Source organism: Tinamus guttatus, unplaced genomic scaffold, assembly GCF_059628265.1.
Source record: "Tinamus guttatus ecotype Peru unplaced genomic scaffold, ASM5962826v1 Tinamus_guttatus_pri_ptg000634l, whole genome shotgun sequence".
Classification (NCBI taxonomy): domain Eukaryota; kingdom Metazoa; phylum Chordata; class Aves; order Tinamiformes; family Tinamidae; genus Tinamus; species Tinamus guttatus.
In genome coordinates, this window is record NW_028289168.1 from 271,137 (window position 1) to 342,177 (window position 71,041).

General features: G+C 53.2%; 2 protein-coding genes and 1 pseudogene across 2 annotated transcripts in view; 2 read left to right on the forward strand and 1 right to left on the reverse strand.

Annotated features, from left to right (window-relative positions):
• LOC148592123 (olfactory receptor 14C36-like) overlaps positions 1-945 on the forward strand; it is a 1,026-nt gene extending 81 nt beyond the window's left edge. Inside the window, exon 1 of the mRNA XM_088535613.1 lies at positions 1-945. This exon is cut by the window's left edge and continues 81 nt beyond it. Within this exon, the coding sequence (XP_088391739.1) occupies positions 1-945 (945 nt within the window).
• A 13,185-nt stretch (positions 946-14,130) lies between these two features.
• On the forward strand, positions 14,131-14,706 carry LOC148592124 (olfactory receptor 14A2-like). The gene has a single exon (XM_088535614.1). It carries the CDS (start codon positions 14,131-14,133, stop codon positions 14,704-14,706), a length of 576 nt encoding a protein of 191 aa, XP_088391740.1.
• Positions 14,707-35,922: 21,216 nt separating this feature from the next.
• Positions 35,923-47,066, reverse strand: LOC148592125 (antigen WC1.1-like; annotated as a pseudogene).
• Between the last annotated feature and the right edge of the window lie 23,975 nt (positions 47,067-71,041).

A 71,041-nucleotide genomic window follows, 5' to 3' on the forward strand; every position in this document is an offset into this window, starting at 1 on the left:
CTCTCCCTGAGCATCTACTTGGCTGCCCTCCTGGCCAACGGCCTCATCATCACAGCCATAGTCTGTGACCACCGCCTCCACACCCCCATGTACTTCTTCCTCCTCAACATCTCCATCCTTGACCTTGGCTGCATCTCCACCATTGTCCCCAAATCCATGCACAATTCTCTGTGGGACACCATGGCCATTTCCCACTTAGGATGTGCTGCACAGGTCTTTCTGTTTGACTTTTTCATGTCAGCAGAGTATTCTCTCCTCACAGTCATGGCCTATGACCGCTACGTTGCCATCTGCAGACCCCTGCGCTATGGAACCCTCCTGGGCAGCAGAGCTTGTGTCAAAATGGCAACAGCTGCCTGGGCCAGTGGTTTTCTCTATGCTCTCCTGCACACTGGGAACACATTTTCCATTCCGCTCTGCCAAGGCAATGTGGTGGAGCAGTTCTTCTGTGAGATCCCCCAGATCCTCAAGCTCTCCTGCTCAGACTCCTACCTCAGGGAAGTTGAGCTTCTTGTGGTTAGTGTCTGTTTAGCCTTTGGGTGTTTCACTTTCATTGCGGTGTCCTACGTGCAGATCTTCAGAGCTGTGCTGAGGATCCCGTCAGAGCAGGGCCGGCACAAAGCCTTTTCCATGTGCCTCCCACACCTGGCCGTGGTCTCTCTCTTTGTCAGCACTGCATTTTTTGCCTACCTGAAGCCCCCCTCCATCTCATCCCCATCTCTGGATCTGGTGCTGGCTGTTCTGTACTCGGTGGTGCCTCCAGCAGTGAACCCCCTCATCTACAGCATGAGGAACAAGGAGCTCAAGGATGCCATTAGGGAAGTGATTTCATGGACGTTTTTCAGCAGTGGTAAGACTGCCATTTCTCTCCATAATTACTCTTTCTGTATCTCAACCAGATTGAGCACTGTTTCTTCGTGTTATTTTTATTGTGGCTTTCATTAGTAGTAATAATGGTTACCATGATGTTACACAAATGGTTGGTTTCATGGTATTTATTCTGAGACTGCTCTGTCTCACCTAGTCCATTAAATTGTGTCGAATGCTGTATCAGGACAGGCTCCCTCACTGACTCCTATGTAATAGAAAAGGTTTTGCCCAGTGCACTGCCTGAAGGCTTGACTTCCTTCAAAGCTGGTGTCAATAATATGCCCAAGATACCGCACACCAGAAGGGCCTTCTGAGATGCTTGCTCCATGGGTTCAGCATCAAAAACTCATCATGTTGTAATGATCTCTTCAGAGATCAAGGGGTGGATTTGGGAAGCAATTATCAGTGTCCAGGTATAGTGTAGAGGTTGAATGGTGCTGTATTTACATGGCCAGAGCTGTGACACATGTTAAAGCACAGTGTGAGATTCCTGTCTTTCTGGAAGGGAAGCTGGAGATGCCAGGAGAGCAGTGAGTGGAGCCTCACAAGGGGAGAGGTCCTCCAAGGTGGAGGCACCTAAAGGTAACACATTAAACCCAGGTATTTGGGGACAAGGCAGACCTCAGGATCTAGAGGTGCACCTGAACACAGCCAGTACCCTCAGAAATGCCCGTAGTTCCTCCCAGCACCTGACACATCCTCAGACTCCTGGGGGGAATCGCGGCCACACCCCCCTTTGGTTGAGTCTGCTTCCCTCCCTGAGCAGAACAGCAACCATGGAGACACCTCCTGATCCCTGTGTGCTCAACTGCCCATTTGCTTTGTGAAGCAGCACCGTGAGCTCAGGGTCTTGCTGGGAGAACAGGGAAGGGAATGGTGGAAACAGGCAACGGAATCAGAGGAGGGATTGTCTGAAATGACAAGGAAGGGGAACTGAATGTGAAGGGGTCTTGGAGAGAAAAATGCTGACATTCACTCCACGATAATACTGGTGCACTACAGCAAGCTCCAAGACCCAATCATAGAATCATAGAATCACAGAACGCTTAAGGTTGGAAAGGACCTCTAGAGGTCATTTAGTCCAACCCCCTGCACACGCAGGGTCACCTAGAGCACGTGGCACAGGACTGCGTCCAAGCGGGTTTGGAAGATCTCCAGCACCCAGAAGGACTTGGAGATGTCCCAGTGTCTCTGAGTGACCTGCGTGGGCCTGAGAGCTCTCGCAGGGACCTGTGGGAGAGCAGAGCCCCTCAGAGCTGCAGAGGGAGGCTGGGGACAGGGGACCACGGCACCTGGAATGGCACCAGCTGTGCAGGACTCTGGGACTGCAGCCCACCCACTTCTGAAAATCGCTTCCCTTTTCAGGAACAAATGATCATGCCCAAGTCTAGTGTACTAAAACACAACAATGAATAAAGGTGGAAAGTATAACAAATGATTTTTTTGTTTTAATTCTTTCTCTTAATTTCTTTCTAGATTAGTTTTTAAACAAATTTTCTAAACCTTTCTGTTACCATCAGGCCTATACCTGTAAGGTTTCCTTGTCCCACTCAGAGCGCAGCGCTCAGAAAAGCCCCCTGCCCACAGCTGTCCCTGCCACCCCTCACTCTCTGCACAGAGCACGTCGCACTCGGAGGTGTCGTCCTCCCTCGACTGGTGCAGGAAGTTGGGGACCAGCTTCAAGGGAATGCTCTGTTTTGGCAGGGCCAACTTTGCACAAACTAAATCTACCCCCCAGTTACATCAACGCCCAGGGCCAGGAATAAATGAACCTTCCCCAGAAGAGCTCTCAACTCTTCCCTCATCCCGGCTCCCCTTCCACACCATCCTTGTGCTCCCCGTGTTGGTGCCATCCCCGCTGCCTGCCTCTCCCTTCAGCCCCACTGCTCACCTCGCTCCCGCTCTCCTGCAAGCCTGAGAGCCCATCTGTGCGCTGGGAACAGGCGTTCGCTTGATGCTCCTTGTCCATGTTCAGGATCCTCTCGTGGGGACCTGACAGTGGCACCAAGGGGAGCTGCTCCCTCCTGATGGAGCTGCTGTCCCCAGAGTGGGGATCCTGGGATATTTGCCCCCAAGAAGGACTTGGTCACCATGGGGACCACCCCCTCACAATGGCCTTATGGGCATGAAGCCACTGCCATCACAAAGCCCTGGTGGTTTCCATGGGGGCATTATTCCGAGGCCCTGGTGGAGACCACCGAGACTCTATCACGATGCCTTTGTGGGGACTATGGAGATGCCATCATGATGCCTTGGTGGAGACCATGGAGAAAGATGCCATCACAATGTCTTGGTGAAGACCATGGGGACCTCATCATTATTGCTTTTTTCGAGATCTATAGCAGAGATCTTCACAAGGCCATAGCTGTTGCTCTGCCCACTAATCCTCATACCAACAATCCTGACTGGCTCTCTTTCCATCCCTAAGCCTCGCTCCTTGCATCCCACTGCTCTCTCACCTGCACCTTTCCCTATCATTTCAGGCCATCACCTTCTCTCTCTTGCTGGAGTCTTCCTGACTCACTCCCAATTTAATGCTCTCCTCACCAGCTTGGCCAGCTGGTTGATGACTTTCATGTTGGCCATGACCTTCATGTTCAGATGGGAGGAGTCTCCTTCCAAATGAAATGTCGCACCCAGCAGTTTCCTGCCTTGCTGTGGCCTCAGCTCCAGGTCCTCCTCCAAATCCTGCTAAAAAACAAAAAGTAAAGTAAAAAAAAAAAAAAACTTTGCTCATTACCCTCTCCATTTTCAGCTTGTAATAAGGTGGTATGATTGTACAATAAAGCAATATGAATTATGATATCTGAAATGCAGAATTTAACCATGAATCCTTAGGACATGTTTCCACTTGTTGCATGAGTGCATGCCCAGATGTGCAGGGATGCTGCTGCTGGAGGCACGTTCTGTGCATCACTGTGCCAGAGCAAAGGCCACACCAAGGACACTGACTGAAGACTCCAAAGCCCATGGAGAGATCAGCAGGTTATGAGGAAGCTCCAAAAGTGCCTTTGCCCACTCTGCCTGTTGACAGCACCAGTAGCACCTTTACCGGGCCTATCTGGCCAATAAGCACAAGAAAGGAGACACTCAAGGGGAGCCAGGCACCCAAAGACCATGCGAGTGCCATAGGCACCATGGGTGTATATGTGCAGGGATTGTAGGTGGGCACATGGAGCACTTGTGACCGTCACAGCTGCCTAGCCTGAGGGACAGGGCAGGATGGCAGATTTCTTGAAGCAATCTCTAGAAAAGTGAAGGTGCCACTGAAGAAGTCCCTGTTCATACAATCTAGTGGGGTGAGCAGGAATTCAGGGGAGGGGAGCTAGAAGGGTTTCAGAGTTCAGAGACCAGAGTACGGAGCTTGGAGTGATGTTCCTCCTCTATTTGCAGCATTCTGCATGTAGGTGGGACAGTTCTGCACGTAGGTGGGACAATTTTCCCTGCAGTCAGTGTTGGAATTCATTGATTAGGGTAGAGGTAGGAAACTCAGGATAGCCTGGGGCACTTGCCCAGCAAGCACTGCAATGGGGCATAGTTTTCCTGCAGGTGCCCTACTGCATCTGCTAGAGACATGTGGTTGTGCTGGATACCCCAGGCATCTGACAAGGCCCTGCAAGGATTTTTCTATGCCATCAGATCAAGTATCTGCACTGACTTACCAGAGATGCTGCTGAATACAAGCATCTTTCTATGCCTCATCTTCATAGTTAATGGGGCTCCTGTTGTATTTAGCATCTGGGGTCATTTCAGATGGGCAATGCAAATCCTCAGAGGCCCCCACCCTGATGCTCTGGGATGATGCAGGTCTCCGAGGAGCTGTATCAGAGCAAGTGGGCACTGGCACATGCCTTGGACCTCCTCAGTCTTTTCAACTGTCCCCATGTGTTTGTGCAGGAGCCACTGACTCCCATCCTCCATCTCCAGTGACTGCAATTGCAGCTTAGACAAGGAGCTCTCTTGCAGACTTCTATGTTGTGCTCACTTCAGTTTTGAAAGGGGAATCACTTGACCTGCCTGTGGACTTTGCAGGATTTTTCTGAATCCCACTTCATGCCAGGGACTTCTAGACCAGCATGAGATGGGCAGAGTGACTCATCCCCTGAACCTACTGTGAGAGTGACAGAGCCCTGGAACAGGCTGCCCAGAGAGGTTGTGGAGTCTCCTTCTGTGGAGATCTTCAAAACCTGCCTGGATGCCACCCTGTGCCACATGCTCTAGGTGTCCCTGCTGGAGCAAGGGGGGTTGAACTTGATGATCTCTAGAGATCCCTTTCAATCTTAACAGTTCTATAATTCTGTGAAGAGAGGAGCATCAGAGGTTCCACAGGAGCACATTTCCATTTCTCATAGGTAGTCATGCTCTGAGGAAAGCACTTGCAATGTTGAAATAGTTGCTCTCCACTCAACAGGAAAAGACAACAGCTGATTACTTCACTCTATTCCAGTGAACATTTCCCAGGAGGAGGGAACAGGAGAGACGGAGAAATTGATGAGTTCAGCTGTTCCTCTGCTCCTGAGCGGGGCCAGGCTCCTGGGACGGAGGCAGCTCGTGGCAGCCTGGCAGCACTGCCCAGAGACAGCCGAGTGCAGGAGCAGCTCCTGTGCCAAGAGCAGCAGGGCTGCGGGCACTGCCTGCTGCTGCGGACAGGGGAGGAGAGAAGGCAGCGAGAGGGGAACGGCAGTGTGGAGCGGGAGCACACAGGAGACCTTCACAGCTCTTGACATGGTGAGTTTGTGCTTACAGGACAATGCTACGGAGCTTCTTGAAGGGGACATAAGAACCCATCACACCCCAAGGCTGGCAGCATTTTTCTCTTCTTTATCCTGGCTTTTCCAGTGTAGAGGAAGAGGATCTGCTTCAGAGCAGGGATTCTCTAACATACCACCTAAGGGCAGGGCATCCTGCTGCCTTCCCCAACAGAAACAGCAGTGATGTGGAGCCGGGGTGTGCAGACAGGGTGAGAGGTCTGCACTTCAGAGCAGGGTCCCTGCACCCAAAGGTGCTGTGTGCCCGCAGCAGTGACTGTGTCACCTGTGAAGGTCAGCGCTCAGCCTGCCCAGGGAGCTCCCCACAGCACTGAGGGGAGAAGTTCTGGGTGGGAGGATTATCCTCTACTAGGACAGGCTCCTTCTCCTGCTGGGAGGGTGCTGCAGGGGTCAGGTCTGCTCACAGGTCTAGCTGTGAGCGCATTTCAGGGAACACTTCGCAAAGGGAAAGGCAAGGCAGGCATTGAGATTGTGCTTAGAATTTCCTTCCACTTGGTAAGAGGAAAATGGAAACAAAACTGGCAGATTTGAACAAGAGACTGAGACTCATTAAGAGATTCAAGGAGCAGTCAAAGAGTCTGCCAGGGACATCTGAATGTCCCCTCAGCCATCCCTTAGTTCATAGACAGCACCAGCTTCTCCTGGGCTGCTGCATCAGGGTCTATCTGAGCTGCTCCTTAGCACCTGCAAACATGGGGGTGCCCCTGGACAGACCCCTGCTCCTGGGAGGTTTCTGCAGGGAGAACTGGGCTCACTTGTGAGCGTCATTGTCCTTCATGTGAGTGAGGTGCAAGTACACGACAGTGAGGGGCAAGGCTCAGCGATGAAGCAGGTCCCATGACAAAGTCCTAACAAGGTGTTTATTTTTTTTTCCTTTTGGAATGCACAAGGCTTTATGCTGAGAACTATTGAAACGCCAAAGATTTCTGCTCTATCAAAATATGTTCCCACAGTGAGTAGGCACCTTCGTGTGTTTGTGTGTGTACCACCATATATATTATTTATACGCATGCTTATATATCAACAGAGTCCTCCACTTATCCTTTTGCAGAGAAGACTTGATTTCCAAATGTTGAAGAGCCCTGCCATAGAAGGGGTGGACATCGTCTCCTGCAGCTTGTGTGCATCAAAGCTGCTCCTTCTCTCTGCAGTGCCTGGAAAAAGGGTGCAGGGTGCAGGGTTAAAGGAGGCATGAGGACAAGGTCTATCTCTAAACCTCTCGACATGTAAAAAGGGTAAGGTCTATCCTTGTTTCCTTTTGATTGTTGTTCCCCGTTGTTGGAGTGAGATCTGGTGTGGCAGACTCAGATAGAAATATCTCTGTTGAGGAGCGCAAGAGTGATGGGGGTTAATCCCTCACAGAGCTCTTCTCCTTCAGATACAACTGGTGTGAGGGCTCTATTCAGCTCTCATGGTGGTGAATGGAGAATATTCCCACCTGGTCTCTGGACTAAGTCCATTCCAAGCAATGCAATACGTCCTTCCAAGGCATATCCACAAATACCAGTCAAAGACTATTGCATTTATTTTCTGAAATGGTTTGGCTCAGAAAAGCCTTCCTTAACTTTTGGCTTTCTTTCCTTCCTTGGGCAGGACTCCTGGGCCCCGAAGGAACTAATGTCCAACAACAGCTCCCTCAACGAGTTCCTTCTCTTGGCATTCGCAGACAGGCGGGAGCTGCAGCTCTTGCACTTCTCGCTCTTCCTGGCCATCTACCTGGCTGCCCTCCTGGCCAACGGCCTCATCATCACAGCTGTAGGCTGCGACCACCGCCTCCACACCCCCATGTACTTCTTCCTCCTCAACCTCTCCGTCCTTGACCTTGGCTCCATCTCCACGACTGTTCCCAAAGCCATGGCCAATTCCCTGTGGAATACCAGGGCCATTTCCTATTTGGGATGTGCTGCCCAGATATTTTTCATGGCCTTCTTGTTTGCAGGAGAGCTTTCTCTCCTCACAGTCATGGCCTACGACCGCTACGTTGCCATCTGCAGACCCCTGCACTATGGGACCCTCCTGGACAGCAGAGCTTGTGTCAAAATGGAACAGCTGCCTGGGCCAGTGGCTTTCTCAACGCTCTCCTGCACACTGGGAACACATTTTCCATGCCACTCTGCCAAGGCAATGTGGTGGAGCAGTTCTTCTGTGAGATCCCCCAGATCCTCAAGCTCTCCTGCTCAGATTCCTACCTCAGGGAAGCTGGGATTATTATGGTTAGTGCCTGTTTAGTCTTTGGGTGTTTCATTTTCATTGTGGTGTCCTATGTGCAGATCTTCAAAGCTGTGCTGAGGATCCCCTCAGAGCAGGGCCAGCACAAAGCCTTTTCCATGTGCCTCCCGCACCTGGCCGTGGTCTCCTTGTTTGTCATTACTGTATTGTTTGCCTACCTGAAGCCCCCCTCCATCTCCTCCCCACTTCTAGATATGGTTGTGTCCATTCTGTACTCGGTGGTGCCTCCAGCCCTGAATCCCCTCATCTACAGCATGAGGAACAAGGAGCTCAAGGAGGCACTGAGGAAACTCATCCAGTGGGTACAAGGTCAATGATAACAACTGTTTCATTCACTCACCAGGATATCTGGCATCAAGGCTGTATTTTATCCATTTCTTTCTTTTTTACTTCTCTTTTACATCCATCTTAAAATAATGAATAATAAAATAAAGATACCTAGTTTTTGTCACGTCTGCGCAAGAATCTCTCATTTAGCACTTAAACACAGACCATGGCAAAGCAGGAAGCCAGGCAGTATTGGGTGCAATCCTATTCAACTTCTCCACCAGTAACCTGGGTGAAGGAACAGAGTGCACTCCCAGCAAATTTTGTGCTGATACAAATGCGGGAGGCTTGGCTGATACACCAGGGGGCTGTGCAGCCATGTTCCTGCGTTAGGGAAAGAGGACTGAATTCAACTGCCGCTTGTTGGTGCCCAGGCCCCTGGAGAGGGTGAGTGCCCAGGAGGGATCTGCTGAGGACAGTCCCACTCATTACAGAGCTGGGACAGACGCCCATCCTCCTAGAAGGGGCTATGAAGCCACCATGGAGCACAGGAGACCTCCAGGGGCAGAACATGCCTGGAGTGGGGGTGAGTGCTGTGCGGGGAGAGGGGCTGCCCAGAGGGGCTGCACAAATGATTAGTGTATTCAAGACATAGAAAATATGGGGGCAATCACAGAGATTTCCTCTACAGTCCAATGGAGAGAGCAGTGGACACTAAAAGGCAAGGGCAGATAAATAGTTCTTCACAGCAGATTCAGCAAGTTCCTGAAGATTTCCACTCTTTCATCGCTGGAAAACACTCAAAACAGTCCTTCATCTTTGCAGGCAGAGCTCAAGTGTCCGAGCACCTGTACCCAGCGGGACTTGGAGATGTCCCAGTGTCTCTGAGTGACCTGCGTGGGCTTGAGAGCTCTCACAGGGACCTGTGGGAGAGCAGAGCCCCTCGGAGCTGCAGAGGGAGGCTGGGGACAGGGGACCACGGCACCTGGAATGGCACCAGCTGTGCAGGACTCTGGGACTGCATCCCACCCACTTCTGAAAATCACTTCCCTTTTCAAGAAAAAATGATGATGCCGAAGTCTAGTGTACTAAAACACAACAATGAATAATGGCGGGAAGTATAACAAATCATTTTTTTTCTTTAATTCTTTCTCTTAATTTCTGTCTAGATTTTTTTTTATCAAATTTTCTAAACTTTTCTGTTACTATCAGGCCTATACCTGTAAGGTTTCTTTGTCCCACTCAGAGCCCTGTGCTCAGAAAATCCCCCTGCCCACAGCTGTCCCTGCCACCCCTCACTCTCTGCACAGAGAACGTCGCACTTGGAGGTGTCATCCTCTCTTGACTGGTGCAGGAAGTTGGGGACCAGCTTCAAGGGAATGCTCTGTTTTGGCAGGGCCAACTTTGCACAAACTGAATCTACCCAGTTATATCAATGCCCAGGGTCAGGAATAAATGAACCTTCCCCAGAAGAGCTCTCAACTCTTCCCTCATCCCGGCTCCCCTTCGACACCATCCTTGTGCTCCCCGTGTTGGTGCCATCCCCTCTGCCTACCTCTCCCTTCAGCCCCACTGCTCACCTCGCTCCCGCTCTCCTGCAAGCCTGAGAGCCCGTCTGTGCGCTGGGAGCAGGCATTCGCCTGCCGCTCCTTGTCCATGTTCAGGATCCTCTCGTGGGGACCTGACAGTGACACCAAGGGGAGCTGCTCCCTCCCGATGGAGCTGCTGTCCCCAGAGTGGAGAGCCTGGGGTGTTTGTCCCCAGCAAGGGCATGGTCACCATGGGGCCCGTCCCCTCACAGCGGCCTTATGGACATGATGCCACTGCCATCACAAAGCCCTGGTGGTTTCCATGGGGACATTATTCTGATGCCCTGGTGGAGACCACCGAGACCCTATCACGATGCCTTTGTGGGGACTATGGAGATCCCATCATGACGCCTTGGTGGAGCACAAGGAAAATGACGCCATCACAATGTCTTGGTGAAGTCCATGGGGACCTCATCATTATTGCTTTTTTCCAGATCTATAGCAGAGATCTTCACAAGGCCATAGCTGTTGCTCTGCCCACTAATCCTCATACCAACAATCCTGACTGGCTCTCTTTCCATCCCTAAGCCTCATTCCCTGCATCCCACTGCTCTCTCACCTGCACCTTTCCCTATCATTTCAGGCCATCACCTTCTCTCTCTTGCTGGAGTCTTCTTCTCCCCTGACTCACTCCCAATTTAAGGCTCTCCTCACCAACTTGGCCAGCTGGTTGATGACCTTCATGTTGGCAGATGGGAGGAGTCTCCTTCCAAATGAAATGTCACACCCGGTAGCTTTGCTGCCTTGCTGTGGGCTCAGCTCCAGGTCCTCCTCCAAATCCTGCTAAAAAAGAAAAAGTAAAGTAAAAAAAAAAATCTTTGCTCATTGTCCTCTCCATTTTCAGCTTGTAATAAGTGGGTATGAGTGTACAATAAAGCAATATGAATTATGATATCTGAAATGCAGAATTAAACCATGAATCCTTAGGACACGTTTCCCCTTGTTGCATGAGTGCATGCCCAGATGTGCAGGGATGCTGCTGCTGGAGGCATGTTCTGTGCATCACTGTGCCAGAGCAAAGGCCACCCCAAGGACAATGCCTGAAGACTCCAAAGCCCATGGAGAGATCAGCAGGTTGTGAGGAAGCTCCAAAAATGCCTTTGCCCACTCTGCCTGTTGACAGCACCAGTAGCACCTTTGCTGGGCCTATCTGGCCAATAAGCACGGGAAAGGAGATACTCAAGGGGTGCCAGGCACCCAAAGAACATGTGAGTGCCATAGGGACCATGGGTGTATGTGTGCAGGTGCTGTAGGTGGGCACATGGAGCATTTGTGACTGTCACAGCTGCCTAGCCTGAGGGACAGGGCAGGATGGCAGATTTCTTGAAGCAATCTCTAGAAAAGCGAAGGTGCCACTGAAGAAGTCTCTGTTCATACAGGGAGGGGAGCAAGAAGGGTTTGAGAGTTCAGACACCAGAGCACAGAGCTTGGAGTGATGTGCCTCCTCTTTTTGCAGCATTCTGCATGTAGGTGGGACAGTTCTGCATGTAGGTGGGACAATTTTCCCTGCAGTCAGTGCTGGAATTCATTGATTAGGGTAGAGGTAGGAAACTCAGCATAGCCTGGGGCACTTGCCCAGCAAGCACTGCAATGGGGCATGGTTTTCCTGCAGGTGCCCTGCTTTATCTGCTAGAGACATGTGGTTGTGCTAGACACCCCAGGCACTTGACCTTCCTGTGGAGTTTGCAGGATTTTTCTGAATCCCACTTCATGCCAGGGGCTTCTAGACCAGCATGAGATGCCCAGACTGACACATCTGAGTCAATCCCTGAACCATGTGTCAAGGAGCTCCCTTCTTGTCCTAACTAGGTGTCCTGCCTAGGTCAGAGATGAGAATCAGGGATTCCACAGGAGCACGTTTCCATCTCTCATAGGTAGTGATCCTCTGATGAAAGAATTTGCAAGTTTGGAAATAGTTGCTCTCCACTCAATGGGAAGAGACAACAGGTGATTACTTCAGTCTATTCCAGTGAACATTTCCCAGGAGAAGGGAGCACAAGGGACAGAGAAATTGGTGAGTTCAGCTGTTCCTCTGCTCCTGAGCGGGGCCAGGCTCCTGGGACGGAGGCAGCTCGTGGCAGCCTGGCAGCACTGCCCAGAGACAGCCGAGTGCAGGAGCAGCTCCAGTGCCAAGAGCAGCAGGGCTGCGGGCACTGCCTGCTGCTGCGGACAGGGGAGGAGAGAGGACAGAGAGGTGAAAGGCAGTGTGGAGTGGGAGGACAGAGGAGACCTTCACAGCTCTTGACATGGTGAGTTTGTGCTTACAGGACAATGCTACGGAGCTTCTTGAAGGGGACATAAGAACCCATCACACCCCATGGCTGGCAGCATTTTTCTCTTCTTTATCCTGGCTGTTGCAGTGCAGAGGAAGAGGAGCTGCTTCAGAGCAGGGATTCTCTAACATACCACCTAAGGGCAGGGCATCCTGCTGCCTTCCCCAACAGAAACAGCAGTGATGTGAAGCTGGGGTGTGCAGACAGGGTGAGAGGTCTGCACTTCAGAGCAGGGTCCCTGCACCCAAAGGTGCTGTGTGCCCGCAGCAGTGACTGTGTCGCCTGTGAAGGTCAGCGCTCAGCCTGCCCAGGGAGCTCCCCACAGCACTGAGGGGAGAAGTTCTGGGTGGGAGCATTATCCTCTACCAGGACAGGCTCCTTCTCCTGCTGGGAGGGTGCTGCGGGGGTCAGGTCTGCTCACAGGTCTAGCTGTGAGCACATTTCAGGGAGCACTTTGCAAAAGGAAAGGCAGGACAGGCATTTCCTGAAAGAGAAGCCAGTGAGGTGTTGCTTACATTTTTCTTCCACTTGGTAAGATGAAAAAATGGCAGATTTGGACAACAGACTGAGACTCATTAAGAGATTCAAGGAGCAGCAAAAGAATCTGCCAGAGACTTCAGACTGTCCCCTCAGACATCCCTTAGTCCATAGACAGCACCATCTTCTCCTGGGCTGCTGCATCAGGGTTTATCTGAGCTGCTCTTTAGCACCTGCAAACCTGGGGGTGCCTCTGGATAGTCCCCTGCTCCTGGGAGGTTTCTGCAGGAAGAACTGGGCTCACTTGTGAGTGTCGTTGTCCTTCATCTGAGTGAGGGGCAAGTACATGACAGTGAGGGGCAAGGCTCAGTGATGAAGCAGGTCCCATGACAAAGTCCTAACAAGTTTTTTTTTTTTTTTTCCTGTTGGGATGCACAAGGGTTTATGCTGACAATGACTGAAGCGCCAAAGATTTCAGCTCTATCAAATAATGTTACCACAGTGAGTAGGCACCTTTGTGTGTTTGTGTGTGCACCATCATATATATTATTTATACGCACACTTATATATCAATAGACTCCTCCACTTATCCTTTTGCAGAGAAGACTTGATTTCTAAATGTTGAAGAGCCCTGCCATAGAAGGGGTGGACATCGTCTCCTGCAGCTTGTGTGCATTAAAGCTACTCCTTCTCTCTGCAGTGCCTGTAATAAGGGTGCAGGGTGCAGGGTTAAAGGAGGCATGAGGACAGGGTCTATTTCTAGACATCTTGACATGTAGAAAGGGTAAGGTCTATCCTTGTTTCCTTTTGACTGTTGTTCTCCGTTGTTGGAGTGAGATCTGGTGTGGCAGACTCAGATACAAATATCTCTGTTGAGGAGGGCAAGACTGATGGGGGTGAATCCTTCACAGAGCTCTTCTCCTTCAGATACAACTGGTGTGAGGGCTGTATTCAGCTCTCATGCTGGTGAATGGAGAATATTGCCACGTGGTCGCTGGACTAAGTCCATTCCAAGCAATGCAATATGCCATTCCAAGGTATCTCCACAAATACCACTCAAAGACTAGTGCATCTATTTCTACCTGCAGCAAAGCAGAAACAACTCCTCCGGAGCTATGGGCAGGAGTCCCTGCTGAACTTGGCACACTCAGCCGGTTCAAAGTGGAGCACGAGAAATGGAGCCGAAATAAGGGAGAGAGGAAATGTGGGGAGTTCCTTGAGAAACTGAAATGGTTTGGCTCAGAAAAGCCTGCCTTAACTTTTAGCTTTCTTTCCTTCCTTGGACAGGACTCCTGTGCCCCTAAGGAGCTAATGTCCAACAGCAGCACATTCAATGAGTTCCTCCTCCTGCCATTTGCAGTCACGCAGGAGCTGCAGCTCTTGAACTTCTCGCTCTTCCTGGCCATCTACCTGGCTGCCCTCCTGGCCAACGGCCTCATCATCACAGCTGTAGCCTGCGACCACCGCCTCCACACCCCCATGTACTTCTTCCTTCTCAACCTCTCCCTCCTCGACCCGGGCTCCATCTCCACCACTGCCCCCAAATCCATGAGCATTTCCCTTTGGAACAACAGGGCCATTTCCTACTCAGGATGTGCTGCCCAGATCTTCCTGTTAGCAATCTTGTTTTCAGCAGAGTTTTCTCTCCTCACAGTCATGGCCTATGACCGCTACGTTGCCATCTGCAGACCCCTGCACTATGGGACCCTCATGGACAGCAGAGCTTGTGTCAAAATGGCAGCAACTGCCTGGGCCAGTGGCTTTCTTAATGCTCTTGTGCAGACTGGGAACACATTTTCCATACCACTCTGCCAAGGAAATGTGGTGGAACAGTTCTTCTGCGAGATCCCAAAGATCCTCAGGCTCTCCTGCTCAGAATCCTACCTCAGGGAAGTTGGCTTTCTTGGGGTTAGTACCTGTTTAGTCTTTGGGTGTTTCGCTTTCATTGTGGTGTCCTACGTGCAGATCTTCAGAGCTGTGCTGAGGATCCCTTCTGAGCAGGGCCGGCACAAAGCCTTTTCCATGTGCCTCCCACACCTGGCCGTGGTCTCCCTGTTTGTCAGCACTGGCATGTTTGCCTACCTGAAGCCCCCTTCCATCTCCTCCCCAGGTCTGGATCTGGTGGTGGCCGTTCTGTACTCAGTGCTGCCTCCAATACTGAACCCTCTCATCTACAGCCTAAGGAATGAGGAGCTCAAGAATGCCCTAAGGAAACTCATCCAGCAGGTCTAGTGCCAGCAACACATCTGTCCTAGGGGATTTGGCATTAAGGATACGTGTTGTTCATTTATTTCTTGCTTGCTTTTTTTCTCTTATATTCCAGTAAAGGAAAAATATATAGTCTGGTTCATGCTGTTTCTCTGCAGGAATATCTCATTTGAATCTGCCACAGGGACCATGTTGGAGCAGGACGCCAGGCTTCCCCCTTCAGCAGCAAAGAGGGGGGAGACTCTGAGCCCCACTAAGCAACCTCCAAAGTCTCCCATGCAAGGAGGAGAGTTTCCCTGTGCAGTGTCTCTTCCAGCACTGACTCCAAGAGAGATCAGGGGCACAGAGTCAGGCTCACATGAGTACAGACAGGGTGAGACCATGGCTCCTGTGTCCTTTAGGAGAACTCAGCTCCCCTAGCCACAATCAGGGGGTAATTTTACCTGCTCTCCCTATGGAGGTCATAGTCATGTGTCACCCAGCACTGGTCTCTTCCCTCTACACTGCTCCAACAGTCCAAGTGGGGCATGAGTGGAGGGGAGGAGAGGCTGGATGCAGCGTGTGGGGACAGAGCTCTGCTGCTCAGGGCCACCCCCACACTGCAAGGCATTTCCTTGTTGCACCCTTCAAAGGGCCCGCAGTTTTTCTGGCAACATGTCCACCAACAGCAGCAGGACTTTTTTTTTTCTTCCCTTTTTTTTTTTTTTTCCTTTTCAAGTCTCTTCTCATTTCCACACTGTCCTGCTGTGCACTCAAATGTATATTTGTCCTAAGTGCTCTTGTAACATGGTGCTTCCTGGTACATTTCTGTGATCTCAGGAAGAACTAGGGCCTGGGTACCCTTATGCCAAACCTGGCCTACACATGAACATTTACGATAATAAAAGAGCATCTCCCCTGTGATTTGCCTCAAGTGTGGCCTTTCTTCACAGATGGATCTCAAAGGGGTCTCGTGTTCTGCTTGTGGACTCCATAGGCTCTAGGGGACGAGCTCCAAGGATGTTTGATCTGTGTGATCTCCTAGGGACCGAGGGCAGCACTCGGAGTTCATCTCTCATTGGCCAGTGCCAATGGAGATGGGAAATAATTGTTTCTGAATCACCCGCAGCAGATGGTCTCACAGGTGACAGTGCTGATGGGATTTGTCCTCCATCCTTCTGGAGGAGAATCTCCAGGGGATCCCCAGGAGAGCTTAGAGGATCTCCACAGTCCAAGTGAGGGCTGTGAGTGGAGCCTCACAAAATGAGGGATGGTCCACCATGGAGTAACCAGAAGGCAGATCTTTAAATCCAGGTGCACGTGAGGAAAGGAGGGCTCTCAGCCCTTGGAGAGGCAGTGAGGACCCAAGAGGGCAAGGGAAGCGGCACTGGAGGGTGAATCCTGCTGTGAAACACCAGAGATGGGAGCTAGTGCCCACCCAAACACATCTCCTCCCACTGCAAACACTCTGGGGTCGGGTGTCACCAGTATCGGTGGTGGCAGTCCCAGCCCAACTGGGTCTGCTTCTCTCTCTGACCACCATGGACCATAGTCCCACAGCTGCTCACTCTGCAAAGCAGCACCACCAGAACAGGGCCGGTGCAGGAACAGCCCAGCCAGCACTGAGGACACTGATCTGGGAAAAGGCTCCGTGGGGAGCAGAGATGTCCCAGGAAAGAGGCAGGGTAACATCCTGAGATAGAAAATGCAAAGGAGAGCCAGGTTTCTGTGTACCTTCGAGGAAATTCTCTGTTTTGGTGTGGTCAACTTTGAATAAATTGACTACACTCCTGTTAAAACAATGTTTTAAGGAAGTCTCTAGAGTATCTTCAATGCAATCATTGAAAAAAAGAAAGTCCTACTTTCCAAAATTTCTCACAGCTTTTGCCATTGCCATTTACTCTTTTCTGCTGTCTCATGTCTATCTTAAGCATCACAGTGTAAGAAACCCTGCTGGCGAGTTTTAAAAATAGAGATCCTCCCTTGGTACCTCTGGGAGGAAGGCTGTCCTGTCACCACAGAAATAAGATTTGAGGCTCCCCAAAACATATCGACCTGTGGCCACACTTTGTGCTGTTTCAGCCCCCATGAATTTGATCCTGTCTTGGACCACCCTGAAGCCCTAAATTCCCTCACTGGACTGCCTGGAGAAGAGATGTGACAGTGCAGGAGTGCAGAAGTGTCCTCTCCAGGGCTCTCTTTGAGACATTTTTCAGTCTTTGGCATCATCTGGAGATATTCCTGAAGGATTATCAGCAGGTTTTGGGAAATATCTGGGGGGAAATGAGGTGACTGCTTTCCAGGACATGAAGAGACATCTCCCTGCTCCTCCTGGCTCTGGGATGTGGCTCCAAAGGGCAACACTGGGGAGCACATGAGCAGTGCCCAGCAGAGCCTGGGCCATACAGGGAAGGGAGGGCACCACTCTGGCACCAGGGAGACCTCCTTGTGATGACGCACATCTCACTGTGACCTCGGATCGTGTCACTGGGAGCTCAGCAGGTCACTGCCACGGAGATAGAAGAGCTAGGCAGGGAGGAGAGACGTGTCCTTGCACATGCTGCAAAGCGGTGACCTCCCTTCATATCTGTGCTATCACACAACTCTCCTCTGGCCTAACCCTAATCCTAATCCACAACCCTAAAACCCTAACCCCTAACCTGTTTCTAACCTAAGCACAAACCTAAAACCCCAACTAACCATAACACCCTAACCCCAAAACCCTAAGACTAAACTCTCCAAACCCTAAACCCCCAAACGCTAATCCCAAACCCTCTCACCCTCTAACACTAAACACTCTAATCCTAACCCCACCTCTAACCTGTAACCCTCTAACAGTCACCCCGAAACTCTCTAACCCTAACCCAAACCCCTAATCCTCTAACCATCACCCTAAACCCTCTAACCCTTAATCCTCTAGCCCTAAATCTTCAAACGCTAAATTCTCAAACCCTCTAACCCCTAACCCTCTAACCCTAACAAGCTCACCCCCCAACCCTGACCCATAACCTTCTAACCCTAACTCTCTAACCCTAAACCCTCTAACCCTAACCGTAAACTCTCTCACACTCCAACCCTCTAACGCAAAAACATCTAGCCCTAAACCGTCTACCCTAAACCTAAACCCTCTAACTCTAAACCCTCTAACTCTAACAGTAAACTCTAAACCCTCCAAAACTAACCCCTAACTCTCTAACTCTCTTACTCTATAACCTCTATCCCCTCTAACTCTAACCCTAAACCCTCTAACCCTGAACTCTCTAACCCTAAACTCTTTGACCTTCTAACAGTAAACCCTAAACCCTTTAACTCTAACCCCTAACTCTCTAATCCTAAACCCTCTAACCCTGACCCTAAACCTGCAAACTCTAACCTGCTAACCCTAAACGCCCTAGTCCTAAACCCTCCAACCCGAAACTCTCGAACCTTTCAAACTTCTAACTCTACCCCTAAACATTCTTCCCTAAACCCTCCCACTCTCTACAGCTAATCCTCCTTCCCTCTAATCCTAACCCTAAGATCTCTAACCCTCTCACCCTAAAACTTCTAACACTAAACCCTCTAACTCTAACTCTGTAACCCTAACTCTAAACCCTCTGACCCTAAATACTAACCCTTCTAATCCATAACCCTAATCCTTAAGGCCTCTAACCCATAACCCTAACCCCTGTAACCCTAATCCTAACTCTCTAACCCTAACACTAAACCCTAAGACTCTAACCCTGCCCCTAATCCCTCTAACCCTCTAACTTTAAACACCCTAAACCGCTAACCCTCAACCCTCTAACCCCCTTAACCCTAAACCCTCTTAACCCTCTACCCTCTCTACTCCTAACCCTATAACCCACTAACCCTAACACTCTAAGCTAACAAAACCCGCTATCACTATAAGCCCTAAACCACTGACCCCGTAACCTCCTAACTCTAACCGCCTAATGCCCTAAACCTAACCCTTAAACCCAAACCCATAACTCCTATACCCTCTAAATCTAAACCTTCAGCCCCCTTAACTCACAAACCCTCTTAACCTTTCAATAGTAAACCCTAAACCCTCTAACCCTAACCCTGAGCCCTAACTCTCTAACCCTAAACCTAAGCCTAATCATTCTACCACAACCCTAAACTCTAAACCTTCCATACCCAATCTCTCCAACCCTCTAACCCAAACCTGAAACCCTAAGCAGTCTAGTCCTCTAACCCTAAACTCTCTAACTCTAAACCCTCTAACCCTCTAACCATCTATGCCCAACGCCTGCACCCTCTAACATCTACACCCTCTAACCCTAATCCCTAACCCTCTAACCCTCTAACTCTAAACCGTCTAACCCAACCCCCACCCCCTAAACCTTCTAACACTCTAACCCTAAGCCCTAACCCTAAATACCCTAACCCTCTAACCCCAACCCTTTTACCACAACCTTATAACCCCACAGCCTCTCATCATAAATGATAAACAAACTAAACTTAACCCTACACCCTAACCATCTAACCCTACCCTTTAACCATAACTGTAAATCCTAAACATCTAACCCCAAACCCTAACTCCTCTAACCCACTAACCCTAATGCCTCTAACCCATAATCCTAAATATTTAGCCCTCTAACACAAAAGTCTAAACATTAACCACTCTAACCTCTCTAACCCTAATGCTAAACCCCCTAACACTAACACTAAACCCTACCATTCCAACCCTAACATTAAACCCTCTAACCCATTACCCTTAAACACCCTCAGCCCTCTGACCTCCTCATCCCTCAAACCCCCTCAGGCCTCTTACCCCCCAGTCCTAACCCTTACCCCTAACCCCTTCACCTTCTACCCCCCTTCACCCTCTACCCCCCTTCACCCTCTACCCCTCTTCACCCTCCAATCCTCTACCCCTAAACACCTAACCATCTAACCCTAACCCCCTAACACCCTAACCCTCTTAACTGACTCCCTAACTCCCTAAACATAACCTTTACCTGGAACTGCTAACCCCTAAACCCTCTAACCCCCCATATCCTCTAACCCCCTAAACCCTAGATATCTAACCCTAAACCCTACCCCTCTAACTCTAAACCCTTTAACCCTAACCCCACCCATAAACCCTAACCCTCTAACAGTAATCCCTAAACTCTCTAACCCTCTAATCAACCCTAACCCTCAATCCCCTATCCCCCTAATCCTCTAACCCCCTGACCTCCTAAACCTCTAATACTAAACCTAACCCCTCTAACCTTAATCCTTCAAACTCATAATCCTAAACCCTAACCCCTCTAACCCCTAAACCCTCATCCCCCTAATCCTCCAACTTTAAACCCTTAGCTCGCTAGCCCTCTAACTTTAAACCCTAACCCCTCTAACCCGAACCATAAACCCTCTAACCCTAATGCTAAACCGTAACACTCTAAACCTAATGCTAAATCATCTACACCCTTAAACAACCAACCTGCTAACCGTCAGCCCTCTAACCCCCTCAGCCCTCTATCCCCCTTAGCCCTCTAACTCTAATGCCCTAATCCCCTAATCATAACCTTTACCACTAACCCATAAACTCTCTAGCCATCTTAGCCATAAACTCCTTAACTCTAAACCCCCTTAATCCTCCACACCTAAACCCTAAACATCAAACCTTAAACACTCTGACCCTAAACCCTAACCCTCTAACCCTAAACCCCAATTCCTCTAACCCTAGACCCTCTAACTCCCTTAATCCTAAACCTCCTTAACCTTCTAACTGCTAAAACCTCTAAACCTAAACCCTAAACCTTTAACCTGAAACCCTAACATTCTAGCAGTAACCATAAATCCTAAACTCACTAACCCTAACCCCTAACCATAACCTCAAACCCTCTAACACAAAAAACTCTAACCCTTAACCCCTAAAACTTCTAAACCTCTACCTCTAAACCCTAAACATCTCACCCTAGAGCCCTAAACCCTCTAGCCCTAAACACCAAGCCCCTCTACCCCAGCCTCTCTTCCCCAATGTCTCTACCCGTCTAATCCTAAACCAAAATCCTCTGCCCCTAAAGCCTAAAAACTAAAGCCTCTAAACTTAGCCCTAAACCCCCTAACCCTCTATCACCCTAACCTCCTAAATCTAACCCTTACTCCTAAATCCTAAGAGCTCTAACACTTAACCCTAAACATCCTTCACCCTAAATCCCCTTCAACCACTTAACTCTAAACCCCTAAACATCTAACCTAAAACCCTAACCCGAAACTCGCAACCTTAAACCCCCTAATCCCAATCCCACTAACTCTCTAACCCCTTTACCCTCTAAAACTCCTAACCCTTTTACCAAAACCTTTTAACCCTACAACCTCTAACCCTAAACTCTAAATACACTAACTTTAACCCCACACTCTAACCATCTAACCCTACCCTCTAAGCATAACCCTAAACTCTAAACATCCAACCCTAAATCCTAAACCCTCTAACCCTAATCCCTCTAACCCATTATCCTAAACATTAATCCCTCTAACCCGTAACCCTAAACCCTAATCCTAACACCCCTGACCCTAACACTAAACTCTAACCCCCTAACCCTAACACTAAACCTGCTAACCCTCTATGCTTAAACCCCTTAACCTGCCAATGCTCTGATCTCTAACCCTCTCAGCTCTGTAACCCCCTCAGCCCTCTAACCCCCTCATCCTAATCCTTCACCCTCTACCCTCCTTCACCCTCTACCCTCCTTCACCCTCTGACTCTCTATGCCTGAACATCTAACCCTAAACCCTCTCACTCTCTAACCCTAAACCCCTAAGCCCCTAACCTTTAACCCTAAATCCCTAACACTCTAACCCTAACCCCCTACACCTCTAAACCTAACCTGTACTCGGAACCCCTAAACCCTCTGACCCTAAACCCTCTAAGCCTAACCCCTAAATCCTAACCCATAACCCCTAAACCCCCTAACTCGCAACCCCTTAATCCTCTATTGCTAACCCTAACCCCTCTAAGCCCCTCTAACCTTAATCCTTCAAATCCATAACTCTAAACCCTAAACCCTCTAGCCTCTCTAAACCCTAAACACTCATCTAACCCTCCAACTTTAAAGCCCTCAAGACCTCTAACTTTAAAACCTAACTTCTCTAACCCTAATCATAAACCCTCTAACCCTAATGCTAAACCCTAACACTCTAAACCTAAGACTAAATCCTCTATCTACCCTTAAAATTCCAACCCACTAACCCTGTCATCTAACCCCCTCAGCCCTCTAACCTCCTTAGCCCTCTGACTTTAACTCCCTAATCCCCTAATCCTAGCCCTGACCACTAACCCCTAAACTCTCTAAGCATCCTAACCCTAACCCCTTTAACATTCTAACCCACTTAACCCTCTCCACCTAAACCCTAACCCTCCAACCCAAAAGCCTAAACCCTCTAACTCCCTTAACCCTCTAACCCCCTTAACTCTCTAAACCTAAACCCCTAACAGCAAACATCTAATCCAAAACCCTAACCAACACTAACTATAAATTCTAAACTCACTAACCCTAACTCGTAACCATAATCTTAAACCCTCTAACACTAAAACCTCCCACCCTAATCCCCTAAAACTTCCAAAACCCTACCCCTAAACCCTAAACATCTAACCTAAACCATAAACCCTATAGACTTCTACCCGCCTTCACCCTCTAAGCCTCTACCTCTAAACATCTAACCCTATACCCTCTAGCTTTAAACCCTCTAGCCCTAAACCCCTAGCCCCTCTACCCCTAACACATCTACCCCTCTAATTCTAACCCTAAACCCTCTACCTCTAAAACCTAGACACTCTAAACGTAACCATAAACCCTCTAACCCCCAACCTCCTAAAACTAACCTTTATTCCTAAGCCCTAAACCCTCTAACCTTTATCCCTAAACCCCCTTCACCCTAAACCCCCGTCACCCTAAACCCCCTTCACCCCCTTAAGCCTCTACCCCTGAACATCTGACCCGAAACCCTAACCCGAAACCCTCTAACCCCAAATCCTCTAACCATAGCCCTCTTAACCCCTTGAACTGCCTAACCCCCTAACCCTAACCCCACCCTTAACCCCAAACCCTCTAACCCTAACCCCAAACCTTCTAACCCTTTGCCCTCTAATCCTTAACGCTAAACCTCCCAACCTCTATTTCTAACCCTAAACCCTCTAGCCCTGTAACACCCCTAACCCTAAACCCTTACCCCTCTAACCTCTCTAACCTCTATAACTCCCCTAAAGCCTCTAACCTAAAACCTTACCTATAAACTGTCTAACCCCCTAAACCATCTAACCCTTCTGATGCTCTAACCCTAAACAAGATAACGCTAAATCCTAACCATCTAACTGTAACCCCAAACCCTCTAGTCTAACCCCTCAACCCTCTAACACTAACCCTAAGGCCTCTAACGCCCTAAACCTAACTCCTAGGCCCCCCAGCTCTACACCCTTACCCCTAAACCATCTAGCCCCCTTAACCCCAACCCCCTTAGTCCTAACCTCCTTAAGCCTCTAGCCCTAACCGCCTTAATCTTCTAACATTAACCCTAACATTTAGGGTTAATTAGAAGGTTCCTTTACCCTAACCACAACTAACCCTAAACATTTAACTCCTCGAACTCTCCAACACTCTAATCCTAAGCAATCTAATGCTAAATCCTAAACATCTAACTGTAACCCTAACCCCTCTAACCCTAACTCCTCTAACCATCTAATACCAACCCTAACACCACTAATCCCACTAACCCATAGCCTTAAACCCTAAACCCTCTAAACAATAACCCTAAACCCTTAGCCCTCTAGCCCTCTAATGTCAAACCCTAACTCCAATGCTAAACCTGCTTACCCTAACACTAAACCCTAACGCTAAACCCTCTAAACCTCTAACCCACCCCAGGTCCCTAACTCCCTAATCCTAACCCTTACCCGAACCCCTAAAGCCCTCTATCTCTAAAACCCTAAATCCTGGCCTGCCCCCCACACTGAATATACCACACATGAATATATCAAGTCGATTACACATACCCTGACCAACCACCACTCCAGGCCATCTCTGCCACACTCACTCTACTACAACCAACTCCCACGTGCAAGGCAGCTGCAGCCCCAAACTGAAAGGCACACACACAAACAATGGCATGCTAACTGAGGAAAATCCTCTGCAATCCTCTAACCTTATCCCTAAAACCCTAAACCCTAACCCTCTACCCCTAAAACCTCTGAACCTCTACCCCCTAAAACCTAAACACTCTTACCCTAAACCCTCTAAACCTAACCCCAAACCCGCTAACCCTCTACCCCTAAACGCTAAACATCTAACCCTAAACACTCAAACCCTCTAAACCTCTAACTCTAACCCCACTTCTAAACCTCCAACTCTAACTCCAAACCCTCTAACCTCTAAAAAGTTACATTAATACATTTTTCTACACTGCAAACGACTCTTACTGCACGCACACACACAATACTGTCTGCCAGAAAGCCCTAAACCACCACAGCAGTGCCGCTTGGATGTTCTGGGCAAGCCCAAACACCTCTGACCGTGGCAAAAAGGGGCCACCCAAGCTCAAAAGATTGATGCAAAAGATACCAGCAATAAAGAGCCTAGGCCTTGACAAGATGGGAAACAAATGATGAGGTCAATAAATTTCAAGGTAAAGCAGGGGCAGCACAAGGCAAAGCAGGGGCATGACACAACCCTTGGGACCAATATGCACAAAGCAGAATGTCATTGAGAAAACTCACTGACCACAACACTCTCCTTCCAACAACTCCCTAGTTCACCCTTATTATTGGAACATGACCTTTGCTTCCTCTCTCTCTCTTTTGGGGCCCCTGGGAATTCTGCTCTACATTTGAAAAATCAATACAAATTGCCACCGTACCAACTGACTGATGCCTGTCCCCCACACTGAATATACCACACATGAATATATCAAGTCGATTACACATACTCTGACCAACCACCACTCCAGGCCATCTCTGCCACACTCACTCTACTACAACCAACTCCCACATGCAAGGCAGCTGCAGCCCCAAACTGAAAGGCACACACACAAACAACAGCATGCTAACTGAGGAAAATCCTCTGCAAAAAGAAGCACTACTGCACAGAAGATACTTTATGTTCCAGAAAAGAAAGAACACGAATGACCTCAAGACCTGTGCAAAACAGTGCGCAGACACAACACACAGCATAGAAACACAGGCTGGAGCTGCCTGCCTTAGTGCTCCCGCACATTCTCCTGCTCAACACCCAAAACACCTGCCTTGCACACCCCTCATCCACAAGAGGCATCCGCACTAGACAGTCTGGCAGCTGAGACACACACTGAAATCACCAACTCAAGCCACACACCCAAGCCACCCCAACACTTTCTACATCGCCACTTAGCTTTTGCAGTGCGCAGGGTCAGCACAGGACTTCAGTTTGCAGACACACTTTAAAAGACTGTTTTGGATTGCGTTTGTCTTGACATTGTTGCCAAACCATTTAAGACATCTTGACCTCGGCATTCTGTCTCTGGGAAGACTGTGATATCAGCTCGAGGTGTTTTATCTCCATACAGTTTACAACTTCTTGGCCTTGGCATCCTGTCTCTGGGGAGATCAGCTCAATACTCAAATAATGCTCAGCAGTGCCTACTGAGCGGCACTTACACTTGAGTTGAGTAAAGAGGAGCACCAGAGCACACCGCATGTACGAAAGTGGGGGAACTCTTCAGGAACTGGGACATAAAAGGACTGCATATCCCCACCACCACACACACATACATGTGCAGCTTCTTTTCCTGAACTCTCCTTCAAGAGATCATCACCTGCACTGAGGCAGAGTCAATGAAACATAGCTGGAATGGTGGTGGTGGGAACTAATCTTGCTGCATCTCTCCCACTTGCTTGTTCGTCTTTCTTTTTCCCTCCTTCTCTCTGTCCTACTGCGGTTATGAGAATAAAGTTTACAAGGTTGTATGGCATTTGACCCCATTTGTGTCTTAATCTCACTCTTGGGATCGTATCGAAATCTGCCACGACAGCGGATCAGGACACTGATGTGCCTGCCATGCAGGGCTGCGCACATGTCACTTTGCTGTGATTTATGCTCTAGTATAGCCTGTGGTTATACCTGCAGAGACAGGTCGCCCTCCTCAGGGTAGGATCCTCTCTCTGCTCAGCTGCATGGGCCTGTAGGCTTCATTGAAATATCTGACCAAGATGGGCTCAGGTGCTCTAAATGCACATATGTGGTTCCATTTCAGCTGGCCAAGGATACCCTCCTTGCCCCTATGGCCACCAGCTGATGCTTGGGAAGGATGTGCATCTCTCGGTCTTGTTCCAAGAGAACTTGCAGACCCTTGCATGTGCCTTGGATCATCCCTGGCACCTCAGGCATCACAACGTGTCATTATCCGAGCAGCTGACTCCTACCTTCTATCTCTACTGATTAGGGACAAGGGTTTCATAAGGGACGTCCATGCAAATATCTCTTTCACACTCGCCTATACTTAGACAAAAGTAATCTCATGTCCTGTGGGTCTCTGGTGTGCATAGGAGGGACACAAATGCCCCTACAGCCTGAAAGCTTCTGGAGAGTCATGGCTCCTGTCTGCACCCCATCGTGGTCAGTCCTGCTCTGCAGGACTTGATTTGGCCTCAGAAGAGAGTGTGTGCAGACAGAAGATGAGCCATGGCAGAGTGCGTGGGCTGACACCAGGGTAGAACCTAGGTCAGATGGAATGAGACGATAAGCTCAAGCTGCTCCTTTCCGCCTTCAGGCAGGAGGTGACACACCTAGGGGCGCTCCTGAGAGTGACACAAGAGAGGGAACACTGGGAGCTGCAGAGCTTGGCACCTACCATCTGCTTTGGGTCTGGGAGACCTGGCAGGTGGTGCCGCTGGCTGTGGCCCCTGAGAGACCCCCCAGCCCCACTAACAGCACTGAGTCCCCTTCCACAATGACAGGAGCTTCTGGAGTGTCCTGGCTCCCATCTACCCCATTCCTGCCCTGGCCCAGCTCTGCTGCCCTGCACGTGGCCCCTGTGCAGGCACTGTCCAGCACCTGGTGCGAGCCGAGGCAGGGAAACATCTGCTCAGCAGGGTTCCCATGAGAGCCCTCAGTGCCCCTTCCCCTAGCACTGCCTGCCCAGCGGCCTCCCACCAGCCCCCAGCCCCTGTGCACTCCTGCTCCTGTCCCCCTGGGCTGGGCAGAAGGCCGTGCTGAGAGCTCTGCTGGGCTCTGGGCCCACAGAGAGTCCAGGCAGGGTGGCCATTCCCCCCACACAGGTGCTGGGCCAGACAGGCACACGGAGCTGGGCACATCCAAACAGGAGCCCTCCCGGGACCATGGGGAATGAGCAATGCTGGGAATGGCTGCTGCGAGGGGCTGGGGCAGGGGCTGGGAGTTGTTTCTCATGCCAGTTTCTCCTCTCTCTTCCCTCCCCAAAAAATAGTAGTGTGGGCTCGATGTTTGTTCCGACACACCCTGCTTGAAGGTCCCCATGGCAGGAGGATGGTCTACTGGCCCAGTAGGCAGCTCCAGCATCATCTCTGAATTCTCCCTGCCAGCCCTGCAGAGGAGCCAGGGGAGGGCTCGTCCTCCCAGGGCTCACAGCTGCACACACAGTCCTCCACCTCGGCATGGACCTTCTTGGAATGTGACCTCTGGAGCAATGGGCAGCAGGCAGAGTGCGGGAGATTGTCTCAAGGACGTGTGCTGGGGGTAGGTCCTCAGAGACAGCAGCAAACTGATGTGTCTCCTGGGTCATGCTTCCTTCAGTACAGGTCTCTGAAAGGGGTCTTAGCCTTATATTTGGTGCCATCCTTCAGGAGGGTTGATGCCCCTATGAGCTAAGAGGATGGACAGCATTGATCCTTCTTCATCTGCTTCCCAGGCCATGGGGTGGGCCAGCACAGCAGGGTTGTCTGGCTCTCATACCCACACCCTGAGTATTGTCTTGGAGCTTGCTGTAGTGCACCAGTATTGTCTTGGAGTCAATGTCAGCATTTTTCTCTCTAAGACCCCTTCACATTCAGTTCCACTTCCTTGTCATTTCAGACAATCCCTCCTCTGATTCTGTTGCCTGTTCCCACCATTCCCTTCCCTGTTCTCCCAGCAAGACCCTGAGCTCATGGTGCTGCTTCCCGGAGCAAAGGGGCAGTTGAGCACACAGGGATCAGGAGGTGTCTCCATGGTTGCTGTTCTGCTCCGGGAGGGAAGCAGACTCAACCAAAGGGGGTTTGTGGTCGCGATTCCCCCCAGGAGTCTACGGATGTGTCAGGTGCTGGGAGGAACTACGGACATTTCTGAGGGTACTGGCTGTGTCCAGGTGCACCTCTAGATCCTGAGGTCTGCCTTGCCCCCAAAAACCTGCGTTTAGTGTGTTACCTTTAGGTGCCTCCACCTTGGAGGACCTCTCCCCTTGTGAGGCTCCACTCACTGCTCTCCTGGCATCTCCAGCTTCCCCTCCAGAAAGACAGGAATCTGACACTGTGCTTTAACACGTGGCACAGCTCTGGTAATGTAAATGCAGCACCATTCAACCTCTACACTATACCTGGACACTGATAAGTGCTTCCCAAATCCACCCCTTGATCTCTGTAGAGATCATTACAAGATGATGAGTTTTTGATGCTGAACCCATGGAGCAAGCAGCTCAGAAGGCCCTTGTGGTGTGCAGTTTCTTGGGCATATTATTGACACCAGCTTTGAAGGAAGTCAAGCCTTCAGGCATTGCACTGGGCAGAACCTTTTCTATCACATAGGAGCCAGTGAGGGAGCCTGTCCTGATCCAGCATTCATCACAATGTAATGGACTAGGTGAGACAGAGCAGTCTCAGAATAAATACCATGAAACCAAGAATTTGTGTAGCAACATGGTAACAATTATTACTACTAATGAAAGCCACAATAAAAATAACATGAAGAAACAGCGCTCAATCTGGTTGGGATACAGAAAGAGTAATTATGGAGAGAAATGGCAATTTTACCACTGCTGAAAAACATCCATGAAATCACTTTCCTCAAGGCATCCTTGAGCTCCTTGTTCCTCATGCTGTAGATGAGGGGGTTCACTGCTGGAGGCACCACCGAGTACAGAACAGCCAGCACCAGATCCAGAGTTGGGGAGGAGATGGAGGGGGGCTTCAGGTAGGCAAAAAATGCAGTGCTGAGAAACAGGGAGACCACGACCAGGTGCGGGAGGCACATGGAAAAGGCTTTGTGCCGGCCCTGCTCTGAGGGGATCCTCAGCACAGCAGCGAAGATCTGCACGTAGGACACCACAATGAAAGTGAAACACCCAAAGCCTAAGCAGATACTAACCACAAGAAGCTCAACTTCCCTGAGGTAGGAGTGTGAGCAGGAGAGCTTGAGGATCTGAGGGATCTCACAGAAGAACTGCTCCACCACATTGCCTTGGCAGAGGGGAATGGAAAATGTGTTCCCAGTGTTCAGGAGAGCAAGGAGAAAGCCACTGGCCCAGGCAGCTCCTGCCATTCTGACACAAGCTCTGCTGCCCAGGAGGGTCCCGTAGTGCAGGGGTCTGCAGATGGCAACATAGCGGTCATAAGCCATGACTGTGAGGAGATAAAACTCTGCTGACATGAAAAAGGCAAACATAAAGACCTGTACAGCACATCCTGAGTGGGAAATGGCCATGGTGTCCCACAGAGAATTGTGCATGGATTTGGGGACGATGGTGGAGATGGAGCCAAGGTCTGGGAGGGAGAGGTTGAGGAGGAAGAAGTACATGGGGGTGTGGAGGCGGTGGTCGCAGGCTACGGCTGTGATGATGAGGCCGTTGGCCAGGAGGGCAGCCAGGTAGATGGCCAGGAAGAGCGAGAAGTGCAAGAGCTGCAGCTCCTGCGTGTCTGCAAATGGCAGGAGGAGGAACTCGTTGAAGGAACTGCTGTTGGTCATTTTTCTGTCTCCAGGCTTTGTGGACAAAGAAGAAAAGATATTGATGTTACAAAGATTTTTTTCCAGTAAAAAAGCCAATATTCCAGTTCTAATACACCTCCCAAATTGCATCTCTTTACCGAGGGGATCTTTGTGCAGCTCCTTGCTTGAGCTCCAGTTTGGGGTGACTGAATGTGTGATATGAGGAGCAGGAACATCTTCTTGTGGGCTCCATGGACATCTGTCCTGCTCTGAAGTAGTGGGAAGGGGACAACAGGGAGCTCTGAGATTCACAGTTTTTCAGGTGAAATCCTCTTGGCATCTAGAAGAGATTGTCAGCATCTACACCACCTCTTCTAAAAAATGGGTGTTGAGAGCACAGTTTGGAGATTTTGGAGGGGATTTGTTATTTTCTTTGAGTTGCCGCACTCGCCCCTGGGGAATGCTTGTCAAAGGCAGAAATTCTCAGCATTTCTACTGGGAATCCTGTGAGACCTGGATTCATAGTCACCTTGTGCAGAGTGAGGACAGATCATCTGCCTATTTGCCTACGTTCCAGCTGTCGTGTGCCCACACCTCTTCGAGCTGCATGATGATCACTCTGTGTGTTTCCCTAAAACTGTGTGCTTCCCTGAAAAGATTCCCACCCCTGCTAGGAGCAAACAAGTCCAATTTCAGACTCACAGATCTCCAACTTCTCTCCCTTTCTCCCAGCACCTGAAGGAAATCTCCATGTTCCACTTGTAGCCAAGGACACATGGGGCTATTTTTCAGCTGCCCATGAACAGTTTCCAAATACTCTTTCCACACTCTCAGCGTCTGCATATTCCTCACAGGTGTCTTGGACATCAACAGGGACAGCTGGGGACAGCAATGACCCTCTTCTGAGGACATCTCAAAGTCTAGCAGAATATGACAGAGAAATGGTCAGATGAAGGTGCACTGAAGATGGGCTCTGCATAAGGGAGAGTCAGCTCCATCCCTAACCCCATGGATGGCATTTCCTGGAGCTGCACAAGTTAGAGGCGGGCTGGGGACATCTCACTCCCATGCATATTCCTCTCTTCCACAACTTGCAGGGCAGGTGTCCAAACTAGCACTGAAAACCCACCAACCCCAGGGAGCCCAAGAGAAGAACAAGAGCAGCACGGAGAGGAGGGGCAAGAAGGAGCAACAACACCATGACCCTAATGCCAACTCAGGCAAGGAGACGGAGACAGAGGGGCACTCAGGAACACCTTCACCTCACCCAGCAGGACATGTCACCTGCCAGATGGTGACATTGCAGGCAAGGCGCTCGAGTCCCTCTGTCAGCAGGCAGGAAAAATGTCCATAGCAGGAGGGATGTCCCTGTCCTCTCCCGAGGTCTGGACACAAAGGGCAGGATTCATGGCCCAGACCCCAAGGCTGTTGGGGCAGAGAGGCTGCTGGGTGGCGGAGGAGACTTGGAGGGCTTGCTCAGAGGACGGTGTCTGCAATGGAGGGACTGACCATGACTTCCCCAAATCCGTCCTCCCATCGTGATGGACACTTCCCTCTCCTTCCCTGTCCATCTCTGCTGCCCATAGCAGTCCCTGCTGGCATCTTTCTCTGTCCCAACATTTCTTTGGAGTCTATGTTCATAGATCATATGACACCTTTTGTATACTCAGTTCTATTCTGCAAAAACCTCTGGGAACAGAGCACTGTGCAAGGGCATCTCTGTGCAGGTAGTTTGTAAGGAGCAAGTAAAATAAATTCCACAAAGGTGATGCTGATGCTGGCTGCAGGCTAAGGTGGGTTGAAGGGGTTCTGTGAGCATTCTCACAGGCCTACTGATCTCTGAGAGTGAAGGATGGGAGTCCCAGGTCCTTGACAGAACAGATTTTCTCTCTGCTGCAATTAGGGAGAAAATTGAAAGTGCAACCAGCAGGTGAAAAGCTCCTGCCCTTGGAAATAGCCCTTCTCTTGAAATTGCTCTTGGAAAGACCCTTCAGACACATCCTGAGAATGAACTAGAGCAGTGAGCAGACTTCACCCAGACAGCTCTCTCTCAACAGGAGGATGATCCTGCCCGGCTGGGGGCAACCCTGTCACTCAGAGCTTCTCTGGGCAGCACTGACCCTTGCAGGAGCAGAGTCACTGCCCTGGGTGACTCCTAGGGCACAGAGATGCTGCTCTTAGAAACCTGGGTAGACCCGTGTTCATACCCAGCTTCACATCCCTGCAGCTATCTCTGGAAGAAAGGAGCACCCTGCCAAGGTGCATCAGGGAATCCCTGCTCGGAATCATCTCCTCCTCTTGCTATGCCCCTCAGCCAGAGTCTTACCATGCAAGGCTTTGTGAGGACTTCTTCCACAGTGAGCTCTGGTCTGTCCTCCCGCTTCACACTGCTGTTCCCCTCTCGCTGCCTTCTCTCCTCCCCTGTCCGCGGCAGCAGGCAGTGCCCGCAGCCCTGCTGCTCTTGGCACAGGAGCTGCTCCTGCACTCGGCTGTCTCTGGGCAGTGCTGCCAGGCTGCCATGAGCTGCCTCCGTCCCAGGAGCCTGGTCCCGCTCAGGAGCAGAGGCCCAGCTGAACTCACCAATTTCTCTGTCCCCCGTGCCCCCTACTCCTGGGAAAAGTTCACTTCAATAAACTAAAATAATCACCTGTTGTCCTTTGCTAATGATTGGAGATAGATTATTTCAACATGGCAATTTATTGCATCAAAGGATCACTATCTATGCAAGTTGGAAATGTCCCACTCTGGAAGCCTCATTTCACATCCCTTAACTAGACAGAAGACCGAGGAGTGAACAAGTGGGGAGTTCATTGACATATGGTCCAGGTGCTGATTCAGAAATATCAATCTGGGCAGTACCTGTCTAGGCCTTCATCTGAAGTCGTATTCAGATCCCTCCTGTAAACTCCACAAAAACACAAGTGGTGGGATTTCCCTTGCCAAAACTGAAGCGAGCAGAGCACAGCGATCTGCACACAAGCTCCTTCTCAAAGCTCCACTCTAATCACTGGAGATGCAGGGTGAGAGTCAGTAGCTCCCACAGAAACACCTGATGACAGTGGAAGAGACTGAGGAGGGCCAAGGTATGTGACAGTGGAAGAGTTTGAGGGGGTCCAAGCAAGGTGCCAGTGATGGAGCTACTGAGAGACATGCATCATCCTACAGCATGAGCTGGGGTCCAGGTGGGGAATTGCCTTGGCTGTCTGAAATGACCCCAGATGCCAATTACAATGAGAGCATGGGGAAGCTGAGGCATGGGAAGATTCCAGGATTAACCCGCAGCTCTTGTAATTCAGTGCAGACCCTTGATTTGATGGCACAGAAAAGGCTAGGCAGGGCCTTGTAAGATGCCAGGGGTGTCCAGCACAACCACACGTCTCTAGCAGATACAGCAGGGGACCTACAGGAAAACCATGTCCCCTTGGAGTGATTGCTGGGTAAGTGCCCCAGGACATCCTACGTTTCTGTCCTGTACCCAAACACAGACATTCCAGCACTGGCTGTAGGGAAAGCCCATCCCGTCTACATCCAGGGTGCTGCATAAATGGGAGGCACCCCGGCCCTGCCTCGTCTGTGCTCCAGACTCTGCACTCTCAAACCCTTCTAGCTCTCCTCCCCTGAACTCCTCTTCATCCCACCACATGGTATGAACAGGTAATGGGCTAATGAGGACCTCTGGGTGGCTGCATCAAAGGCTGTCAAGGCCCATAGACATCTTCAGTGCCACCTTGTTCTTCCTGAACCAGTGTCAGGCACAGGAGAGAGTGCCCGTTGGTCTGCTTTGTGTGAGAGGAAATGCCCATGGCCAGGAATACGTGTCCCCTCGCTGGAGAAGCTCCTGCCTGCCTATATTGGTCCAGATCTCCTTCCCCACCATCCTCGTGCTCTCCATGCATGTCCCATTCCTGCTGCTGCCTCTGCCTCCAGCCCCACTGCTCACCTCCCTCGTGCGGTCCTGCGCTCCAGGGATCCCGTCCATGGATGAGGATCAGCCGTTCACCTGCTGCTCCTTCTCCATCTCCAGGACTCGCTCTGGGGACAGCCCTGCACAGCCAGCACATTTCCAGCCTGTCCTCTGCACAGACAGACGCGTCCGCACAGTCCATGTCACAGCCCTGTCCTCTGATCAGCTGCTCACACTGAGGGGACCTCATAGGCCCTTGGCTGGGGCTGGTCCTGCTACCGGCCAATCCCGCACGGGGCAGCAGTGACCTCACAATGTGCCCTGGAACCTTCAGCTGGCTCTGGCCTATCAGCAGCAGGGACAGAGGTGATGTCACAAGAAACCTCAGCAACCCAGAGCCTCCTGATGACGTCAAGTCTACAGAGAAGGATGTGACCTCACAGTCACCCTCAGAGCCATATCCCTGCTTTTGGGCTATCAAGGACTGGCCCAGCAGTGACCTCACTACCAATATCCAGGCCATATCCCTGCTTCTGGCCAAACAGGAACAGGCACAGCAGTGACCTCACTAACAAACATCCAGGCCATTTTCCTGCTGCTGGCCTATCAGGTCCTGAGGCAGAAAGGCCAACACAACCAACATGCAAACCATGGGCCTTTTCTGGCTTGTCACCACCGGACACTGAGGTGACATCACAACAGCCTGTGGGAGCTAAGAGCCCCCTCTGGCCTATCCAGAGCAATAAGCGTCCTCAGAGTCAGAATTTGGGGCTATCAAGCACTCAGGCAGAAAGGACCTCAGAGTATGAATGGCAGCCGTGGCCCTGCTGCTGCCATGTCCCGTTCTCACATGGAAGGGACCCTGCCACTGGTCCCAGGAACATGGGAAAAGTTTTTCTCCAGGGTATGCCTGCTCCTGCACAGCTTTCCTAGGATAAGATCTAGGAGAGAGCAGTTCCCTGGCCCCAGACACACGTCACCTCCTTCACCCCATGTACCCTGAGCTCTGTCCCTCAGGCCTCTGAGCAGACAGCTGCTCTGCACTGGTGCAACAAGAGCCCGAGATCTCTTTGTCTACCCGGAGAGCAATACTGCTGCCTTCCACCCCACCAGAGGCATCTCCTCCCAGCTGCTGCCGATCATTGCAGAAAGGGGCTTGCCCGAGAGGGTCTAAGATCCACCTGTGTTTGGGGATGTGTCCTGGTAGGACTCCTGGACTGCATTCCCCTTTTTTGATTCATTCCTACTTTTGTCCTCCAACTCTGCCACAGAAATTCATTTGACCCAGTGGTGTGTGTCATGAGCCCTTATCACGAGCAATCAGAGGAGAACGTGTGCAGCCTGGGCACTGGGACCCTTTCACCTCAGGAGGGTGACTGCTACTCAGCTTGCCCAGGCCTCTGCTCTGGGCTTAGGTCACATACACTTACTCCTTCAGTGGGCTCCCCAGGCTGTCCAGATTATCAGCAGGTTGTTTTTGTGAACTCATTTCCTTCTCCAAAGTTCTGATCTATTATGCAGGGTAAAAATTTGACAGCACTGGCTGTTTTAAAATGTTTGCAGCACTTGGGCCATTGATCATACTGCTCTCTCCCAGACTGCTAGTCTGCAGTTCTGCCCTCTCTTTATTTTGCTTCTCTTTGGTTGAGGCTGTCAGGACACCTCAGCATCCTGCTGACTTCTTGTCATGTTCTTGTCCACCAGGCCCCCCACATCTACCCCTGTCTACTCTGCAGACTGGCACATATGGCTGGAAACTCTGCATGAGGTTTGCAGGATGGGAATGTCTAACACTGACTGTAACGCTGAGAGAGCTGGGCCTGTTCAGCCTGAAGAAGAGAAGGCTGAGAGGGGACCTGCTCAGTGTCTATGAATACCTTAAGAGGGAGTGAGGAGCATGGGGCCAGCATCTTTCCAGTGGTGGCCAGTGATAGGACAAGAGGAAACGGCCACAAACTGAAGCACCAAAGGTTCCACAGAAACTTAAGGAAAAATTTCCTGACAGAGTGACAGAGCCCTGGAACAGGTTGCCAAGAGAGGTTGTGGAATCTCTTTCTCTGGAGATCTTCAAAACCCGCTTGAACGCAATCCTGTGCCACGTGCTGTAGGTGACCTTGTGTGTGCAGGGGGGTTGGGCTAGATGATCTCTAAAGGTCCCTTCCAACCTTAATAATTCTATGATTCTATGTCCCTGCCAGCAGAAATATCCTGCAGCTGGACTCATCACTATTCCCACACCCCAGAGATCACGGGCTCTTGCAGGAGCACAGCCTGTCTCAGAGCCTGCTCTTCCCAAGATGTTCCCCTTACCCACTGCTGGTTTGTGCCGCTTCACCCTCCCTGATCAGCTTTGGGGAGACATCCAACACCTGGGGAGGGAAACACAATCTCTGAGTCAAACTCCCACATGGTTTTAATAAGAACAAATAGCAATGCATGGGATAAAAGTAGAGAAAAGATGAGAGAGGCAATGTCCAGCTCTTTCTGCTACTAGTGGCAGAAGGGAGAACGGGTCTCTGTCACTCATGACTCTCCAAGCTGCACAGATCTCTCTTCTGTCCCAGCTGCACCCAATCTCATGGCAGTGATGGGCTCTCTCAGACCTGGGTTCAGGGACAGTCTGGCACCAGGGTCCAGTCTCACAGCCTTGGTGTCCTCATGAGGATGTGCCAGGGATGCTCCTTCAGCATCATCATACGCTGTGTCTGCGAAGGGAAAGGATGGGGCTGCTCTGATTGCCCTGGGGGCTCCATCACATCCCCAGCAGCGCACGTTCCCCACTGGAAGCAGCAAGGCCAGTGCATTGCAGTCTGCCCCACACACATGCCCCTCCTGGGCTGCGAATCCCCTTCCTCCCTGTCTCTCACTGCCTGAGACCTTCAGTCCCCTAATCCCACCCCAGTCTCCTCACCAGGAAAACTCCTGAGGCAGGTACCCTCCCCATGCCGGGAGGCCGGGCTCTCAGGCTGCTGCCACTCTCCTGGCACTGGGGACAGCACCCCAGGAGCCAGCAGCTGCATTTCCCCCTCACCTCTCTGTGCCTCCTCAAACCATTCACCATCCTCTGCTTACCTGGGTGCTTCCCAGTCTTGCTGGCCAGGAACAGGATCCTCCCCAGGGTCAGATACTTCTCTGGCATCATCATAGCCATCCACTGGGTCACCTGTGGGCAGGACAGGGACCTCTGAAACGAGAGAGGAGCTGGTGATGACAGGAGCCCTCTCACAGAGCAGAGGATGAAGGACATGAAGGAACAAAGGGCAGAGACACTGGTGTTGGGAGGGCCACAGAAGATCCAGCATCCTGGATCCAGGGTTATGGGAGTGTGTGTGAGGCACTGGGGTGCCCTCTTCCCCTGCCACAGAGATAGCAGAGCTGGAGTCTGCACCGGGGCTGGAGATTCCCTGGGACAAACTCAGAGCCTGATGGAGGCAGGGACAAGTCGAGCCCAATAAGGCCCCATTCAGGCACCCAGCTCAGTGGGGCATGTCCAATGCTTGCCCACACTGCATGACTCCAGAGTCATTCCTGAAGGCAATTGCTCCCCATCCCAATGGTGACACTCAGTGACACAGCTATGGGGAGGAGAGACCAACCCTTCCCCTGCCTCCCTGCCCATTACCTGGTGCTGACCCAGGACGTTGCTCACTGTCCCTGGACTCGGATTGCAGCTTGGTCAGGGAGCCCTCTGAAGAGGAACCTGGCAAGAGGAGCAGTGAGTGTTATGGGGGTGAGCCCTGCTGACCCTGCCAATTGTCAGCCCTGCTCGTGATGGGGACCCACCTAGCAGGTACTGCGTGGGGAGGACGGCCCAGGGCTTGCCCTGCTCCCATGGGACAAATCCCATCTCCGAGGGCCTTTCAGAGCCGCCCTGGCCACCCCCTTCCCTTACCCAACAGGTACAACCGATGGGGGCAGCAGGACAGGCAGGGAGAAGCTGTGCCCGCGGGTTGGGATGGGCAGAGCAGGTCGGGAGGAAGCTCCTCGCCTGAGCCCAGCACTGGGCTGCTCTCCTGAAGGAACCCGTGACCCCAGCACTGAGGGGACAACTGGCCCGAGGGCTGCAACGGTCCCATCGTGGGTTAGGGCCAGTGTAAAGGGCCCTGCCATGTGCTCTGTTCCAGAACCGACCGCACAGACCTGGAGGACCGAACCTCGCCTGCTTCTCCCACACTTGGCTGTAGTCGATCTCCTGGTACACGGCCTCAGAGAGGGGCTCCAGAGACCTCCTGGAGGCTGAGGATATGGGCAAGATCAGCACAGGCACATGGAGAGAGGAGAAGGACCCCGATGTGGGCACTCAGCCCTTCCACCCTAGCCAAACGAGTGCTGACCCCACAGCCCAGACCCACTGCCCTGCCCAGGCATTACGGTCAGATCCCCAGTGACAGCAACGCCCCTGTGGAGATGGTCTGGGGCAATGTCACCTCAAGCTCTCTCTTCAGACACAGCCCCCAATGTCCCTTTTGGCGCCAAGTCAGTCCCTGCTCTGACCAGGGAGCAGCTCCCATAGCACCTCTCCCCAGGGAGCTTCTCACTCTCCGCCAGACTGGTCCATAAAATGATTCTGCCCTGACATGGGTGAACAGGGCAGGACAGAGAGAGCAGCCCAGGGACCGACTCCCACTCTGAGAGACTCCCTGCCCTGAGCTCCTCTTGGCACCGCTCCTGCCCCACAGCCTCCCCCTAGCACTGTCCAGAGCGCAGCCAGCAGCGTCCCTGGATGTCTCCTGCTGCTCCCATCTCCCCCAGCCCCTCGCTGCCTTTTCTCACCTCCTCCATCACCACCTCCTCCTGCATCAGCACTCCCACAGCTCCTGCTTGCAGGTGTCCCACAAACAGTGAAGGAACAGGGAATAAGGCAGGAGGCAGCACCCCACCCCAGCCCCTCTGTGCCCTCACACACACCCCACAGCCCCCGCAGGGCTGTCAAGAGGCATCGTCCACCCTGGTACCACTGGGGAAGGACCCACCTCTGCGTTGAGCCCTGGCTCTTTGCACTTGCCCTGCCAGGAGGGCCAGGAGCAGGCAGAGCAGGGCCCCCAGGATGATGCAGATGACAACAGGCACGGAGACTCCTCCGCTTTCCCTCACACGCCTCTGGGTGGGATCTGCATGGGCAGTGACAAGGACGAGGCAGGCCCTCGCCTGGGGCACGTTGGGGCCCAGGGACACCCCAGTCCTGACCCATCGCACATGGCAGGGCTGGGGGGCCCTGCACTGGCATCTGTCACACTGCTGGGTACTCACAGCCCTCCACAAATCCACCCGCTCCCACCTCTGGCCTCCTTTCTGAGGCCCTGCACCCCAGTACAGGCCCCTTCCCTCGGGCTGCAGGTCACAGCCTGGCCCCAAGGAGACCCAACCCAGGGAGCAGGGCAGGTTACCTGCTCGCGGGGCTGCTGTTGTCATCCTGGGTGCAGCTGCAGAGCAGGGAGAGAGACGTGGCTGTGCCTGTGCATGTCCCCTCCAAGTGCCATCAGAACAGTCCTTCCCTGGGTGCCCGTGACAGGCCCTGGGCTCTCTGCTCTGGGCCATAGGGAGGACAGCACGGACAGCCCAGGACAGGCATTCAGGGGGCTGCAGAACCCCACAGGAAAGGGCATGAGGACACCCTGCCCCGTAACATCTGCTCCCCACCTGGCACCAGGCACCCAACCTCTGCAGGGACATCCCTGCTCTGGGGCCCTGTGAGGGCCCAGCTGCGATAACATGTCCCCAAACAAGGGGACCAAGCACTGCCACTCACCGGTGCAATTCACAGCAACATCTTCCTTGTGCTGGCAGGCACCGCTGTTGCCACACTGCACCGTGCACTCCCAGAGAGACCGCTCTGTCCCTCTGCACTTCACTTGCTGCAGCCAGATGGGACCCGTCCCCTCCCCAAACGCAGCCTCCCCCAGGGCAGACACGGCAGGGCCGCAGCCCAGCTGCCTGCAGGCCACCTCAGTGTCCTTCATGTCCCAGGAGTCATCACACACCGTCCCCCAGGCGCCGTGGTGCCAAACCTCCACTCTGCCCGAGCAGCCGTCCTCTCCTCCCATGACACGAATCTTCTCCATCTCTGGAAAACACAGAACCCTCCGTGTCATTGGGGTGGTTGGGAGGGCCTGGCCAGGTGACAAGGGCACAGGGAGCAGCAGTTACCTGTGCAGCTCGTAGAGTTGGGGCACTCGGCTGCTAGGGCTGGAGGGGTTTCTAGACGTCTCCCTGTAGAAGGAAACGCTACAGTGAAAGAAGGGGCTGCTTTATGGGGGTCGTGGACAGGATCAGTACTGACCTGTGCTTGAACCTCCCAGCACCTCCCCCTGCTCGTGGACAAAGGTGAACCCCCCTGATAATGCAGTGTGTAACAGTGCTGAACTCCAGTGTTACCCTGGCTGCTGAGCCCAAGAGGTTTCCTGGTTAGCAGAGGAGCAGGAGCATGTCCCCAGGGGGAGGCTGTTTCCGAGCTCTGGTGCCAGCACTGCCCTGAGCATGGCCTGGTTCCTACATAACCTTGAGCCACCAGCACCGTGTTCTCTCCCCCTTCCCATTCCCTCAGCAAACCACGGCCATGAGTGGACTGCTCTGCATGGACTTCCCAAGCTAAAAGGTGATTGTCCCGGCCCTGTCTATTCACAACAGAGATCAACAGGCACCTCCAAGAGGTGTCCAAGGTGCCAGAGAGGAGATCACCAAGGTGAGGTGGAGGCTGCATGTGCCTCTTCCCCTCCTTGGCCATGTGGGTAGCTCAGGGCAGCTACTGCTCATGGATATGTTGTATTTGTGTCACTGACAGCAGAATGATCTCATATGGAAAGTAAAAGCCACTCCAGACCCCTTCTCAACATTGTGCCTTGCTGAACAGGGAGCAAGACCTGCTGTGAGCTTTGCGCCCACATGGCTCCAGCATTACCATTGCAGGTGATGTGGGTCTCTTCTCGTTGGTCATCACAGGACTGTGGGTTCCAGGGATCAGAGGGGCACTGCCAAAAGGAGCTGTTCCTCTTTCCACACTCAACATGATCCAGCCATGTATGGCCAGATACCTTCCTATATGGCAGGTCTGTTTCAAGGAATCCTCCATCTCCACAGCCCAGCTGTTTGCACACCAGAGACACGGTGCTCGAAGTCATTGAGTTGGAGCAGACACTCCCCCATGACCCGTTGTAGAAAACCTGTAGGCGCCCAGAGCAGCCATCACTGTTCTCCAGCCTCAAGGCCACAAACTCTGGAAGGAAAAACACAAAGCTAGGGGGGACAAACTGGTCCTGGAGTGAGCAGAGATAAACATAACAAGAATTCCTTAGGGCATTCTATGGCATCCGTGAATAGGGAGGATTATTTTAAGAATCATATATTGCTTAAGGTTGGAAGGGACTTTTAGAGGTCATCTAGTCCAATCACCCTGCACACGCAGGGTCACCTAGAGCATGTGACACAGGACTGTGTCCAAGTGGGTTTTGAAGATCTGCAGAGAAGGAGACTCCACAACCTCTCTGGGCAGCCTGTTCCAGCGCTCTGTCACCCTCATTGCCAATAAATTTTTCCTTAAGTTTCTGTGGAACATTTGATGCCTTAGTTTTTGGCCGTTTCCTCTAGTTCTATCAGTGGCCACCACTGAAAAGAGGCTAGTACCATCCTCCTCACTGCCTCCCTTGAGGTACTTCTAGACACTGCTCAGGTCCCCTCTCAGCCTTCTCTTCTCCAGGCTGAACAGGCCCAGCTCCCTCAGCCTCTCCTCATAGGGCAGATGTTCCAGGCCCCTGATCATCCTTGTGGCCCTGCGCTGGACTCTCTCCAGCAGCTCCACATCCCTCTTGTCCTGTGGAGCCCAGAACTGGACACAATACTCCAGATGTGGCCTCACCAGGGCTGAGTAGAGGGGCAGGATCCCCTCCCTCGACCTGCTGGAGACGCTCTTCTTAATGCACCCCAGGATCCCATTGGCCTTCTTGGCCACGAGGGCACACTGCTGCCTCATGGTCAACTTATCATCCACCATGACACCCAGGTCTTTCTCCGCAGAGCTGCTCTCCAGAAGGTCAGTCCCTAGCCTGTACTGGTGCCTGGAGTTATTTCTCCCCACGTGTAGGACCTTGCACTTGGCCTTGTTGAATTGCATGAGGTTTTTCACCGCCCAGTTGTCCAATCTGTCCAGGTCCCTCTGGATGGCAGCGCAGCCCTCTGGGGTATCGGCTACTCCTGCCAATTTCGTATCATCAGCAAACTTGCTGAGGGAGCACTCCGTGCCTTCATCCAGGTATTGATGAATAAATTGAACAGGACTGGACCAAGGACTGACCCCTGGGGGACCCCGTTAGCTACAGGCCTCCAACTAGACTCTGCACCGCTGATCACCACTCTCTGGGCCCTGCCATCCAGCCAGTTCCTAATCCACCTATCCACTCATCTATCCCACATTGCTGGAGGTTGCCCAGGAGGATATTGTGAGGGATGGTGTCAAAAGCCTTGCTGAAGTCAAGATAGACAACATCCACCGCTCTCCCCTCATCTATCCAGCTGGTCATTCCATCATAGAAGGCTATCAGATTAGTCAAGCATGATTTCCCCTTGGTAAATCCATCCTGACTACTCTTGAGCACCTTCTTGCCCTCCACGTGGCCCCCGTGCCTCCACCAAGAAGCAGGGAGTCTTCTAGACATGCCAGGGCTCAGGTAGTCAGAGGGCCCTGCCAGCAAGGCACTGTTTTACTAAGGGAGCAGAAAGAAGCACCCAATGTGCAGCACTACCCTCCCCCCTGATCTGTGGGGACACCTGTGCTCTCCCTATAGCCCTGAGCAGGTCCTGTGGGGGCTGTGCATGGGTGGCCCCACAACCAGGCAGGAAGGGGGCTCAGGACAGTCGGGGCAGTTCCACCATGTCCAGCTTCTCCCTCGTCCCCTCCTCATGAAGCACCAGACTCCCACCACGGCTGCCTACACAGACCTGAGCAGACGACTCCTGCATCCTCTTTGTGCCTGCAGTTGTGCTGCCCCCAGGGCCTGGCCGGGCAGTCCCAGAGAGCAGCTTCATCCCCGGAGCAGTTCACGTTATCCAGCCAGATCTGCCCAGAGCCTTCCCCGTAATGAGCAGAGCCGGTGAAATTCACAGCCAACCCGCAGCCCAGCTGGCGGCAAACAACGGTGGCGTCCAGCAGGTCCCAGGAGTCGTCACAGACGGTCCCCCAGGTGCCGTTGTAGTAGATCTCCACTCTCCCAGCGCAGCGCCCTGCCCTGTGCACCAGCCGGACCCGCCGGCTCCCTGCACCCAGGAGAAACCCGGCTGTCAGGGGCTCGCAGCCCTGGGGAGCACAGCACATTGGGGACCATCAGAGCAACTCACCCGAGCAAACCACTCCCACGTCCTCGGCAATTCCTGCAGGTGCTGCCGCAGGCAGGGAGGTGTTGCAGTGGGTCAGATGAGTCTCCTTCCCTGCACACTGGACCCTTCTCAGCCCCACGGGGCCCGTCCCTCGCTCAGGCTTCGGCGGGTTGTAGGCTTGCTCTGCCTCTCCGCACTGGAGCTGCCGGCACACCACACTGGCATCGTTCAGGTCCCACTGGTCATCCAGGACTCGGACCCATGTCCCATTCAGGGGCATCTCCACTCGCCCGTCACAGCGGCTTCCTCCACCAACCAGTCGAAGGGATCCAGAGAGTCCTGCTCGGAAAGAGGGGAAATGTCCTGCATGCTGCCTTGATTCCCTTTCTCATGCCCTTGGACATCCTGGAGCTCACCTATCCATATCCAGCTCACAGTGAGGAGCTCAAGGATGGGAGTGCTCCAAGGGATTTTGTTTTCCAGGCCCTAAAACTTGCTGAGCTCTAATATCATCTCAGTGATGGAAATGGGAAAGCATTGGAGGTCAAGCCAAATCCCTGAGCCACCAGATATGTCCTTATGGATGAATCTGGAGCAGTTTCAGCAGCAGGAAGTGGTGGCCTGTACGAGGCCTGGGTGACAGGGTGAGCAGTAGCCTTGCTCCATCTTCAAGCTGGGACTGGCTCCTGCTGGGACAGCTCTGCCCTTCTACATCCCTGTGGATCTGGGATATGGAGCTTGTGTCCTTAGCAAGAAGCAGAGGGATGAGGGCCTTCTTTACAAAACAGGACAAGTTTGAGGTTCATACTGACAAGGAGCAAGGGCAAATCCCAGCCCCAAGGTGCTGCTCAGCCTCAGGAATTGCTCCTGCTGGGCGCACTCATGGTCCAGTCCCCGCAGGCTATTGGACCAGGTTATGGTCTGGGATGGGGGTATGGGCTGCAGGAGGGAGCAGAGGATCTTTCACAGCTGCAGGGAGAGGAGCTGTGTCCCGCAGTTCCCTCCTTGGCCTGTGCCCCAGGAGAGAACAGAGGAGCCCAGGCCTGGTGGTGGCCCCAAGGCCTGAACCAGATGTCCTGGAGCAGCAGAGATTCTGGCTCCCTGCTCAGCTCTCATCTCCCCCAAGAAAACGCGCTCTCCAGGAGCAGGCAAAGCTCTCTGAATCCCTCCATGGGAACCCATAGTTTCTCCAGCAGAAAATTCAGTTTGTCACTGCCAGGGGCTCCCCTGCTTTGTGTTTCCAAGTCACACAAAAGGGGCAAAATGAGTTAATCCATTTTCCCTGAACTCACCTGAGCAAAAAACACCAGCATTGTTGTCAGGCAAGCATGGGGACACCCCAAGAGCAGTCACAGGGCACTGTCCCAAATGGGATTCGGTCCCATTACAGTGGAAAGTGTCTCTCCAGACAGGGCCTGTTCCTCTCCCAAAGTGCCCTCCTGCAGGAATGGACTCAGCAAATCCACAGTTGAGTTGATGACAGAGAACATGAGCATCGGAGATGTCCCAGCCAGAGCCACAGAGGGTTCCCCAGGTTCCCTCCACCTCGATCTCCACTCGCCCTGAACATGCTGTGCTGCCATTCACCAGCCTGAATCCTGGATATATTACAAAAGGAAGTGAGGGCCTTTAGAGAGGATCACTTTGTGCTCTAGCTCATCATCCCAAGATAGAAATGCCACAGAGATACAATTTCCTTTGCTTTCAGCACTGCAGAACTGCAGACAACCACTCCATCTCTCCTGAACTCACACCATGCTCAGCATGGTCACTTTCCTGCTCCCCTATCTCTTAGCATATAGCTTGTGAGTGGCATTTCACACCTCCTCCCCGAATGCTCACGTGTGCAGGTGACACCAGCGTGGTTGGCATGGCTGCAGGTCTGGTTGCTGAGGGACCTCCTGGGGCAGGAGGAGAGGAAGGGCTCATTCCCCACACACTGCAGCTCTCCATCCCAAATGGGACCGACCCCCTCTCCAAAGTGAGCTCCCCCACGGACAGACAGGGCAGCGCCACACTGCAACTCCCTGCAGATCACGCCAGCAGCATTCACATCAAAGTGTGAGTCACAGACTGTTTTCCACTGGTCTGCATCTCTGATCTCCACACGTCCTGAACAGGGACTATTTCCTCCAACCAGCTGAACAAATCCTGGGGGAAAAAAAAATATTAAATACCCCACAATGACAGGGAGTTGCCACAAGCTTCTGGCAGTTACATACCATGGCAGCCACATCCAAAGGATCCCATTAACGTCAAACAGCAGCTCTCAATAGGTTCTGATGACACAAACCCTTCAAGACCCCTGCACCTCCTCTCACACCCACACAGTGCTCTGGAGCTTGTCTCAATCACCTACCCATAGCCACAGGCACTGCTCAGGGAAATGCTGCTGCCCCACAGCCTGCCCCACTACCCGGCACGGATCCCCAGCACTGCAGCCCTAACGGTTGCTGCAGCCTGTTCAGCATGCAGCCTGTTCAGCTCACAGACAGCCTGGGGAATTGTCTTGGAACAGCCCAAAAGGCTCCCTGTTCCCAGGGTGTCCTGCGCTGTCAGAGGGGTCAGTGACAGGGACCCAGCAGGACCAGCCTGAGCCTGTGGTGACGTGGGAGGGAGCAGAGAGCAGCCCCACAGACACCAACCTAGAGCTCATGGGGGGCTGGTCCTTGTGGGGTGGCCCTGGACAAGGGGTGCCCTGCTCATCCCCCTGCTTCTCTGCCCCAGGCCCTGCTCTTGTCCCCTCTGAAAAGCCCCTTTGGGTCACCCAAGGCACTCTTGTCTGTGAGGAAAATGACTGCAGGACCCTCAGACATCTTGTACCATTTCCCCAGCCATGGGGTGCCGAGCAAGTCATCCTGAGATCTGGGGCACAGGGACACCCAGCACTGCCAGGAATATCCTGGCAGAACCTGAGGAGATTGATGGAGACCTAGAACCTGTAGGACAGGGTGAGGGATTCATTTCTCAGCCTGAGGCACCACCTGAGGGTGGGCTGAGCCCCCAGGATCCTGATGGGGTCTGTGCACCCCGTGGTGGGCTCACCTGGGACTTTCCCCAGGAACAGCAGCAGCTGCAGTAGTACAGTGAAAATGGCAATGTCAGGGTCTGAGCTGGTACCCACACACTGCTCCTTCAAGGCACAGCCTGGTTAGTCCCCTGATCCCAGGCCCCACTCCAGAGCTGAGGAACTGGATGACTCCTTACCTGAACAAACAACTCCGGCGTCCCAAGCATGATTGCAGTAGTGGTTACCCCAACCATCATGTGTGCACTCAGACAAGGCAGTCTCAGTGCCTTGACAGTTTACAGAGTCCAGCCAAATCTGGCCCGATCCTGGCCCAAAATGTCCATACAGAAGGGCATGGAGAGCAAATCCACAGCCAAGCTGCTTACAAACTACAGCAGCATCTTCCATGTCCCAGGAATAATCACCACACACGGTCCCCCATTGTCCCTGGTGTTTCACCTCCACTCTCCCAGCACAGCGGCTGTCTCCATCCTCCAGCCTCACCTCCGCAGCACCTTCAAACACAGACACGGGGCCGATTAGGAGGGCACTGAGCCCCAGCAGAGCGACTGTGTGAAGGGTCCTAGGGCTGAGTCGCAGCCCCTGGGGTGTGAGACATCTCCCCTCTGCACTCTTGGGATGCCCAGGGACCCATTTCCTTTACCCCAATCCACCATGGGTACCACTCAAATGCACCCACCACCTGCAGGGCTTTATGGGTCCCCGGGGAGCATTGAGATGACCCCCATCTTCTGTCCCAACCCTCATTCCCTCCTCACTTACAGGGAAGAGCTCAGTCCCTGCCCTTGGCCAGGACCCTTGCAAAGGGCACCTCTGCTGGAGGGTGAGCAAAGGCACCCTGGTCTCATTCTCTCTGTGGGGCACAAACTGCCCCTTTTCAGGCCAGGCAACCCTGACCCGGGGGCAGCAAACAGCACTGAAACCCTCCTGGGAACCCCGGGGTTGGCTGTGCCCTGGGATCACTGAGTGCTGCAGTCACCAGCTGACCCACCACCAGGGCCATAGAGCTGGGGAAACAGGATGCCCCCAAAGGGTGGCAAGGATGAGGTGCCTATAACGCCCAGGCACTGACTGCCAGAAGCAGAGGAGCCCTGGAAGCACCAATACCCTTCTCCCACCCAGAGGGGAACAGGGTCTTGACTTGAGCACTTCTAACCCTTGTCTCACAGCTCTGAGGGAAGATCCAAAATTTCCAGAGGGATCCCAATGACCTCACCACTGCCCGTTGGCCCCATGCCCATGGGCTAGGGAACAGGCACTTACCCCAGCACAGCTGCACCCAGACGAGCAGCCACAGCACCCAAGAGATGCGGAGTCCTTTTGCCTCCATTCACTCCTGCCCTGATGGCACTGCCCTGATGCACCCGCTCCCTGCCACAGGTCCTGGGTACTTGTGCAGGACAACAAGGTGGGAGGCTAATATATATCTGCAGGTGCTGGCCCAGCTCCCAGATGAGCCAATCGAAGCAGCAGGCACCATTTTAGACATTATCGGGGGTTATCTCTCTTCTGTCACAGCCCAGCCCTCCAATGAACTTCTCGAGCGTCGTTCATGACCATATATGCAGCATGGCTCCACTGCGGATGTCCTGGTCACTGCTCTGGGGCATCATCATGGGGCCCATCCCAGTGGAACAGGGCAGACCATGGAGGGAAATGGGTCTGTCACACTTTGTATTACAGTTGGGTGACTGGGAACTTTGGGGATCTCACATGCTGTGTTTGCCCGAGTGCCCAAGGTGCAAGTGTCCAGCTTTCCCCACGCCATGAGAACTGTGGAGCTGGGATTGTCCCTGGGATGGGCTGTGTCAAGAAGGGGATGAAAGAGGAACAGTCTCTGATCCTGCTACAGCCCTGCTGTGTTGGGAGCAGCAGCAGTGAAAGGTCTCTTAGCCGCAGCCAGAGACACATCCTGTGAGTGCGGTCTCGTCCACCCCTTCTCGGACAGCCTGGTGCTGGTGCCTTGGCCAGGAGCAGGGAACTGGGACATTTCACCCCTCTGACAGCAGACAGGGCAGCCCAGGTGCTCAGAGGCCCCCAGCTCTCAGGGTGTTCACCCAGGAGCCCGTTATTCCCTTGCCGGGGCTGATCAGCAGATCAAAGCCTCGCCTGCAGGTGCACAAACCACAGCCCACGTGGCCTCGGCAGCCTGCGCCGCGCTCTCCCTGCAGCAGCGACCGAACCAGGAAGATGGTGGTTTCTCTCTGGCCTTGGTTCCCCGAGCAGTGTCACTGCGTGCAGCCACTGTGGCAGCTCCAGGACCTGCTCCCAGGGATGGGGCTGAAGAGGCTGTTCCTGGTGCCTTTGCGCTCATGGGTACTGGTGCAGGTCCTAGAAGGGCAGTGCAGTTTCTCATCAGTGATGCTGCATCTCTCCCCACCTGTTGCTGTGGCACAACTTCATACAGTTCCATGCCTCTAGGCTTTAAGGCTCTAACCTTATGGTTGGGTATTTTACTTTTTTTTTTTTTTGGTAACAAAATGAGTGCTTTTTTATTGAGATATGTTTGGACATTTTATGAGCTCCTTCAAATATGATTGTGTATTTTTTTCCACATTATTTTGTTATGCTACCCTTCCAGGGGATGCTGTCCTTATCCTCTCCACTGCACTCTGCATTTAACTCCTTCACCTTCCCTTCCCTTGGATATTGATTGTGAGGTCATTGCTGCCTGAGTGCCTGATTGGCCAGCAACAGGGGCATGGGTGGGACATGCGCTTTTCATGTCATTCCTCATAGGATAGCTGATAGGCCAGAAGCTGGCACATTTGATGAAATCTTGATCTTGAATCTGTTTTGTTATCAAAAAGAGGCCTCTGTGGACAATTTTCTCACGTCTTTCCTTGGGAGTGAGATTACCTCTGTCTCGTCCAACAGCCATTGCTCCCAATCTCCAGTCAGAACATACTTGGAAACTCCTGACATGCTACAGACCCAAAGGTGGTATTAAAACAGGTGTACATATGAAGAAGAGAAACCCGGTACAGACCACACAGGCAACTCAAGCAAGCTCCCTGCTGCCGGACAGGTGTCATTCCTACAGCACACAAACCCTGGAAATTGGGGATTCCTAACACTGCAGGCCTATATGCAGGCCTGCTGGGACAGGGGTGGCCTCTCCAAGTTAATTCTTCACCAGATACAAGCTGCTGGTCTATCAGGGACTCAAAATGAGATGTCATCACAGTCACCTTCATAGCCATATCCTTGCTCCTGGCCTGTAAACCTCTGAGAAATAAATTAACCTCACTGTAACTTTTCCCTTGCAGGCCAAGCTCCCCTTCACCCTGGCTGCTGCCAGGAAGCGCTGGGCCCAGGGACGCCAGCAATTACTTCTTATTTGGATTTTTCTCTATACACTTTTTTATTAGCATTTATTGTTGTTAACATTGTTGTTGCTTTTATTGTTGTTATTGTTGATTATATTGTTGTAATTTTTCTTGTTATTGTTTATTATACTGTTATTTTTGTTGTTGTTTAAATATATATTCCTGTATCATTGATTAAGTGTTGTGTGTTGTTTCCAAGCAATCTCCAGCACTAAAATCATCCCCACCCAAGATGTACATTTGTGGCACTCAGATTTCAGACCCTAGGGGCAAGCGAGGGCCAGGAAATGGTCCCTCTAGGACTTTCCCTCACATGTGGCCCTGGCCATGCCACAGTCCCTTTGCCATCTATTTTCTTTTTCTTCTTTTTTCACTTATTCTACTTTTTCTCTTTTTCTTTTCCTTTTCTTGTTTAATTATTTTTCTCCTTCTCTTCTTCCTCTTCTTCACCTTTTTCTTTTTCTTCCCTTTTTTCCTTTTTCTTTGTTTTTTCTTTTCCTTTCTCTTTTTTCTTTTTTCCTTTTCTTTCTTTTTCTTTTTTCTTTCTTTTTTTTTCTCTCTCTCTCTTTTTCTTTCCTTTTCTCTCTCACTCTCATTCTTTCCCCTTTCTTTCTCTCTCTTTCTCTCCCCCTTTCTTTCTCTCTTTCTGTCTCTCACTTTCTTTCCTTCTTTCCTTTTTTCTTTCTTTCTGCTTTCGTTTTTTCCATTTTTCTTTCCTTCTTTCTTTCCTTCTTTGTTTGTCCTCTCTTTCTCCTTCTCACTCTTATTCCATATCTGCTTATTCCTGTGGCACACCTTCATATAGCTATTCATACAGCTTATTCCTTGCTACCTACAGTGTCATTCTGCACAACCGTGTCCTGTTCAGCATGGCTTCAGGGCAAAACCTTCCCTCTCTATGAGGAGGGCAGCCTCCCAGCACCAACTTGCTCTGCTTCATTCCCTCCCAACAATTATATCAGCCTCCTCACACCTTGCTACTAGCAGAGACACCCTGCTCATTCACCTCCCACAAAATACAGGCCTCACAGCTAAAACCACTAACCACAGCATGCTTAGTGAAGACCCAAACATTGCCCCTGTTTCCTTTCATCCCTTCCCAGCACAGGTACCACGGCTACTCGCACATTTCCCCTAGCAGCATTACGCTACTAAAAAGCTGCCCCCAACACCCACACATTGCACACAAAATCTCTGTCAACAACATACTTGTCTCCTCAGGCCTAGGGTAATTCACTTGCCCTACTCCACTTCCTCCCTCCAACAATATGTATGGAATGGAGGTGTAAAAAGCACAAACAGATGCTGATGTCACAAAAACATGTGTTGGAAATTGTATGTACTTTTCAAGGACTGCTCAAATAGGCAACTGGGAAGCGATGCAGAGGCACCCACTGACAGTGCACAACTCAACTCACTCGCGGTTCAAGGAGCGGAGAATATTACGCAAATTGCTTGAAGATTCTGGAAGAATCACCTTATGAGGATGACCATATCACAGCCATGTCTTCTTCCTCCTAATGCTATAAATGACAGGGCCTAGCACTGATAAGCTGGGCAGGAATCGGGAATGACACCTGAACAGCTCCTGAGGACGGACCGTGAGAATCCCTCACTTCCCCTTAACCTGGCACCCTGTGCTAAGGAAACTCCTTGCAAGGATGAGACACCCCTGCAAACTCAGGAAGAAATGTCCTGGCATTTACCACGTACAAGCAGTGCTTCCCTCTCGTCTGATGTTAGCAATTCTGTGTACGAGATGTGGGAAGGCCTCAGGGCATCATGAAAATGTGTCAGAATAAATACTTATACAAAGGACCATTAAAAATCAACCTGATAGTAATCCCTAAGTGCAGAACCTTCCTTCACCTGACCTGCACACATGTCCCAAGGGATGCCCAAAGGGGAAGGAGCCCCAGCCCCACCACGGGGCAGCTCTCAACTCTCCGGGTGCCGCACACAACGTGTCCCCATAGTGCCCAAACCACAGGCAAAGGGAAGCTGTCGCACCGCAGGGACATGGGGCCTGGAGATGCAGGGCCGAGCTCCCCGAGCCCCTGGGGGACACAGGGCCCTGCAGGGCTGGGACACACTCAGGGACCACGTCACAGGGGGCAGTGTCCCTGGACGCAGCTGGTGCAGAAATGGGCTGCTGCCAGGAAGGGCCCCGTGCTGGGGACCACGATCGAGGCTGCTCTGTCCCTCAGCACCTCGAGGGACAAAGACCAGACACCACGGCAGATCCTGGTGCTCTTGTGACTTTCCACATCATCACTGCAGGCATCATCTGCTTCTCCAGCACAGCAGAAGACCTTATGCCTAGTCAGCAAAGCAGAGGACACAGAAGGTCAACCACAACCTGTTTTCAGGCATGGGCTGGGGACACTCCTCTCCAGAGCTTATCAGGGAAGGAGAGGGCACTCGCAGCGCTTCTCCTCTCCTCTGCGCTACTGAGCACGGCACGTGTCTGCAGGGCATCTGTGGAGCGAAATCCCCTGGACACTGCACACGAACATGTGCTTCATTGTAGAACAGAACAACATTCCCGGCCTTTGCTAAGTGCCAGAGTGTCCTCTCTCACCCTCGCGCTGGGTGCTGGGAGCCAAGGCCCCCGGCGCTGGGCAGGGCCGCGCGCGCAGGGGAGCAGCTCCCGCGGGGCCAGCGCTCCTCCTGGCAAGGCAACCTGTGCGGGAGCGCCACGAGCGCCGCCTCCTTGCTGCCCTCATCTCGCCATGGGGCGTCTGCAACCTGCGCCACTGCAGCCAGCACAGGCAGCACCTGGCCGCGCTCAGGAGAGAGCGCGACAAGACACATGGGCCACAACAAGGAGCTAAAGCTCAGGGTTCACAGGGACGCTTGGTGCTGCAGAGGGCTGGGGCTTCCCTTGTTTTCTCCCAGCAAGGCAGGAGCTGGAGGAGCGGGAAAGGCTGCGCTGGCAGGACAGCCCTTGTGGCCTGGAAACGAGTGTATGGGTCCAGGGTGAGGAATTTGGGAATGGGGGGAAAGTCATCCCCAAGCACCCTCTGGGAAAGCTGAGGGAAGATTTTCTCTTCTGCTATTCCAAATCCCCATTCTGGGAAGTGGTCTCTCGGAAAGCATGACAACGCAGGGAGCTCCAGGAACAAGGACTTTTTGTTCCTCCTCTCCAAATGAGCATTGCAGAATTCAGACCTGGAGAAGGCGCCAACAAGACCACCAAAACAGGCAGAGGTGTCGTGCGAGCAGAGCAGGCAAAAGGTGAGGCAGCCAAGAGCTGTGTAAAAGGAATTGCTCCAATCACTTCACCTCCTCCAACTCCTCTGCATGGCACCTCCACAGCCCCTTTCCCAGAGAGAGACGTAACAGAAACCCCATGTGTAAAACTGCTGATGGACAAGTCAGAGCAACGCCAGTGCGGAGTGAGGGTAGTAGCTGCACAAAGGATAAACACGTTGCTCGCAAGGCTCCTTGTGCCCAGACTGGGAGGCAGACGAGCTGCAGCTTCTCTGCAAGCAGCCTGCGTGGGGCAAGGGCTTCCCAGCGCCTTTCCTGCCGCCGGGGGCACTGCGCACGCCTGGGCTCTGCAGGCGTCATGCACGCAGGCAAGGGGGCTCCCAGCACTGGCCCTCACAGCCACGGGGCTGAGCTCGCTGCCCAGCCCTCTGCTCGCGCCTCCCTGCAGGGAACACTGCTCTGCATCACACTTCCCCTCCAGCATTCCCAGGGCAGCAGCCAAGTGCCTGCCGACAATTCCCCGCGCCACCAGCCCTGCGGCTGCTTGGGAGCCACCCAGAGCCCTCCGCGCACTTCTGGCGCCAGCCCCTTCCCAGCAGCTGCGCTCTGCCTCGCAGGGGCACTGCGGCATGCCAGCAAGCAAGCTTGGCCAGCAGCAAGATGCTCCCCTGGGCTCCATCAATTTGGTGGCAGGGGTTGCGCTGCTTCCTTTTGGAGGGTTTTCCTCTGCATGAGGGAAACACCTGATGGGACCAGGGCGATCTGCTGCTCCATCTGCCCTTGGCTTTCCTGTCCTTACCCAAGGACTGGGAATGCACCTCCATTAGCAAGTGAGCATTGTAGCCCAGTGCTGGGCAGAGCTGCAGCACCTACAGATGCCTGCTGCTGCTGCTGAGGGCACATTTGTGCCTGCTCTGCCCTCTGCAGCCATGGCAGGGGCAGCAGTGCAGGAGCCGCACCAAGGCTGCTCTCAGCCACAGCACATGGCGCCTGCAAGGTGCGCGGCAGGACAAGAGAAGGAGCCAAGCAGCACCAGGGGCTCCCAGGCCACCACCAACTCACAAGGGCTCTGCTGAGGACATGCACACCTGGCCCCGGGGCACAACTGCCCTTCGCGTTCATTGCGCTACTAAGGAATAGGTCTCCACCACAGAAAACAAAACTTTCTCGAGTCCATCAGGCTGTAAGGGCAGGAGGGAGCAGGGAAGAAAGATGAAGGCGGTCAAGGCTGCTTGCAGGGGTGGGAGTAGAGCCCCAAGTGCAGCCCGGCCTCTGGGCAGGCAGCCGCCAGCAGCACCATGGGGCTGCGTGAGGAGCCCTCCTTGGCACCCAGCAAGCCCAAGGCCACGCACTGCTCTCTGCCACCAGGCTCAGCAGTGCCAGGGGGAGTCCAGCACACGCAGACCCTTCCTCACGGCAGCCCCCCTGGCCCCTGCCGCTGCCCTCCTCCCCCCACGGAGCAGTGGAACATCCCAGAGGGGCAGTTATCGCCATGGGAACACGGATGCTTCCCAGGGCTGCGCCTCACAGTGGCCCCAGTGCTGGCCACGCAGCAGCAAGGCCAGGTGAGCAGCAGGGCCGCGCAGCACCAGGGGCCACCCGTGGTGCTCATGAGATGCAGGGGAGCTGCAGGGCTGCAGGGCCGCCTGCACGATGCCTCCCAGGGGAGGCCCAAAAGCCATCGCGAGACACTTGGTGCTCATGGCTGAAAATGTAAACAATTCCTTTCCGTTGCAGACAAGGGAAAGTGAAAAAAATGGACAACTGTGAAGTTGAGGACATGGAGTGGGAGAGCTCAGTGCAGGTACTGTGCCCGCAGGCAGAGGCTGCGCGGGGACGGCTGGCGCTTGGCTCTGCGAGAGCAGCCGCAGGGCTGGTGGCAGAGGTGCCAGGGCCTCTGGCAGGCCTGGGTGCTGGGGCAGAGCTGCGCCAGGGCCAGGAGCGGCCAGGGCCTCGGGGGCTGCTGCCTGAGCCTGGCGCCCTGGCTCTGTGCACCGCCTGCCCCGCGCACGCAGGGGACATGAGGCCCCAGGCACAGCGCCACATCTGCCACCATGACCGTCCCCACAAGCTCTCCTGCTCTCTTCCAGACTCTGGGAGCCCAAGGCCTGGGCAGCTGCAATTGCGAAGAGCCAATGGAGTGGGAGAGCTCCAGCTGCAACATCCAGGTATTGCCCCAGCTTCTGGCAGCATGATGAGAGCTGGGGCTGGGCCTGGTCCCTTCCCACTTTTCTGTTTCCCAGATCAGGAAGAGAGGTCCTGGGGACCAGGGACCGCCGGCTCTGGGACTTGCCCTGCAAACGCCTCTTGCTCTCTTGCAGACTCCATGCACGAATGGGAGCTCTGCAGGGGACCAGCCTGAGCCAATGGAGTGGCTCAGTTATGGCAGCAGCCAGGTACAGCCCCCGCAGCCACAGGATTCCCTTATCCTTCCTCTTCCACACGCACCATCCCCACCAAGGTCTCCTGCTCTCTTCCAGATGGAGGGGAACAGTGGCCTGGTCGGCTGCAGCCAGGAGGAGCCCATGGAGTGGGAGAGCTCCGGCTGCAGCCCCCAGGTATGGCCCCTGCTGCCGGCTGCACGGGCAGAGCTGGGGCTGTGCCCGGCCCCTTGGCGCTGCTCCGCGCTGCCTTTGGGGAGCAGCCGCGCGGGAGCCTGGCCCAGGAGTGCGGGCGCTCTGGCGGGCCGCGGCGCCGGGGCAGAGCTGCACAGGGCGCAGGAGCGCCCAAGGCCTGGGCACCTGCTGCCTCAGCCCCTCTGCCGGCCTCTGGGCTGCGCTGGCCACGCCAAGCCTCTGCCAGGGCACCAATGACGGCAGCGCTGCTGCCAAAGAGCCCGCGCAGCCGCCAAAGAGCCTCTGCTCCACGGGAGCCCCCGAGCCGCTCCTCGGCCCTGCTCACGCCTCCTTTTCCCTTGCAGACCAAGCTCCCCTTCACCCTGCCTGCTGCCAGGAAGTGCTGAGCACAAGGACTCCAGCCATAATGTCTTCTTTGTATTTTTCTTTGGAGACTTTTATAGTAATATTTGATATTGTTGATACTATTGTTGTTAGTGTTATTGATATTGTTTTTATTGTTGTTGTTGTTAGTGTTTATTATAATGTTTTTTATTGTTATTGTTTAAATATATATTCCTGTACCATTGTTTAAGTTTTGTGTCGTGTTTCCAAGTGAGGTCAAGCACAGAAATCATCCCCATTGCAGAGGTGTGTGTGTAGCCCTAAGATTCCAGCCCCTAGGGGCAAGGGAGGGTGTTGCAGATAGTTAGGGTCCGGCAGCCGGAAGATATCGTGCTGTACAGAAAGATAGGGACCCTAATAGCCAAAAGCGTTTAGTTTATGATGTAAGCAGACGGATGTGACATTGTAAACCTTATCTATATAACACCTTGTTACCCATCAATAAACGCCATTTGCCGTCCACCACATTGGTGTCAGCGAGCTGATGGCCCGAGCGGCCTGGGGGTGGTCACCGTGCCATCCCTGAACAAGGTCGCCACGCCGCTTGAACGGCAACAAGTGGTGCCGAAACCCGGGAATCATCGCCTGGACGGGTGAACGGCAGCCGGAGCGAGTGGACCAGCCCGGTGGGGAGGACGCTTCCAGACGAACAAGGAGGATGGAAGCCCTTGTGAAGGTCATATCGCAATTACATAAGCATTGGGGGATTGATTGTAAGCCAAAAGATTTTACTCTCGCTGTTGCGAGGCTTTTAAAAATTAAGGTTATAGACCAGCCGGTGGATATTCTGAAGTCCCTGAAGTGTGTCCCTAAAGTGTGGGACAAATGTACTAAGGCGTTAGCTGAGGAGATGATGTCTTCGGGTTGTGGGAAAAACCTTAAGGGTTGGGGAAAAGCTGTACAAGCCTTGCAGAAAGCTATAAAAGAGCAGGAGACCTGGGTAGCGGTAAGGGACTGTTTGCTGGCCACCCCAAAATGGGAGTCGGGGCAGACGCACAGACTTTGCACCCCCCAGATGATGGTGATTCTGCTGACCCTAAAGATCTGCAAGAGGGTGATACATCCGCTTCATCCCCCAACCCCGCCCCGCTTACAGAGGAGCAGAAACAGCCGAAATCTGTTTGGAGCGAGCTAGCCGAGGAAGCTAGGAACATTGAAAAGAAGCCAGAGCTTGGGGACGTCTGGGCCAGGCCACCACCCTATGTCCCTCAAAATGGCGCCGAGCCGCAAGGGGAAGGGCCGGGCGAGGGTGCCCCCGGCGCGAGTGAGGGGCCGAGAACCAATGGGGGTGACCGGACAGGTGAGGGAAGCCCGAGTGAGGGGCCGAGAACCAATGGGGGTGACCGGACAGGTGAGGGAGGCCCGAGCGAGGGGCCGAGAACCAATGGGGGTGACCGGACAGGTGAGGGAGGCCCGAGCGAGGGGCCGAGAACCAATGGGGGTGACCGGACAGGTGAGGGAGGCCCGAGCGAGGGGCCGAGAACCAATGGGGGTGACCGGACAGGTGAGGGAAGCCCGAGCGAGGCGCCGAGAACCAATGGGGGTGACCGGACAGGTGAGGGAGGCCCGAGCGAGGCGCTGAGGACCGATCAGAGCGGCCATTTCACAAAAGGCGCCTCCGCGGGTAGAAGGCGGGGCGAGCCAAGAGGGGGGGAACAGCCCGCCCGGAACGGAAGTAGGCGGGACGGAAGTAGGCGGAGCCGGAGCCCAATGAAAAGGTACCGGAGCCCGGAAGTGACCAGTCAGTCGAGTTCCGGCTCCGGATCAGACACTTGTCAGGACGAGCGGCTCACAACTGATTCAAACTTAAGGAAGGAGAAAAAGAAGGTAAACATCTGAATTAAAGAAAGACCGGCCGGGGCAGACATGATTAAGCATGTTGCAAAGGAAGAACATTGGACCCCAATTCAGGTGGCTGTTACCTTCAAAATAAAACTAATGAAAATTGTGAGTTTCTGTTCACAGGACCGGATCATCGGACACCCCCGTAATCCGTACACCCCGGTGACAAGCGTCCCGCCCAAGCCTGCGAGTTCCACGCTGACCGAATCCAGAAAACAACAAAACAGCCTCCGCAAGAGGGGGCCGCGATGCCTTTGCATTATCTTAATTTTGCAGCTTGTCACTATAGGACAGGTAGAGTCACACCAGCCCTTTAAATGGGTACTTGAACAGATCGAACAATCTTGAGCAATTAGTACAAAAATAACTACAGGGCCACCAGTTTTCAGTGCCATGCCTTGCCAACTAGCACCCATTGAACCCTGTTCCAAACGCAGCTGGTACGAAAACTTGTTCACCGGTTCGCCGTGGTTAACCACCCTGATATCCACCCTGATAGGACCGATCACAATGATATAATGACACTAATCTTTGGACCCTGTATATTGAATAAGCTCATGCCGTTTGTCAAGAATCGGCTAGAGAAGGTTAACATCATGTTAGCAGAACACCGACAACTGCTTTAAGAATATATCCACTCAGTATTACCCCCAAGTTATCCCAAGGTACACCCTATTCCTACACCTCAGTATTACCTGTCATCCCCTACCTTCTACGCGCCTTCTTCTTTGTGCCTTATGTTTTTATGTCAAGTTTATGATATATAATTTTAAGATTGTTTTAAGCTATAAGAATAGAATAATATAATAATAAGTAAGAGTAATATAATAATAAGAGTAAGTAATAAGAATAAGGTAATAATAACAATAAGTAAGAGTAAGATAATAATAAGAAAAAGTAATTAGAATAAGATAAGATAGTAATAAGAATAAGTAATTAGAATAAGATAAGAATAAATAAGAATGGGGCGGTTGCATTTTAACTAGTTTTGTTATGCATAGGGAGGGGGGAAGTTGTTGCAGATAGGGTCCGGTGGCCGGAAGATATCGTGCTGTACGGAAAGATAGGGCCCCTAATAGCCAATAGCGTTTAGTTTATGATGTAAGCAGACGGATGTGACGTTGTAAACCTTAGCTATATAACACCTTGTTACCCATCAATAAACGCCATTTGCCGTTCACCACATTGGTGTTAGCGAGCTGATGGCCCTAGCAGCCTGGTGGTGGTCACCGTGCCGTTCCTGAACCAGGTCGCCGCGCCGCTTGAACGGCAACACTCAAGATTTTCATGGCACTCATGGCACTGAAAATGCTAACGCCACTCACAGGGTTCACGCCACTCAAGGTGCTCACGTGACTCGAGGCATTAATGCCACTCAAGCCACTCATGCCAGTCACGCCACTCAAGGCACTCAAGGCAGTCACACCACTCAAGGTGCTCACAGCACTCCCACCACTCACATCATTCAAGGCACTCATGCCACTCTCGCCGCTCACACCACTCAAGGCACTCACAGCGATCACGCCACTGAAGGCACTCGCACCACTCAAGGCGCTCAAGGTACTCAAGAGTAGTCTTAGGAAACTAAGACATAGGAGAGCTTTGTAGAGACTTGTGCAATCTCTTTACATCTGCAGTAGGATCAAGTCTTCAAAAATAGCATTTAGTGTGAGCCAATTCAAGGGAAAAATAGAAGATAATTTTGTTTCAGCGCTGCTTTGGAGGCTGTATTTGAGTGAGACACATGCAGACTATCCAGGCAAGTTAAGAAACACTTCTTGTCTTCCAGATGATATGAATGCTATTTTACAAAGCAATTTCATCTAGAGTGATGAGGAGTCAGTTTCAGCCTTTGAAGATAAGGAGACTTTTCCTAAAAAGTCCAGTCAAAAGAAGAAAAAATTCCTCGACTTCAAGCCTGTCCCCTTTTAGGTTCAAAATCTTCAGCTTGCTGTGTCTCTGGAAACAGATTATGCCGCTTGTGTCTTCTCTCAAGAGAAACTTGAAACAGAGCAGATGATTAACTTTTATGTCTTTATTCATCACTATGTGTTTTAATCTTGCTATTTTCTAATTTTGCTCTAGAAATGCTTATCACTAGCCAACATGTCACAGGCCAAGACTTCTTGTCCTCCACATGCTTGGAGACAACTGCATCATCTTTGAAAGATCCTGGAGAACGGGGGAGGTGCCGGAGGACTGGAAGAAGGCCAATGTCACGTCAGTCTTCAGAAAAGGCAAGAAGGAGGACCCAGGCAACTACAGGCCAGTGAGTATCACATCCGTCCCTGGAAAAGTGATGGAATGGCTCATACTGGCCATTGTCTCCAGGCACATGGAGGACAAGAAGGTGCTCAAGAGTAGTCAGCATGGATTCACCAAGGGGAAATCTTGCCTGACTAACCTGATAGCCTTCTATGATGAAATGACCGGCTGGATAGATGAGGGGAGAGCGGTGGATGTCGTCTATCTCGACCTCACCAGGGCTTTTGACACCGTCCCTCACAACATCCTCCTGGGGAAGCTCCAAAAGTGTGGGATAGATGAGTGGACAGTGAGGTGGATTAGGAACTGGCTGGATGGCAGGGCCCAGAGAGTGGTGATCAGTGGTGCAGAGTCTAGTTGGAGGCCTGTAGCTAGCAGTGTTCCCCAGGGGTCAGTCCTTGGTCCAGTCCTGTTCAATTTATTCATCAATGACCTGGATGAAGGCACAGAGTGCTCCCTCAGCAAGTTTGCTGATGATACCAAACTGGGAGGAGTAGCCGATACCCCAGAGCGCTGCGCTGCCATCCAGAGGGACCTGGACAGACTGGACAACCTTATGAAATTCAGCAAGGCCAAGTGCAAGGTTCTGCACCTGGGGACACCAGTCCTGGGACCTGGAGAGCAGCTCTGCAGAGAAAGACCTGGGTGTCATGGTGGATGATAAGTTGACCATGAGGCAGCAGTGTGCCCTCGTGGCCAAGAAGGCCAATGGGATCCTGGGCTGCATTAAGAAGAGCGTCTCCAGCAGATCGAGGGAGGTGATCCTGCCCCTCTACTCAGCCCTGGGGAGGCCACATCTGGAGTATTGTGTCCAGTTCTGGGCTCCACAGTGCAAGAGGGATGTGGAGCTGCTGGAGAGAGTCCAGCGCAGGGCTACGAGTATGATTAGGGGCTTGGAACATCTGCCCTATGAGGAGAGGCTGAGGGAGCTGGGCCTGTTCAGCTGGAGAAGAGAAGGCTGAGAGGGGATCTAATCAGTGTATATAAATACCTCAAGGGAGGGAGTGCATAGGACGGGGATGGTCTCTTTTCAGTGGTGGCCACTGATAGAACTAGAGAAAATGGCCAAAAACTAAAGCATCGAAAGTTCCACAGGAACTTAAGGAAAAAATTCTTAACAGTGAGGGTGACAGAGCACTGGAACAGGTTGCCAAGAGAGGTTGTGGAATCTCCTTCTCTGGAGATCTTCAAAACCCGCTTGGATGCAGTTCTGTGCCACGTGCTCTAGGTGACCCTGCGTGTGCAGGGGGGATGGACTAGATGACATCTAGTCAACCAACCATAAGCATTCTATGATTCTATGAAATTCCAGCATATGTTCTTGCTACATCGGTGTCCATACGTGAATTTTACTTGCCCATTCCATATGTATTGTTGGAGGGAGGAAGTTGAGTAAGGCAGGTGGTTTACCCTAGGCATGAGGAGAAAAGTATGTTGTTGAAAGAGATTGTGTGTTGAATGCGTGGGTGTTGGGGACAGCTTTTTAGTAGGGAAATGCTGCTAAGGGAAATGTAGCTGTGGTGCCTGTGCTGGGGAGGGATGAAAGGAAGCAGGGACAATATTTGGGGGCTTCACTAGGCATGCAGTGGCTAGTGATTTCAGCTGTGAGGCCTGTATTTTGTGGGAGCTGAACCCCCTCAGCACAGGCTCCTTCCCTTGGGGCAGGTGGTGTGAGGAGCCAGGTGCAAATGCTTGCTGAGCAGGAGGTGTGTGAGCACAGAGGTGTGCTCAGCAAGCTGTGCCAAGAGGCCGGCAGGAGCCTGCTCGCACTGTGCGTCAGGACTGCTTGGTGCCGGGTGCGAGCGCAGTGCCCGTTGTGGTCCGTGCAGGGCTGCAGTGGCCTTGCTTGGGAAGCTGCAGCCCTGCTGGCTTGCTGTGCATGGCAAAGGGGCCAAAGGAGGCCTTGGCTCCTTGCAGCTGTGGAAGATGAGGATATGGATGGGTGCCTTTTCTTGTGTTTGGGGTGCCTAAAGAGAAGGCGGTTTGTGTTAAAGCTACTGTCCTCCTTTTTCCTGGCCTTGGTGGTTCTGCAGGGCAGGTGCTGCTGGTGCTTTGCTTCCAAGGCCCAGTGTATCCGTGTGTTCCAGGCTGCTGGAAGGAGTGGACATCATGCCCTGCTCAGGAGCCTCGTGGTTCCTTCCTGTTCTGAGGCTGCCCTCCTGGGCTGTCTATCAAAACAAGAGCCATGCAGTGATGTGGCATGAGTGCAGGCATTTAGAAGGGGAGCACCTGAGTGTTGAGCAGAACTGCGGTCCCTGCTGCCTGTGGGATTGAATGCTCCTTGGTTCAGTGATGTCCTACACTCCTTTTCTCTGCTAGAGTTCTCTCCCAGAGAACCACCCTCAGAGAAAGAAAAGTAGAAAAAAAAGAAGTTGGAAAAAAAAGGATAAAAATAAATGAAAAGAATTAGAAAGAAAAAGAAAGAGGAAAAAATAATAAAAATAAAGAGGAAAAGAAAAAAATAAAAGGTAAAGAAGAAAAAGATGGAAAGAAAAATGAAGAAGAATAGAAAACAGAAAAAGAAGAATAACATAAATAGAATAAGAAAAGAAAAAGGATGGAAATGGGCTGGGGCATCCTAAAGGACCGTGTGCTAAGGGAAATCCTAGAGGGACCTTTTCCTGGACCCGCTTGCCCCTGTGTTCTGAAATCTTAGGGCTAGACACACACACCTGCAGTGGGGATGATTTTTGTGCCTGAGATCGCTTGGAAACATCACACAGCACTTAAAGAATGATACAGGAATATATATTTAAACAACAATAAAAATAAAAATATAATAAACAATAACAACAACAAGAAAAATAACAACAATATAATCATCAGAACAACAATAAAACCAACAACAATATTAACAACAATAAATGCTAATATAAAAGTCTATAAAGAAAAATCCAAAGAAGAAGTTATTGCTGGCATCCCTGGGCCCAGCGCTTCCAGGCAGCAGCCAGAGTGAAGGGGAGCTTGTCCTGCAAGGGAAAAGGAGGCGTGAGCAGGGCCGAGGAGCGGCTCGGGGGCTCCCGTGGAGCAGAGGCTCCTTGGCGGCTGCGCGGGCTCTTTGACAGCAGCGCTGCCGTCATTGGTGCCCTGGCAGAGGCTTGGCGTGGCCAGCGCAGCCCAGAGGCCGGCAGAGGGGCTGAGGCAGCAGGTGCCCAGGCCTTGGGCGCTCCTGCGCCCTGTGCAGCTCTGCCCCGGCGCCGCGGCCCGCCAGAGCGCCCGCACACCTGGGCCAGGCTCCCGCGCAGCTGCTCCCCAAAGGCAGCGCGGAGCAGCGCCAAGGGGCCGGGCACAGCCCCAGCTCTGCCCGTGCAGCCGGCAGCAGGGGCCATACCTGGGGGCTGCAGCCGGAGCTCTCCCAATCCATGGGCTCCTCCGTGCTGCAGCCGACCAGGCCACTGCTCCCCACCATCTGGAAGAGAGCAGGAGACCTTAGTGGGGATGGTGCGTGGGGAAGAGAAAGGACAAGCACGTTCAGGGGTTGTGGGGAGCTGCACCTGGCTGCTGCCATAACTTTGCCACTCCATGGGCTCAGAATGGTCCCCTTTAGGCCCCCCATTCATGCATGGACCCTGCAATAGAGAGGGAGGGCAGGTCACAGAGCGGGAGGTCCCTGGCCCCAGCGCCCCTCTTCTTGCAGCAGGAAGCGGTAAAATGGGAAGGGGCTGGGACCAGCCCCAGCTCTGCCTGTGCAGACAGCTGCAAGGGCAATACCTGAAGGCCACAAAAGGAGCTTTCCCACTCCATAGGCTCCTCATTGTTGCAGCCATCCAGGTTATCGATGCTTGGAGTCTGGAAGAGAGCAGGAGAGCTTGTGGGGACGGTCATGGTGGCAGCGCTGGCTCTGTGCGCGGGGCCTCGTGTCCCCTGCGTGCGCGGGGCAGGCGGTGCACAGAGCCAGGGCGCCAGGCTCAGGCAGCAGCCCCCGAGGCCTTGGCCGCTCCTGGCCCTGGCGCAGCTCTGCCCCAGCACCCAGGCCTGCCAGAGCTCCCTGGCACCTCTGCCACCAGCCCTGCGGCTGCTCTCGCAGAGCCAAGCGCCAGCCGTCCCCGCGCAGCCTCTGCCTGCGGGCACAGTACCTGCAGTGAGCTCTCCCACTCCATGTCCTCAACTTCACATTTCTCCATTTTTTTTCACTCTCCTGACTCTGCAACAGAATGGATTTGTTTACATTTGCAGGCATGAGCGCCAAGTGGCACACAGTGGCTTTGGGGCATCACACATGCTGCCTTGGAGCCCCACAGCTCTCCTGTATCTTGTGGGCATCACGGGTGGCCGCTGGTGCTGCGCGGCCCTGCTGCTCACCTGGCCTTGCTGCTGCGTGGCCAGCACTGGGGCCACTGTGAGGCGCAGCCCTGGGAAGCATCCGTGTTCCCGTGGCGATAACTGCCCCTCTGGGATGTTCCACTGCTGCGTGGGGGGAGGAGGACAGCGGCAGGGCCCAGGGGGGCCGCCGTGAGGAAGGGTCTGCGTGTGCTGGACTCCCCCTGGCACTGCTGAGCCTGGCGGCAGAGAGCAGTGCGTGGCCTTGGGCTTGCTGGGTGCCAAGGAGGTCTCCTCAAGCAGCCCCATGGTGCTGCTGGCGGCTGCCTGCCCAGAGGCCAGGCTGCACTTGGGGCTCTGCTTCCACCCCTGCAAGCAGCCTTGAATGCCTTGATCTTTCTTCCCTGCTCCCCTGCTGCCCTTACAGCCCAATGCATTTGAGAAAGTTTTGTCTTCCATGATTGAGACTTGTTCCTTGATAGCGCAATTAGCGCCATGGGCAGTTGTGCCCTGGGGCCAGGTGTGCATGTCCTCAGCAGAGCCCTTGTGAGTTGGTGGTGGCCTGGGACCTCTTTGCAGCTTCCTCCACTTTCTGATTTCCTCTGGTTACATTGCTCCTTTCCTTCTAAATGGCCACAAGTGAATGTATTACCCCAAAGGTATATTTCAAGTCACATAGATATTGGCCCACTTTCCTCCAGGTAACTCCAGAGTCTGTGTGAAAGCAAGCTAATCAGCTTTCTGAGGTGACGTATTTACAGTTCATGGTCCTTGGTTCTTTATTCTTTGTTCACAACATGGAGCTTTTTGTAGATTTTCCATTCATTTTGGTGCATTTGCGCCCTGTTGTGGGCCTTCCCCATTCAAAAGCGAGCAGCTTATGACTTTGTTCTTCCCATAGGATACAAAAGAAAGTGTCTTTTAAATCCAAAAGTGTAAGAGAGAGGCTTAACACAATTTTTATTTTAAGAGTATACAGCTTAGGTACAACAAGATATATGTCAAACACTCTTTGAATGATAGCACTTAGATCTCATCCTCTGATCGCCTTGCCTTTAATTCCACTCTTCCTGGTGAAATACCACTGGTCACAGGCCTGCAACTAGATTCAGCACCATTGATAATAACTCTTGAAGCTTGGCCATCCAGCCAGTTCTTGATCCACATGCTCTGCACTTAACCACACCAAACTGCCTGAGCTTCCCAGCATCCCTAGAAGGATGTTACAGGAGATGATGGGAATGAGAAGCTTGTTTCATGGGCCAGCTTTTACAAACTAGTATTCCTGGCTGTTTTTAAGAATTTCAGTTCATCACTGCAGTCAATAGCAGCTTCTCCAGCACTGTGAAAGTCACCTTCTCCGTATATCCTCGACTGTGCCTAAGGCAAAACGAGGAGGCAGGCAAGACTCTTCCTCTCCATGGCTCAGCATGATTCCAGGCAGCTCGTCTCTCCTGCACCTCCAAACACCGCTTTCCAGAGAGGGGCCAAGTGGAGACCCACATGTGCAAAGCTGCTGACGGACAAGCCAGAGCAAGGCGGGTGCTGAGTGAGGGCAGTGCCTGATCAGAGAATAAACACGTTGCTCACAAGGCCCCTTGCACCCATGTCATGAGGCAGAGGAGCCGCAGCTTCTCTGCAAGCAGCCTGCGTGGGGCAAGGGCTTCCCAGCGCCTTCCCTGCCGCCGGGTGCACTGCGCACGCCTGGGCTCTGCAGGCGTCATGCGCGCAGGCAAGGGGGTTCCCAGCACTGGCCCTCACAGCCACGGGGCTGAGCTCGCTGCCCAGCCCTCTGCTCGCGCCTCCCTGCAGGGAACACTGCTCTGCTTCACACTTCCCCTCCAGCATTCCCAGGGCAGCAGCCACGTGTCTGCCGACAATTCCTCACGCCACAAGCCCTGCGGCTGCTTGGGAGCCACCCCGAGCCCTCCGCGCACCTCTGGCTCCACCCCCTTCCCAGCAGCTGCGCTCTGCCTCGCAGGGGCACTGCGGCATGCCAGCAAGCAAGCTTGGCCAGCACCAAGATGCTCCTCTGGGCTCCAGCACTTTGGTGCAGGCATTGTGCTGCTTGTTTTTGGAGGGCTTTCCTCTGTGCGAGGGGGATCTCCTACTCCATCTGCTCTTGGATTTCTTGTCCTTACCCAAGGGCTAAGAATTCACCTCTGTTAGCAAGTGAGCATTGTAGCGCAGTGCAGGTCCCTGCTGCTGCTGAGGGCACATTTGTGCCAGCTCTGCCCCCTGCAGCCCTAGGAAGCCGTGGCAGGGGCAGCAGTGCAGGAGCTGCACCAAGGCTGCTCTCAGCCACAGCACACGGTGCCTGCAAGGTGCGCGGCAGGACAAGAGAAGGAGCCCAGCAGCACCAGGGGCTCCCAGGCCACCACCAACTCACAAGGGCTCTGCTGAGGACATGCACACCTGGCCCCAGGGCACAACTGCCCTTCGCGCTCATTGCACTACCAAGGAACATGTCTGCACCATGGAAAACAAAACTTTCTTGACTCTGTCAGGCTGTAAGGGCAGGAGGGGAGCAGGGAAGAAAGTTCAAGGCATTCAAGGCTGCTTGCAGGGGTGGAAGCAGAGCCCCAAGTGCAGCCCGGCCTCTGGGCAGGCAGCCGCCAGCAGCGCCATGGGGCTGCGTGAGGAGCCCTCCTTGGCACCCAGCAAGCCCAAGGCCACGCACTGCTCTCTGCCGCCAGGCTCAGCAGTGCCAGGGGGAGTCCAGCACATGCAGACCCTTCCTCATGGCGGCCCCCCTGGCCCCTGCCGCTGCCTTCCTCTCCCCACGCAGCAGTGGAACATCCCAGAGGGGCAGTTATCGCCACGGGAACACGGATGCTTCCCAGGGCTGCGCCTCACAGTGGCCCCAGTGCTGGCCACGTAGCAGCAAGGCCAGGTGAGCAGCAGGGCCGCGCAGCACCAGGGCCACCCGTGGTGCCCACAAGATGCAGGGGAGCTGCGGGGCTGCAGGGCAGCCTGCGCGATGCCTCCCAGGGGAGGCCACAAAGCCACCGCGTGACACTTGGTGCTTATGGCTGCAAATGTAAACAATTCCATTCCGTTGCAGACAAGGGAGAGTGAAAAAAATGGACAACTGTGAAGTTGAGGACATGGAGTGGGAGAGCTCAGTGCAGGTACTGTGCGTGCAGGCAGAGGCTGCACGGGGACGGCTGGCACTTGGCTCTGCGAGAGCAGCCGCAGGGCTGGTGGCAGAGGTGGCAGGGAGCTCTGGCAGGCCTGGGTGCTGGGGCAGAGCTGTGCCAGGGCCAGGAGCGGCCAAGGCCTCGGGGGCTGCTGCCTGAGCCTGGTGCCCTGGCTCTGTGCACCGCCTGCCCCGCGCATGCAGGGGACACGAGGCCTCGTGCACAGAGCCAGCGCTGCCACCATGACTGTCCCCACAACTCCCTGCTCTCTTCCAGACTCTGGGAAGTCAAGGCCTGGATGGCTGCAATAATGAGGAGCCTATGGAGTGGGAAAGCTCCTTCTGTGGCCTTCAGGTATTGCCCTTGCAGCTGTCTGCACAGGCAGAGCTGGGGCTGGTCCCACCCCCTTCCCACTTTCCCGCTTCCTGCTGCAGGAAGAGGGGTGCTGGGGCCAGGGACCTCCCGCTCTGTGACCTGATCTCCCTCTCTTTTGCAGGCTCTATGCATGAATGGGAGGCCTTCAGGGGACCATCCTGAGCCCATGGAGTGGCTCAGTTACGGCAGCAGCCAGGTACAGTCCTTGCAGCCCCTGGATGCCCTTATCCCTCCTCTTCCCCACGCACCATCCCCACCAGTGTCTCCTGCTCTCTTCCAGATGGTGGGGAGCAGCGGCCTGGTCGGCTGCAGCACGGAGGAGCCCATGTACTGGGAGAGCTCCGGCTGCAGCCCCCAGGTATGGCCCCTGCTGCCGGCTGCACGGGCAGAGCTGGGGCTGTGCCCGGCCCCTTGGCGCTGCTCCGCGCTGCCTTTGGGGAGCAGCCGCGCGGGAGCCTGGCCCAGGTGTGCGGGCGCTCTGGCGGGCCGCGGCGCCGGGGCAGAGCTGCACAGGGCGCAGGAGCGCCCAAGGCCTGGGCACCTGCTGCCTCAGCCCCTCTGCCGGCCTCTGGGCTGCGCTGGCCACGCCAAGCCTCTGCCAGGGCACCAATGACGGCAGCGCTGCTGCCAAAGAGCCCGCGCAGCCGCCAAAGAGCCTCTGCTCCACGGGAGCCCCCGAGCCGCTCCTCGGCCCTGCTGACGCCTCCTTTTCCCTTGCAGACCAAGCTCCCCTTCACCCTGGCTGCTGCCGGGAAGCGCTGGGCTCATGGATGCCAGCTATAACTTCCTATTTGGATTTTTCTTTATAGACTTTTATATTAGCATTTATTGTTGTTAATATTGTTGTTGGTTTTATTGTTGTTCTGATGATTATATCATTGCTATTTTTCTTGTTGTTGTTATTGTTTATTATATTTTTATTTTTATTGTTGTTTAAATATATATTCCTGTATCATTCTTTAAGTGTTGTGTGATGTTTCCAAGTGATCTCAGGCACAAAAATCATCCCCACTGCAGGTGTGTGTGTCTAGCCCTAAGATTTCAGAACCTAGGGGCAAGCGGGTCCAGGAAAAGGTCCCTCTAGGATTTCCCTTAGCACACGGTCCTTTAGGATGCCCCAGCCCATTTCCATCCTTTTTCTTTTCTTATTCTATTTATCTTATTCTTCCTTTTCTGTTTTCTATTCTTCTTCATTTTTCTTTCCAACTTTTTCTTCTTTACCTTTTTTTTTCTTTTCCTCTTTATTATTTTTCCTCTTTCTTTTTCTTTCTAATTCTTCTCATTTATTTTTATTCTTTTTTTTCCAGCTTCTTTTTTTTTCTACTTTTCTTTCTCTGAGGGTGGTTCTCTGGGAGAGAACTCTAGCAAAGGAGTGTAGGACATCACTGAACCAAGGAGCATTCCCCACAGGCAGCAGGGACCACAGCTCTGCTCAACACTCAGGTGCTCCCCTTCTAAATGCCTGCACTCATGCCGCATCACTGCATGGCTCTTGTTTTGAGAGACAGCCCAGGAGGGCAGCCTCAGATCCTGAAGGAACCACGAGGGTCCTGAGCAGGGCATCATGTTCACTCCTCGCACCACCTGCCCCAAGGGAAAGAGCCCATGATGAGCCATTCCTCTGGCCATTCCTTCCAAAGGGGGCCCATGCCTTTGCAGCAACTGCCAGCTGCACCTGCGCACCCCCAAAGCAAGTGCAGCTCTCGGGCTCTCCACACAAGACCAGCCGCTGCACACAGTGACCTCACAACCACCAACAGCCTGAACAACCCCACAGACCTCCCATCTGCTCAGCAGCAAGCTGCTCACACACAGCTCATGCACACTGACCGCACATGATTCGGTACCTTCGCTGTGAGGGAAAAGAGTGTGCTGAGACCTTTGTCAGTAATGCCCCGGAGACCTGGAAGGAGGCCTTGGAGCAAAAATGTCATGCCAAGACAAGAGCCTTGCAAAACAGCTCAGCAGAAAGCACTGTGGAGAGGGTGCAGCAGCCAGGAGAGCAGCCTGGCCGGCCTCTGCCTGCAGCAGCTTCAGCAGAGAATTGTGCAAGGCGGGTGGCAAAAGAGCCCAGCCCCAGGGAGGGGAGCAATGCGAGGCAGGGCCATGGAAGGCCAGAAGGAAGGACAACTCCTCTGGGAGAATCCAGGGGGCTTCTGAAAAGAACACACTTCCCATCTATCATCCTTCTGGGAATGGCCAGGATTTCAGAAGTAGAAGTTGGAGAAGCTGCAGAGGAACATTCAGCTCATCTGCTCCCATTCCTGTGACAAAGCTGCACGTAAGATGTGCAGAGCACATGGGAAGGCAGGCAGGAGCCCCTCGTTTCCCCCTTACTACACACATCAGTTCCTTGTTCTCAACAGCTGGAAACCCAACTTCAAGCGAGAGAAGGAAGTACATGAGACCCCATCCCCTCCACGGGTCAGCAGGATTCCAGGCAGCTGCTCTGTGCATTAGCTCTGAAATTCCCTTCTCAGAGACAGACCATGAAGAGAGCCCTGCATGCAAGGCTGGGGACGGACAAGCCAGAACAAGGGGAGTGCTCAGAGAGGGCAGTATCTTGGGGGCAGTCAGAATAAAGACATTGCTCAAAAGGGCCCTTATGCCCATGTGGTGAGGCAGACGAGATTCTCTGCAAGCAGCGTGCATGGGGCAAGGGCTTCCCAGCGCCTCTCCTGCCGGCGGGGGCACTGCGCACGCCTGGGCTCTGCAGGCGTCACGCGCGCAGGCAAGGGGGCTCCCAGCACTGGCCCTCACAGCCACGGGGCTGAGCTCGCTGCCCAGCCCTCTGCTCGCGCCTCCCTGCAGGGAACACTGCTCTGCTTCACACTGCCCCTCCAGCATTCCCAGGGCAGCAGACAAATGCCTGCCAACAATTCCCCGTGCCACTAGCCCTGCGGCTGCTTGGGAGCCACCCAGAGCCCTCCGCGCACCTCTGGCGCCAGTCCCTTCCCAGCAGCTGCGCTCTGCCTCGCAGGGGCACTGCGGCATGCCAGCAAGCAAGCTTGGCCAGCAGCAAGATGCTCCCCTGGGATCCAGCACTTTGGTGGCAGGGGTTGCACTGCTTGATTTTGGAGGGTTTTCTCTGCATGAGGGCAACACCCGGCGATACTGGGGTGATCTTCTGCTCCATCTGCCCTTGGCTTTCCTGTCCTTAGCCAAAGGCTGGGAATTCACCTCCGTAAGGAAGTGACCACTGTAGCCCAGTGCTGGGCAGAGCTGCATCACCTGCAGGTCCCTGCTGCTGCTGAGGGCACATTTGTGCCTGCTCTGCCCTCTGCAGCCCTAGGAAGCCGTGGCAGGGGCAGCAGTGCAGGAGCCGCACCAAGGCTGCTCTCAGCCACAGCACATGGCGCCTGCAAGGTGCGTGGCAGGACAAGAGAAGGAGCCCAGCACCGCACCAGGGGCTCCCAGGCCACCACCAACTCACAAGGGCTCTGCTGAGGACATGCACACCTGGTCCCAGGGCACAACTGCCCTTCCCGCTCATTGCACTACCAAGGAACACGTCTCCACCATGGAAACAAAACTTTCTTGAGTCCATGGGGCTGTAAGGGCAGGAGAGGAGCAGGGAAGATCCAGGCCTTCAAGGCTGCTTGCAGGGGTGGAAGCAGAGCCCCAAGTGCAGTTCAGCCTCTGGGCAGGCAGCCGCCAGCAGCACCATGGGGCTGCGTGAGGAGCCCTCCTTGGCACCCAGCAAGCCCAAGGCCACGCACTGCTCTCTGCCGCCAGGCTCAGCAGTGCCAGGGGGAGTCCAGCACACGCAGACCCTTCCTCACGGCGGCCCCCCTGGCCCCTGCCGCTGCCCTCCTCCCCCCACGCAGCAGTGGAACATCCCAGAGGGGCAGTTATCGCCACGGGAACACGGATGCTTCCCAGGGCTGCGCCTCACAGTGGCCCCAGTGCTGGCCACGCAGC

Excerpts from the sequence above, each read along its gene's own strand:
- LOC148592124 (XM_088535614.1), top strand. The coding sequence starts at position 14,131 with ATGGCCTATGACCGCTACGTTGCCATCTGCAGACCCCTGCACTATGGG.